This window comes from Tiliqua scincoides, chromosome 1 (assembly GCF_035046505.1).
Source record: "Tiliqua scincoides isolate rTilSci1 chromosome 1, rTilSci1.hap2, whole genome shotgun sequence".
In the NCBI taxonomy this organism is placed as follows: Eukaryota; Metazoa; Chordata; class Lepidosauria; order Squamata; family Scincidae; genus Tiliqua; species Tiliqua scincoides.
Window position 1 is genome coordinate 67,158,532 of NC_089821.1, and position 57,310 is coordinate 67,215,841.

Consider the following 57,310-nt stretch of genomic DNA (forward strand, 5'->3'; position numbering starts at 1 on the left):
AACGCTCTCTGCAAGTACCTGGACTCTATAATGATGACTCAATAATAATAATAATAATAATAATAATAATAATAATAATAATAATAATAATAATATACTGCCTTTCTGGTCATCAGATTACTCCTAGGCAGGCTATCTCTAAACCCCTGAGGGGATTTTTACTATAACAGAAAAGTTCTGTCTTTCAAGAACCGCTGCCAGTGACCTCAAACTGGCAACCTTCAGATGTTATCTTTGGGTTAATGGAGGTTCTACCCTCTAGACCAGACCTCCTGCCCACCATTTATATGGCACCATTTATATGCTTGATTTGGTATCAACAGAGGGTTGCTCCTTCTCCACATGTCAATAGATTTCCATGCATTGGAGGCTTGCTGTTTTGATGACGATGAGATCAAAATATTTTATTTTTCCTCCCAGTTCCCTCTTTTCTCTTCCTTGGTTCATTTATGTGGTCTATTTTTAATTGTACAAGATAAAGAACACAAAACCCCCAGGGTGCAAAGATGTATTTAATTAACAAGAGTGTTCCCAAAAATTTTGATTGAATTTCAGAGATTTTCCTCAGAGGTAAATACTTAACAGATGTATTAACATGGGATATTTTGGTTGAATTCAATCTCTTCCAGCTTACTCTAGAGTAAATGTATTTTAGCAGTTGTATAACTGTAAATTCCATCTAGGTTTCCAAGATTGCATGGTTTTTGCCGCCTGCTGTTTGGCATACTGTCGGCCCATTTCTGGTTGCTATGTTTATTGTGTGCTTTTTAAGAACGATCAGCTCATACCTACAGTTAACCAACTAGTAGCTGCCTAGAGCCTGATGGGACATAAAGAAATGTACAGACTGCTATAAGCTGGTCTCCAACACTCTTTCCCACGTCACTGTGACCAAGAGACAGAATCCAGAATGAGGCTCCGCTGGTGGGGGCAAATATGATTCTCAGTGGTATCTCTCAGCACGTCTTACTTTTTCTTTATATAGCTTATGGGGGGGGGGGCAGGGACACACTGGTAAGATGCTACACTTGAGGGCACTACTGAGGTGCACTGGTGATCCTGGCCCCTGTGCTACCCAGAGCCAGGACTACAGAATACCCCCCCCCCCACTGAGGACAATGCCACTGCCCCATTTTCAGGGGCCTTTGGAGGCCCGGGGAGGCTGTGCGTGGCCTCCCGGGCCCTCCAAAAGGAGTGAGGAAGGCAGCAGCTGTGCCCCATAGGCGTGGTGCTCTGGGGCATTTCCTGACCTCCTCCTAGGTACACCACTGCTGAGGTGGAGTAAAGCGACTTTGTGTGACCTGAGATTCCACAAAGGGTTATAGTACCTCTCCACACACAGAGATACAGTGTAGTTCTCCAAGGCTGTTTGGAGAATTTACCAGCCTTCCCTCCACATACACACAACTATGGGCAGTTTGCTGGGAAATAAAGCCACTGCTTTGTGCCTTACAGTGGCAGCAAGTCAGTAACAGTGCAATCCTATACACACTTAACCTGGGAATACTGAAAGCAGTAGGATTTACTTCTGACCAGACATGCAGGTGGACTGCAGGTAAAGAGACTCATGAGACCTTAGGCTCAGCACTCCAAAAGTTGCCATGTGTTTGTCAGGTTGTAACTGTGAAGATGTTGGAAGCACCCCTAAATCAAGACCAAGTAGGGGGGGATTATGGGCAAGTACTCCTTCCCATATAAGAAGATCCCTGCTGGTTTACGCTAAAGGCCCATCCAGTCCAGCTTCCTGTATCCCACAGAGGCCCACCATGCACCAGATGTCTCAGGGCCCAATCCTAACCAACTTTCCAGTGCTGGTGCAGCCGCAATGCAGCCTTGAGGAAAGGGAACAAATGCTCCCTTACCTGGAGGAGGCCTCCATTATTGCACCCTCACTGCAGGATGCAGCTCATACCCCATTGGCATGACTGCACTGGTGCTGGAAAATTGGATAGGATTTGGCTCTCAGGGAGCACACAAGACAACCTGTTGCCACTCCCTTGCAGCTGGGCATTCTGAGGTAGCTTATTTCTAGTACTACTTGAGTGTGGTCATGAAGCAGAAGCCAGGGCCATACTCCCATTCACCATTCTCTGCCTTATCCTGCATTTTAGCTTTCCTTCCAGCATTTGCTGCCTTTCTTGAGAGAGCTTCAGTGGCAGGCTCTAGTGGCCGCACAACACACTTTTCCTGAATTGCTCCACTTCAATATGCCCAAGTGCTGTCTGGCAGAAAAGACTCCCTGCATATACAACCCCTGCATGCCAGGCTAACCCTTCCTGACACATTTGTTTTTTCCATGAAAAGGGAGATGTTATTTTAATGCTAGCATTAAAATGACCATGCATGGTCCTTGAAACATGTCTCCTTTGGCCTGCATCCTGCAGTGGTATTGTGCAGGAAAATCCTCATCCTTGGTTTCTGCTACTGCATGCTGGATCAACAGCAGTGGTTCCCAAACTGTGAGCCGTGGCTCTTTGGAGAGTCAGGGGAATCATGGAATCTTTGCAAATAACCCACCACCTTATATAATGTATAGGACTGTAGCCCTAATTGGTAGCTGTGGCCAATGGCCAATGGCCCAGTAGGTCATGGGAGCTGCCAGTCAAAAAAGTTTGGGGATCATTGGATGCAGGTCTCTTGTTTTCTTGTGTGCTCCCTGGGGCATTTGGTGGGATACAGGAAACCGGATTAGATGGGCCTATGGCCTGATCCAGTGGGACTGTTCTTATGTTCTTAAGTATACATGCAGCAGAATGACAGCCCAATCCTATGCCTGTCTACTCAGAATTAAGTCCCATTACAGTCAATGGGGCTTATTCCCAGGTAAGTGTGGATAAGATTGCAGCCTAAGAGCCCAATCCTATCCAATTTTCCAGTGCTGGTGCAGTTGTGCCAGTGGGGTGTGTGCTGTATCCTGTGGTGGAGGGGCAGTCACTAGTGCCTTCTTAAGGTATGGGAACGTTTGTTCCTTTACCACGGGGTTGCATTGTGTCTACACTGGTGCTGGAAAGTTGGATAGGATTGGTCCCTAAGACAATAACGAAGTGGAGACAGAATGAACCTCACCATCTCTGGGCTTCATCGGAGGGGTTCCACGTTTGCTCCTCCATTGAAACGTGGAATCCCTCCAGCGCAGGTGCTGGAAACCACCAGCGAGCCCCTCTGCAAGCGGAAACCTAGCCCCTCAGGGACAGTGGCTGCAGCTCAGGCTTTCTAGGGGCAGAGAGTTTTTCATGCCGGAGGCGCGCCTCGGCCAGGCTCCAGCGGTTCCACGGACGCCCCTTCCCACCGCCTCATCCCCGCAGACCACCAGCAGGCGTCCGCGAGGCCAGGCGCGCCAGCCAAGTGCGTCTCCGCCGGGGGCGGGCGCGGGAGGCGCGTCCTGGCTGGCCGGCAACGCCTCCCGCGCTGCCCGCCGAGGGAGAGATGGAGCAGGGCGCCTGTCGCCCTCAGCCATGGCTGCAGCAGCGGCAGCGGGAAGGGCCGCGGCGGTGAGCATGGGCGCGAGGTCGGACTGACGCCAGCCTGGTGAGTCTCCTGCGGCCGCTGCCCGTGCGCCCGCCTGCCCGGAGCATCCCCCAGCGGGCGCGGGAGCGGGAGCGGGCTTCGGGGCGGGAAGGCAGAGGAGGACGGTGCCCAATCGGAGCGGGGGCCGAGCGCGGGTGGGGCTGCCGCTGCCGCGACCCTCTCTCTCCAAGGCGGGGGACAGAAGAGCCACCGCTGCTGCCGTCCTCTCCTCTCCCTGGCTGGATGGAGCTGGGCCCCTGCGCCTCAACAGCCGGGGCAGAGGTACGTCTGCAGCGCGGGGGGAGGCAGATGGTGGGCACGGAGTTCTGCAGTCGGTCCCTCGCCTGTCCCCGTGGAAGCCAGCCAGCCAGCCAGCCCCTCGCGGCTCGGCAGCAGCAGCTCCGGAGTACGCCTGCGCCCACACTCCCCTGGGACTAAGCCCCATTGACTAAAGTGGGGCTTACTTCTCAGTAGACGTACAGAGGAATGGACTCAAAGGCTACAATGCCATCCACACTTTCCTGGAGTAAGCCCCATTGACTAGAATGGGGCTTACTTCTGAGAAGACAGGCATAGGTTTGGGCTCGAAGTACTTCCTGTTCAGAGAGAGGAGTGTGGAAAATATGTGTCTGTGAGTGAGAGAGTCTGTTAAACTTATCTGAGTGATGTATAGGGAAGATGGTGGTAACCTAAGGAGGAGGCAGGCAACCACAGTAGATCCTATTCAAAGAGGGGACTGTGGGTTCGATCCTATCCAATTTTCCAGTGCCAGTGCAGCTGTGCCAGTGAGGCACATACTGCGTCTCAGGGAGAGGCAGGCACAGAGGCCTCCTCAAGGTATGGGAACATTTGTTCCCTTACCTCCGGACTGGTGCTGGAAAGTTGGATAGGATTGGGCTCTGTGATGAGGCTCTGGTACCTCTGGTGTGCATTTCTGTAGCTTTTATGGGGCTCCCTGCTTCAGGACCAGGGATGGAGAATCACATTCAGACAAATCCATAAAACCCATAGATGAGTCTCTCAACCAAATGAGAGCCAAATGTGTAAAACTCCAATTAATTCTCTTTTACTCTGACTTTTGAAAGGCAAACCACACCAAACCAAGAGTTTCTGCAGCACTCCTGAAAAAATCTTCACGGTTGGAGTTTGGGGAGGTTGAAAGTTCAGAGCAGCAACCAGCTGTGTCAGAGGTCTGTCCCTAGGTGAATATATGGACTTTGGGGGAGGTCTCATAAGAACATAAGAAGAGCCCTATTGGATCAGACCCAGGGCCCATCTAGTCCAGCTTCCTGTATCTCACAGCAGCCCACCACATGCTTCAGGGAGCACACACAAGAACACAAGATACTTGCATCTTGCTGCCACCTCCCTGTATCTAGCATTCTATTTACACTCACACCCCACACTGAAAACACCAGAATGCAATTAGGTTGAACTTGTGCTACTGTATTAAACACTGTGACCAACTATTAATGCACGAAACCTACTGAATATACTGTACCTTCCCTCTCTTGACAGTCTCTCAAGAAGAGAGCGCAAAACTACTTTATATCTTGTGCTGTCCTCTGGTGCTTTTCTGAGGCCTGTGGGACAGGCAGAAGTTTTGTGGTTGCAAGATGCAGGTTCTGGGAAAAGCACAGGCCTCTTCAGCAGCTGTCTGGATGGTGGGATTCTCTCCCCCCCTGAGAGTTGAAGGTGGTTTGAAGGAGGAATCCTTGCTTGTGACATTGTCACCTCTAGTCAAACAGGTTTTTCCAGTGCTTCAAAAACTGATTAGAGCCTACAGAGAGGAAAATTGATGTTTGTGTACACCATGGGAAGTAAAACCTCTCTCCAAGCACTTTAAGGCTGTAGATTCAGCTGGTAGGACCCACGGGCAAGTAAATACTGTGTCTTCTGAGTAAACATGAATAGGATTGGGCCCTCATTCTCTTCAATATGCCTGCCTGCCTGCCTCTAGCCTTTGAGGTCCTGTCCACTGTTTGTGGTCCTGAAATTGCATATAACTAGACAGTGAAGGAAAGCAAAGTCTTTATCTGGGATTTTCAGATTTTTTATTTCTTTTTTTGCCATTTAGTGCTCATGAGCAAGAATCTGGGCTTCTGCTCTGCCATATTTCTGGCTGTGTTTTGGCATAGGCCTCCTCCTGTCATCTTTCCCTGGCTCAATTAATACCAAAGTGCTTGTGCAGGCTCTATTATTTTTCTCAGCTTAGAAAATTGGACTGGGTCTCTGGTTTCATTGCACTGGATGGTCACAGACATTGGGCATAAAGCTGGATTGTGTTTTTATTCATTCAGCCGAATACTCAGGGTCAGGTTCCACTGTGTCCCAAATAAGTATCCCACTTCTGTAGAAGTGAGGATTGGGTTTGTGCAAATTGCTTTTTCTCTAATGGGTGGCTGGACTGGAGAGTTGCATGAATCTGTTCTATGAATATTATGATTGTCTTGTAGTCATTTGTCCTAGGCCTGCTGTTCCTGTAGGTGCTTGTCCACTCCAGAAGGGCCTTGTGCTTCAGGGGCCAACTTGCATCTCTGGAAAGGGAAGAAGGAAGCTCTTTCTTATCCATTGACCAGAGATTTTCAGCCACTGTGCCACACATTGGTGTGCGAATGGTCTACAGGTGTGCCATGGGAGTTTGGGGGAGGGTCATTTATTAGTAGGGCCATTGGGGGATTTGAGCCCCCCATGAGCAGCATGGTGTGCCTTGTCAATTGTCCAAAAACTGAAGGAGTGCCTTGGCAATGTGCCATGAGATGAAAGGCTGAGAATCACTGCCGCTAACCATGTCCTTGGATGAACCCTAGGTATCTGGGCAATGTTTGTGTTCTCAATCATCTTATCAGTCACCGTGCAGAGCTGGGTGAAGCATATCTTTGTTTCTGCAAAGAAGAGAAAAAAGGAAGAAAATCAAGCACATGTTACTTACTGAAACAAAGTGGGCATAAGTGTGCAGCTGCAGGGATGGATATTACTTAGATGTGTAGTAAACGCTGTACATATGGTGATGATAGTCACATCTGCTCTGTCATTTGATACATATGCCAAATGCTCATCTTCCAGTTGGGAATTAGTGTAGCTGGTAGATGTACAATAAAGATCTGTATGGATAGAAGAGTCCTATTGATGCTTTTGGGTTGCAGTGCCCCACCACTCTATTTCTATTTTAATTCCAGCTGCCATTTTTTAGAAAGCAACCAGATACACTTCTGTGCTGGTTGTAAGCAGAATGTAGGGAGAACAGTTGCAGAGAGGGCCCCTGTGCTTTAATAGTTTTGTAGAAGAGGGCAAGTGTAGCTTGCTGTGCAGGGATGAGAAAAGCTCTACATGTCTGATTTCTTCTTTAAAAATTAAGAAAGATGCAGAACCTCCCTCCTCTTTTACATCTGGTAACAACGGCTCCAGGTTATGAGATTCAAAGCTTTCTTGGACATTTTTGCTCTTACTTGCTTTGGAAACAAATTTGGGAACTGTACCTTTTTAGGATGTGGAAAGTCAACTGAGCAGCTAGAATTAAAAACAAGGATATATGCAACTGGACTGGGACTGGACAAGAAGCAAATCCCTGGTGGATTAGTCTTTGGTTATCACCAGATAAGAGCCATTAACAAACATGTGAGGAAGTCCCCTTGTTTGTTCACTGTGTGAATCTTAATCCATGGGGTTCTCGGCAGCGTTGAGCAGCAGCAAGGTCATCTGCCCAACCGTTGTTATTTTGGGGTTGATAGGAAAAGGACTTGAAAGATTATTGCACAACAGCTAAAGCATAATTATGATTCAGTATAATAATGCAGACATCTCCTTAGATTTGGAAGTAACTTTAAGAGTCATCTGGTCCAATTTCAGATGCTCTTGTAGGTTGTGAACCTAATGGCTCAATCCTATCCACTGCTTATGGTGGTGGAACTTGCATTCCTTTGTCATAAGTGGTGTACTGGTACTGTAAATCGCATGCTCCTGCCAAGTGCAAAGGAGCTACCAGGGTGGACCATGGATGGTTGAGGGTGGGGTGGGAAATAGCAGGAACACAGAAAGGGCTGGTTGGGATGGATCTCATGGGATGGATCTCATGGCATGGTGTGTGATAGGATTGGGCAGTTAGTGTATTTAAGGGGAATTGAACTAAATTGAGTATATCTCTGAATAATCATATATAGGATTGGGCTGTACATTTCCTTAAGAAAACTGCTGGTCTTATATGGTCTGTAATGGGAAAGCAGCACATATGTTACCTGATAGATATATGGTAAGGGTACATACCAGACAAGCATGAACCAGAGCAGTCTCATGTTGTTTTGCTTGGGCTGGTGGCAAGGAAGCAGCAGGTCCCATTGATCTGCAGGGAAAAGGCCTTACTTTGGTTCATTACAGCAACCCTTTCCTCTCTGGCTGGCTTGGGAGAAACCTTGCCTTTGGAAAATGACCATTCAGGGCTTGCTTGGTCAGCAAATTCAAAGTTATAAGCAAGATCACATTCTGAGTCTTTGAGGTAAACAAGACAATTAATATTCACAAAGCAAGTGCTTCAGCCCTGGCTTTTCTAACCAATTGCATTGCAAATTGGTTCATGAGTGGTATGTTAATGAGGGCACAGACCTCCAGAGCAATCAGTAAGGGCCCACTCCTATCCAGCTTTCCAGCACCTCAATGCAACCCCAAGGTAAAGGAGCAAATATTCCCATACCTTGAGGAGGCCTCTGGGACTGCCTCCCCACCATAGGAAGCAACACATACTCCAATGGCACAGCAGCACTGGCACTGGAAAACTGGATAGGATTGACCCCTAAGTCTCCTTCCTCACCCTTCTCAGAGTGCAAAACAATAAGAGTACCTCCATCTGCAATCCAGGATGGACCACTCTGGGTCATCGAGGCACAAAAGAACAGCCCTTGTTGAGTTCACGTAGCAATAGTGTCCATGTTTCCCTATGGGAATGTCTACTATAAAAAGCTGGGTCATGTTCCCCTCCAGACACTTATGGATTACTTGGGTGCCTGCTTGTGCTGTATCAAATGCTTCCATTCTCCCCTCTATCCAAGAATCCCTGTGCTAGTAATCATCCAGGGTTGCAGACCACTCTCTTCTCTTTCTAGCCTTTCCTCCTTCCTTAGGTGGAATAGGGCAGAGAATGGAGCAGGCAGGAGCGTGGATAGAGGCTGGGAAGGGGGCAGTATTGACAACAGTGGCACTGCCAATGTCCGATCCCCCTTCCTGGCCTTGATGTACCTTCCTGGGTCCACTTGGATTTTTTTATCTGTAAAGTAGACCTAGACCCGAGTAGACCTAGTGGGGCTGTGAGGGCTTACTCTGGGGCAAGGGAACAAATGTTCCCTTACCCCTAGGAGGACTTTGCAGCCTGAGACCCCCCCTGTGAAATTCAGGGGTGCCCCTTTGGAACAGCTGCATCACCACATGGGGAGTTAGTTAGGACTGGGCTATTAGTGTTTCTTTCCTTTCCTCCTTTGGCTTGGTGTGAGTGGGTTTGGAGTCCAGAACTCCTTGGCCATATTTTACCATTTAAGGAAGTTACCTGGAGATTAGACCCAGGCCTTCAACATATATTTCCCCTTATCCAATCTATCTAAAAATCTGAGAACAAGGAAGATCCCTAATTCTGGTTGATCCATCTACGAGGTTTGGGTCGTGGGATAAGAGTAATTGGGTGGTGGGAGAGACAAGCATCTCGATTGTAAGCATGTGAAGTGTTCTATGGCCTATTGAGGGGCTCACTCCATGCCTGCGACTATGGAGAACTAGACCCAAGCCGCAGTCTAAGTCTTGTGCTCCAACTGGAGCCTTTGATGCTTTACTTCTCTTTCTCTCTCTTCTCCAGTTCCACCTTTCCCCCCTCCCTTGGCAGTTGCATAACTCCTGCCTCTTGTTCATCCAGGCCAGGTAATGCCCCAGTTTCCCTAAGAGGCTAAAACACTGTTCCACCCTCCTTTCTTCCCTCCTCTATTTTGTGCTGTAATGTGCCCCTTTTTCTTTTAAGGGGCACATTCCCTTTTCCTTTCTTTTTACCTGTCTAGCAACTGCTGATGCTTAGGGCCTAGCTGTATGAGTGAGAATACTGCATTGCATTTTTGATTCTCTTTCCCAGCTATTGTACTTTTATCAATGCAAGATATACAGTATGCCGTTCCACCCACATCCTTCCTCCTAATTTCATGTCAGTTCACTGAGTTATGCCATGAGCCACTGCGCTCCATCAGTTTTCTCCATGTGTGCATATGTGTTTTATATGTGAGGAAAGACTATCTGGTGGTCCAAGGAAAAATTCTGAATGAGTCAAGAGAGAACATAATATGAACATAAGAAGAGCCCTGCTAGGTCAGGCCATAGGCCCATCTTGTCCAGCTTTCTGTATCTCATAGTGGCCCACCAGATGCCTCGGGGAGTACTCAAGACAACAAGAGACCTGCATCCTGGTGCCCTCCCTTGCATCTGGCATTCTAGAGAGGCTATTGGAGAAGTTTGTAATGTAACTAATTTCAGCGTTTTTGCTCAAAGTTCAAGGATCAGAGGAAAGTTAGGGGGGAAAACCACTTTTGAGCTGAGTCACTTGATTTTTTTTTACTGTCATAGGCCAGCTGATCCAATAGTCCTGCTATGTCAGCAGCTTGTATGACAGGGCTAACACTGCTGTAATGTAGTCACAGACCTACACTGAACTGCTAATAGCGAACAGCCCAATACTTTTGGAAGCAAATGCTAACACAGTACCTCTGACACCTAGAGAAACTGCCACAAGCCACCAATTATGATGTTGCTCACTGGTGAAGCCTCCACATGTCAACTGCATGGAAGGCACCAGTGATAAAAGGTACTGTGATGGTTGAATGACCCCTCGATATGACTGAGCCTAGTGTACACATAATGTACCACCAGGTAGCCAGAAAGAGTTCACATTGCCTCCTACTATGGTGTGATGATTCAGGAAGGAGGCCTTCACTGAAACCCAAAGCCTCCACAGGAGGAGGTTTTGACTCCTGTGAGAACAATGTCTTAATGCAGACAACTTCCATAACACTGCCCACAATACATTTGTATTACTGCCTTGTTGAGGTGAACCAACCTTTTGCAGGGGAAGGAAATGGGGGTGGGTGGGGAGAAGAGAGAATTCATGATGAAGAACAGAAACCACAACAGCAAGCTCACAGCGGGCTTGCTGAACCAAGAGTTGCCAAATGACTCAGTGGGACAGATCAATGCCAGGGGAAAATTGAGTTATGGGGCTGAGTCCCCCTCTCTGGAGGTGTAAATATGGCTTCCACAAGGCAAAGCTCACCCTTTGTAGGTCCTGCTGAAAGTCATAATTTTGGGTGCAAGAGGAAGAGGCAATGAGAGTAGAACCCAATCATCCCTCTTCACAGAGTAACGTCTTAACCACACAGCTACAGAAGAAGGGCCTATGATGGACACTTGTAGTCTCCATTGAGCCTGGCTTGTGACTTGACTGATTCTCTCCTGATGTGCCACCATAAGGGACCCCAGCCATAGAGCTCAGTGCTGAATGTTCATGATGATGTAAGCACTTCACCTGTACGAATCTGACCTGACTTCTGCATACTTCTGATGCTGTCTCTTAATTTTCAGTAGTGATAACCTTCTCCTTCCACCAGTAGTTCAGTGACAATGACCAACTGCCATCTACCATCCCACCTCGCTGGCTGCATTGACTGTTTTAAAGGCAAAAGGTTCTCCACCTAACCAACCCAGCAATTTTATGACAGTCATTCTTTCTCCTTGGAGACTGTAGCTTTGTGTGTATGTGGGTGTGAGAGAGATAGTTGCTAGGAATTTTGCAGGCACCTTTTTCTCAGCACCTGCACCTGGCTAAAATTCCCAGGATCCTTTGAGGGAAGTGAACTGAGCTAGGCCAGCTAAGTTAGTATAGAACTTGTAGTGTAGATGCGAGCTCTGTCTCCGATTTCAGACAATGTATTACTGCAATTCTGCCTATCAGAATCAATGGCTTAAGCAGATATAACTGTCAGCTGGATTATAGCTTTTGTTCTTAATGCTTTTTAGATTTCATTGACTTTGCTGGGCGCCAGTTAAATGCTCTGATGAAGCAAAGCCGCTAGTCTTTGCTTAGCTGTCTAACTACTGACCAAGGGCATTCCATTCAGTTCATTTCTGCTCTTGACCTTTGTGTCTTGCTTCCACTGTTTGTGTAAGTTAATCATTCACAAATGGTCAGTGAATTCTTCAAAAGGCAAATTAATTCACGATCTGTTTTTTAAATTTATAGCCTTTTCCACATGTAGTGATGGTTCTGTTATTTGTAAATGAAGGTTTTTGAACATCAGTTTTTGAATGTTACTTAAGTCTACAGTGGTTGCCAACTATTTTTAATGCTCTTTTCCCTTTAACTGCACCCAACAAATAGACATTAGCAGGTGAAACCTTTTGTACTAAGGTGATGGGAAAAGTTTCATCTACTTATGTTCTATACATCTGTTATTGCTAAAAGCAGAGAAGTTGGGTTGGTGGCAAATCTAATCTGGATAGTCACTTCTTCCCTCTGCCTGTTTCCAATGGTTTGCCATCAATTTTACTTATCCTACAAGTTACACATAGATGTATGAGAATGCAGTGTCCAATCCAATCACTTTCACCATGGAATCATACAAGTACTCTCTAGGACAGTGGTTCTCAAACTTGTTAGCATCGGGGACCCTCTTTTTAAAATGACACACTATCACAGTGATTTTCAACCACTGTGCTGTGGCACATTGGTGTGCTGCAAATGGTGGGTCATATATTAGTAGGGCTATTGGCAGGTGTGAGCCCCTGGCCGGCAGCGTGGTGTGCCTTGTCAATTGTCCAAAAAGGATGGTGTGCCTTGACAATTTTAGCACCTTCTCAGTGTGCCATGAGATACAAAAGGGTGAAAATTGCTGCTCTGTTAGGATCCATCTAGCTTTATTAGACCTTGGGGGAAAAAGGTGATCTAGAAAGAAATATTTGTATTTATTTACAAGTAATATGATTTATTTACTGCAAAAATTTGATTCATTTCTTGTAATGAGGCAGCCGTAATGAATAGCCTCAAGGCTTGATCCAGACTTCACCTGCCCCCACTACCTGTCATTAACTCAGTGTTTCTCAAACTGTGGGTTGGGACCCACTAGGTGGGCTGTGAGCCAATTTTAGGTGGGTCCCCGTTCATTTCAATATTTTATTTTTAATAGACTTGATGCTACCATGGGATGTGACTGCACTTGGGGATATGTTACAGACTTGTACAAGCTACTGTGTATATTCTTTTAACAATGATAGTAAATGGGACTTACTCCTGGGAGGATTGCAGCCTAGGATTGTTAAAAATTTTCCTGCTTGATGATGTCACTTCTGGACATGACATCACTTTCAGTGGGACATGACAGATTCTTAGTCTAAAAAGTGGGTCCTGATGCTAAATATGTGAGAACCACTGCATTAACAGAAAAAAAAGATGCTCAAGCATTTATCTCCCTATTTTTAATACAAATTTGCAAACTGCAGGAGCTCAGCTGTTTGCAGGGCAATTAGCAGCTATCTGATTTTTGAATAGCCTCAGGGCTTGAGGCAATTAGTTATCTGATCTTTTCATCACCCATGTTTTCATTGGAGGCTCTGCAGGACTGACCAGAAATTGAGTCCTGACCCATCAAGTGGGTCCCAACCCACAGTTTGAGAAACACTGTTCTAGGAGAAGGAAGAGCTTGGTCTAGTGAGCAAGATGATTCTGGGGGCCCAGTCAGTGTATTCTGTGTGAAGAAAGATGGGGGAGATGTGTATTGTAGGAACTTGAATGGATTGGTTTTGGTTAAGAAGAAGCCCTCCCCACAAGACTGCATTGGACAATATTTTCCTGTTCTAGTTGTGTCATGCTTCGACTTAATGGGGGAGAACGTCAATTTTTAAGGAGGATGGTATATATGAGCTGTCATAATTGTAGGCAGAGATTAAACAACAAAAGGCATATTCTGCAGGAAATTCTAGATAGGAAGCTTTATATGAGGTTTGTACTGTATTCATAGTTAAAGATAATTTTGTTACTTAAGGAAGTGCATGTTGATAAGAAAGGATGGAAGTGGATCCTCCAGCCTACCTGTCTAACTACACCTTATCTCTTCAAGAGGAGGGAGAGAAGGAGCAGAAGGAAATAAGGACTAGGAATAACATTTTGGGTAACCAAAGCACATGCATTACCAGAGAATACAAAAAGAAACCATCTTTACCTCTACCAGTATTTACTTACTGCCTCCTGCTGATACAGGTACAACAATAAAGCATTGCAGCATATTTCAACAATAAATAGATGCCTCTTTAGTCCTATTAGGTATACCACATGCTGAAGCTCATTTTTGCCAAAGATGCTGCATGCAAATAGCATTCTTTCAGTCCTTTCTTTTGTTGTTTTGCTTATCTTGCAGATCCAAGATTCTTTCATCAAGTAAGTCTGAGGCTCCTTTTCTTCATAAGCACAAGTAATTTGCAGTTCTAATATACAATTCTGTGCCCCAACCCTTGTGCTCAAGGGGGAGCTCTATTATGTTTTTTTAGCAGCATCTAAGACTTTCTATTAGAGTTGCCAACTTTTTGACTGATCATGTACCTGTACCTTTAACAGCAGTCTTGAAATGCAGCAAGTGGGCAGAAATGCAACAAGTGGATCTTTTCCTGGCAAGAAGACAAAGCAATGTGGAAAGTTGGAAAGTTCCACCTGGTTATTTTATCAGCCTGCATTTAAAGACACAGAGACAGGGCTAGTAAAAATTTGGCAGACCTAATTGCATTGTGCAAAATGTCTTACTTGAATTGCAGACTAATGGTGTGAATATGCACTTTATGTTTTAATGCAATCCTTTAACTTACATAGTAAGTACTGTTCTAAACAAGGGAGGGGAAGAACCCAGATATAACTTGCAGAATTGAGCCCTTAAGAAGTGCTTTTTTTCTATGAAATGAGATTTGACTTCTTCCTGATAGGGTTACTTTAATGAATTGCACCTCAGTTTCCATTCCTGCAAGCCTGGATCAAGCCCATATTTTATTTCCCTAAGGTCACTGGTATTGTTCTCTGGGTGTGCTAAGAGAAGTAGTCAGCACATATAATGATGATTTTCTATTAATTTCCCAAAAAAATTACCATGAAATGCATTCCTGTTTAATGTCTCACAGGCCATGTTCCTGGCTTAAATGTCACTCATTTATGTTGTTCCTCCATTTCATGGTTATCTACTGTTCCCTTTATATCATATGCATAGAATTCTATTATCCTGTGTGATCAGTTGGCTTTCCCAGCTTGGCAGCCTTATTACCTCTCTTTCCCCCAGTCTTTTTCTATAACCAGAACAATTTGAATGATTACCACAAATTTATTTTGACATCTTTCCAGTCCTTCAACAAATTGAATTTGACTAGTTTTTCTTTTCCAGTAGATTTATTTATGCTAAAATATGAGTCGATTTTCCACCAAAAAAGGACTAAAAATGGTATATAAAGAAATAAAAATTCCACACCTGCAATATGCTATACTGTAGTGGTTCACGTACATTTAGCACTGGTACCCACTTTTTAGAATGAGACTCTGTCAGGTCCCACTGAAAGTGATGTCATGTCTGGAAGTGACATCATCAAGCAGGAATATTTTTAACAATCCTAGGCTGCAATCCTCCCAGGGGTAAGTCCCATTTACTATCATTGTTAAATGAATATACCAAGTAGCTTGTTGAAAGGACAGGTCTCTAACATTTCCCCAAATGCAATCACATACCATGGTAGCATCAAGGCCAATATATTAAAAATAAAATATTGAAATGAATGGGGACCCACCTGAAATTGGCTCATGGCCCACCTAGTGGGTCCCAACCCACAGTTTGAGAAACACTGCTATATTGTACTGTATTTTTTTTATTGGTCAAGGTCTCAATCTGCAGGGAGGTTCTCTTTCCCAAGCCTGTTGAAATAAACGATATTTGAAATATAGCACAGTTCTGTTGTTGTGCAGCTTCCATTCCTTTCACTGGGGCATGCAGAAAAAAAACTGCCTGGTGGGTTGTGCACCACCAGGATTTACAAACATGGGGGGCGTGGCGGTGGCAGCATCCCGTGGGGGGCGCCATTGCAGACCTTTGCCCTGGGGCGCAGGGCAGGGGAGGTCCACCACTGCACTACATGAGAATATAAGTAGTTCAATAAGAGGGAAGAAGAGGGAACAGTATGAATAGAGAGCACTCTGGGGGGAAAAAATCAGAGCTTGAGTCTGGAGCTAATTGAGAGTTGGCTTTATATATTACATGAATAAAGTGAGATGATCATAAAGGATTATCAAGGCTTTCTGAACAACATGCTTTCACTAGCCTTCTAAAAGACATAAGAAGTAAGCCTGCTGAGTTTCTTTCTTGGGAGGGAGTTCCCAAGGCTTATAAGAAAGACCCTGTGCTTTTTAGCACCAGCCTTGCCTCTGAGGATTGTGGCATCCAGAAAAGAGTTTCAGAAGATAGTCTAAGCATGCAGTTTTCAAACTCTCTGGGAGTTTTTGAAATCCGCAGTAAGTCCTTGCGGGGGCAGGGGGTAGGCAGCGACGTGATCTCCAGGACTTTCAGCTCAGGGGGGCTGCATGGACTGGGACGCACTCACCAGTCCCTGCAGCAGCCGTCCTGGGGCGTAAGAAGTCCTGTGCGAGCCTCTGCAGGGCTCCCCATGTCAGCAGAAATGAAAGTGGAGCGCTCCACCTCTACAAAACCAGAAGTGGAGCACAAGTGCAATCCTAACCAGACTTGCCTGAGAGTAAGTCCCATTGAACACAGTAGGACTTAATTCTGAGTAGACATGCATAGGATTGTGCCCATTGTGTGCTGAGTTTTACCCAGTGGAGGGGTTGAGAAGTTAGACTAGCCATGTCAAACTTATTTCATGCTAAGGGCTGAAGTTAGCATTCATTGTGCCTGCTGAGGGCTGGAAGTGACATCATTAAGCAGAAAGTGACACCAAGCAGATAATGGCCAGGAATAAGCACTTTGTTCTTACACAGAAACTCATTAGCTCAAACGACAGAAGAGAAAATGTGCAAATCTTGTTCATACAGGTGGAGCCTCTTTGTCCACGGGGATTCCGTTCCTGGGACCCCCGTGGATACAGATAACTAATTCTGCAGCTTTCGGAGTCTACCTTTGTGCCAAACGCAACCTGAGTCTTGTTTTGGTCATGCCTCTCTGAGGCTCAGAATGTTGCCTGGAACCTTTTTTTTTTTTTTTTTTTAATAATTTCTGGTTTTCTGTGAGGAGACTTTTGAGGAGAGCATCCAGAGAGCTAAAAAGGTTCCTTTTAGAGGGTGCCAAAATGTAAAGGAATTGAATAATTTATTCACCAGTAGGATGAAAGGGAAGGATAATTCCTGCAGAAGTACATCTGTCCTGAATTTCAGCAAGCAGAAAGAATGTTACATTTTAATACTGTCTGTGGAGTTTCCTGTGGATACAGTCTTTTCAGTGGGTGCAACTGTTTCACTGGAGATAATCTCTTCAGCAAATGTATTAAGGAAAATTACAGTATAAATACTGTGCTACAGGTTAAATAGTTACTATGTTAAGATACAAAGATATTTGTTACTGTTGACAATTTAGCACTGTTTCATAAGTGATTTTAAATAAAAGTGTATGTTTTCTTTGACTAGCAGTTTGCCTCAAATTTAGAGTGAGGGCTTGCATCACCTTTGCACATAAATTGAACTCTGCCAACTTGCTCTCCCCATATGCTCCCCAAAGTATGCTAGTACTTCACAGTTTGGCAGGTATTACTTGGGTCCTGCTGCCATGATGACCACATGACACTGTCTGGCCCAATCCTCCTGTCACTGGAGAAGTGGAGCACTGGTGGGCAAGATGGGGCTGGGCAGCTGCCTGGCCCTTTAAAAGGAGCACAGTTTGGGGAAGGCAGTGCAGAATGAAGCCCCTCTTGTGCACAGCTGCTGTCAGTGGTGCTACTTGCAAAAGTGACACCCACAAAAGGTAGTACTTGGAAAAGTGATATGTGCAAGAACAAAGAAGGTTGAAAAGCCCTGATCTAAGCATACAAGGCAGTTTATATTATGCCTTTGTTACATCTAGATTAGATGACCAGCACACTCTGTGCGGCTGTTTTGAGAATTACCTGGGAACTTCTGCTGATGCAAAATGCAGCAGAGCGGTGAACTGGCAGGAGCTTCCCTGTTTCAGCTGACTCTCAGACTACTACTTGTTCCAGGTGCTAGTGATGGTCTTTAAAGCCTTAAATGACTCAGGGCCAGAAACCTGAAGGACTGCCTCCCCTTGCACGAAAATGCCTGGCCACTGAATATCATCTGAGATCCACCTGCATGTCCTGCTTGGGGTAGTGGGTCCCAACTGGTTCAGGCTTCAGCTATGAAAATCTTGCAAACCTTCATAAGAACATAAGAACAGCCCCACTGGATCAGGCCATAGGCCCATCTAGTCCAGCTTCCTGTATCTCACAGCGGCCCACCAAATGCCCCAGGGAGCACACCAGATAACAAGAGACCTCATCCTGGTGCTCTCCCCTACATCTGGCATTCTGACTTAACCCATTCCTAAAATCAGGAGGTTGCGCATACACATCATGGCTTGTACCCCATAATGGATTTTTCCTCCAGAAACTCGTCCAATCCCCTTTTAAAGGCGTCTAGGCTAGACGCCAGCACCACATCCTGTGGCAAGGAGTTCCACAGACCGACCACGCGCTGAGTAAAGAAATATTTTCTTTTGTCTGTCCTAACCCGCCCAACACTCAATTTTAGTGGATGTCCCCTGGTTCTGGTATTATGTGAGAGTGTAAAGAGCATCTCCCTATCCACTCTGTCCATCCCCTGCATAATTTTGTATGTCTCAATCATGTCCCCCCTCAAGCGTCTCTTTTCTAGGCTGAAGAGGCCCAAACGCTGTAGCCTTTCCTCATAAGGAAGGTGCCCCAGCCCCGTAATCATCTTAGTCGCTCTCTTTTGCACCTTTTCCATTTCCACTATGTCTTTTTTGAGATGCGGCGACCAGAACTGGACACAATACTCCAGGTGTGGCCTTACCATCGATTTGTACAACGGCATTATAATACTAACCGTTTTGTTCTCAATACCCTTCCTAATGATCCCAAGCATAGAATTGGCCTTCTTCACTGCCACCGCACATTGGGTCGACACTTTCATCGACCTGTCCACCACCACCCCAAGATCTCTCTCCTGATCTGTCACAGACAGCTCAGAACCCATCAGCCTATATCTAAAGTTTTGATTTTTTGCCCCAATGTGCATGACTTTACACTTACTGACATTGAAGCGCATCTGCCATTTTGCTGCCCATTCTGCCAGTCTGGAGAGATCCTTCTGGAGCTCCTCACAATCACTTCTGGTCTTTACCACTCGGAAAAGTTTGGTGTCGTCTGCAAACTTAGCCACTTCACTGCTCAACCCTGTCTCCAGGTCATTTATGAAGAGGTTGAAAAGCACCGGTCCCAGGACAGATCCTTGGGGCACACCGCTTTTCACCTCTCTCCATTTTGAAAATTGCCCATTGACACCCACTCTCTGCTTCCTGGCCTCCAACCAGTTCTCAATCCACGAGAGGACCTGTCCTCTAATTCCCTGACTGTGGAGTTTTTTCAGTAGCCTTTGGTGAGGGACAGTGTCAAACGCCTTCTGAAAGTCCAGATATATAATGTCCACAGGTTCTCCCGCATCCACATGCCTGTTGACCTTTTCAAAGAATTCTATAAGGTTTGTGAGGCAAGACTTACCCTTACAGAAGCCATGCTGACTCTCCCTCAGCAAGGCCTGTTCGTCTATGTGTTTTGAGATCCTATCTTTGATGAGGCATTCCACCATCTTACCCGGTATGGATGTTAGGCTGACCGGCCTATAGTTTCCCGGGTGCCCCCTCTTTCCCTTTTTAAAAATAGGTGTGACATTTGCTATCCTCCAATCTTCTGGCACTGTGGCCATTTTGAGGGACAAGTTGCATACCTTAGTCAAGAGATCTGCAACTTCATTCTTCAATTCCTTAATAACCCTTGGGTGGATGCCATCAGGGCCCGGTGACTTATTGATCTTTAATTTATCAATGAGGTCTGAAACATCTTCTCTTTTAACCTCTATCTGACTTAACTCCTTGGTCAGGAGGGGCCGTTCGGGCAGCGGTATCTGCCCGAGGTCTTCTGCCGTGAAGACAGATGCAAAGAACTCATTTAATTTCTCTGCCATCTCTAAGTCTCCTTTTATCTCCCCTTTCCCTCCCTCACCATCCAGAGGGCCAACCGCTTCTCTGGTGGGTTTCCTGCTTCTAACATATTTGAAGAAGCTTTTATTATTCCCCTTAATGTTGCTGGCCATGCGTTCCTCATAGTCTCGCTTGGCCTCCCATATCACCTTCTTACATTTCTTTTGCCACAGTTTATGTTCCTTTTTATTCTCTTCATTAGGGCAAGACTTCCATTTACGGGAGGAAGCTTCCTTGCCCTTCACAGCCTCTCTAACTTGGCTGGTTAGCCATGCGGGCACTCTCCTGGATTTAATGGAACCCTTCTTTCTTTGCGGTATACACCTCTGCTGGGCCTCTATTACTGTTGTTTTAAGCAGCCTCCATGCACTCTGGAGAGACTGGACTCTTTTTACCCTCCCTTTCAACCTCCTTCTAACAGCCTCCTCCTGTTTGTCTTAAGGTGAAAAAAAAATGAGCCTCTATGCCAGGGGTGCCCAAACCCCAGCCCAGGGGCCATTTGCAGCCCTTGGGAACTGCCAATCTGGCCTGCGGGGAGTCCCCAGTCTCCAATGAGCCTCTGGCCCTTGAGAGACACACTGGAGCCCCCGCTGGCCTGACACAACTGCTCTCAGCGTGAGGGCGACTCTTTGACCTCTGGAGTGAGATGCGGGCTGAGGGCTCCGTCCACTTCTTGCTGTTTCATGTCTGTGATGCTCCAGCAGCAGCTTTGTACAAGGCTTTTTGTAGGGCTTGAGCTATCGCAAGACCTTCATTCATTCATATGTTCCATCTCTAATATATTCATTTATGTAAATTTATTCAGATTTGAAATGTAAATTAATTCTTTTTTTCTCTAGCCCCTGACACAGTGTCAGAGAGATGATGTGGCCCTCTTGCCAAAAAGTTTGGACACCCCTGCTCTATGCCATGGGCAGTGATGGTGCTATTTTGTATCTGAGTTGAAAGGGACCATTGTCACCTTTCTCCAGCCTTAGTAAACAATCCAGGATAAACATGCAGGTATGGACCCCCCAACCAACTGTTTCCATTGGCAATCTGGTGATGTCAGATTGGGCACATCTGTGTAAGGAACAACTGAAATTAAGCAGATGAAGGCTGATGTTGGGGGAATGATGACAAAATTCAAATACTGCCCTGCTTAATGCAAATAACGATGCAGCAGTGAAAGGAAATGCAGGTATATTGGCAGAGTGAGAGTTCTGGGCCAAAGTTAACCTTTAATAGTGAAAAACAACTCATTGGGCATAATTAGGTGGACTTTTCACAAGCCTGGGTAGTAATATACCTTCATTAAGGGTCCATTAAGCGAGTTAAATAAACAAGTTGAAGGTGCAAAGTCTTGAAAGGGATTGAAAGGTCTTTCTCACTTCAGGAAGCAGGAGAGATGCAGTTGCTGTTCCTTGCGGATAGAACAGCAGAAGCATTGTACCTCGCACACCAAATGCGTGCTAATGGCTCCAAAGATGTGGATGACGGGCTGGTGACATTTACCAAATGACACCTCAGATCAGCCAGGAAGTTCAGATGGGAAACTGGGCAGCACGATGGCAGGCACAGAGCCACTCAGGTACTTCTCCAGCACTATAGAGGGACTGATTTTTTTGGTGAAATGTGCAGAGGGACATGTCAGTTTGCCTCCCTTCTATGCCATGAGGTATGTCTGAGCCTTCATTTGCACTGGGCTAGTTTAGAGGAACGCTACCCAAAAACTGTGAGTCCCTGTACCTCCTCCTCCTCTAGTTATCCTCAGCATCAGTGCGGGGCTGTGACAACAAAACTGTGGTTCTGTAAAATCGCAGATCCACACCTGGGAACTGTACCAATAATCGGGATCAGGTCCAACTACTGGTGTTTAATTTCTGTGGCACAATAGTGGCTGATAAATCTAAGTGTACTTTCATGAGCCAGTGCTTGGTTCTTGATTCCTATAGGACTCTGCATAGGATGTGCCTTTGCAGTAATGGGGAAAATTGTGATTTAGGGCCAGGTGTGCTCTGAACTTGAGAGGCACCAAGTTATCTTTAAAATTAAAAAAAAAGTTTCTATAAATCTGAAGGAAATGACTTTGTTTTTATTTTTTATATATGACATGAAGTAATATGGACTTGCAGATTCATGTATGCAGATTTATTATTTTGTGTGTTGGGGTAGACTGGGCTTCACGTTGTGTATCAAAGCCATGAAAGGGCCACAAATGTAATAAAAAGGGTATACATAAAGGAGGGTTCATTTACCTCAACTTGGTTTCCATTTTGTTTAAACTTTAAGGCTTACCCTGAGTGTACATTTGCTGAAACTGGTGGTGGAAAGATGTGATTGCAAAAGGAGAGTGGTTAGCATGCTGTACTGTATAGTTAATGACAGAAACTTGCTACTTTGTTATAAGTTGACCTGCTAAGTATCTCCAACAGCTACACTCTTAACAATGTAGTTCAGCTATTTTCAATCAGTTTGCCACAGTACTTTGGTTGCGCCACAAATGGCCTGCAGGAATGCCGCAGGATTTTGGAGGAGGATCATTTATTCATAGAGCCACTGGGGCATATGAGCCCCCTGACTGATCGTGCAGTATGCCTTGTCAATTCAAAACACTGATGGTGTGTCTTGATAATTTTAGCACCTTGTCATGTGCCGTGAGATGAAATAGGTTGAAAATCATTGGTCTAGCTCTGGTTTGTGAGCCTGAAGTTGTGGACTGCTTCCTATTCTGTAAAGGCAAGAGGGAGACTGTTCGTGATCAGGTTACAACAAAATGTCATTACCGGTTAAAAACAGAAAGAAAGGAAAGAGAAAGGGAATCGCTGTGACAACTGGTAGCAAAATAAACATTTGTCTGAATGTACATTAGAGACAAGCAAGATTTAGCCTTTTCCCAATAGAATGTTAAACTCCACTGCCGCTTCTTTCCCACACTGCCCTATGGAGCCTGGTTCAGGTTGCTGCACTATAAAGCCCACTCCTAGTAACATGGATAGTGTATGTATGACTTAATAATTTTTGCATATGTAGTTTTTTGCGTATGTAGTTAACTTGGTGGAGCAACTTAAATCTTTCCCTGGTTTCTGTTATGAATCTGAAATTTCTCAACATATGGACAAAATATTACTCCTGTCTTTTAGAGCAAGGTCTCTTTGGAGACCTTGGCATCCATCCTTCTTTGTTAGGATACAGACTTACTTCCTCCATTCCAAGTGTGGTGCATAGCTGGGTGCAAGTGAAGTGTCTGTGGAAAAGCCAGGACCCCTTTTGCTGACCCCAGGGACTGAGCTGTCCAATCATGCTGGTCCTGCAATGGGCATTGCAGTCAGCTGTTTGGTCAGACCAGCAGTCAGCATAGGGTGAAATGACCTGCCCCTTCAAACATCCCTTTGCATATGAATGATTTCATCTATTTGATGCTAGAAACTGCATGTCCTTAGGGGAAAGGAGTTTACTGATGTTGTGAAAACCCCTATCATGCTATTTTTCACTTTTATCTTCCTAACCCTGAAGGGGTTCCTATGATGCATCCTGAATCATTCAGATGTAGTAGTCATGTCTGTTGTTGATTATCTGCCTGTCTTCCCCAACTTACCTGAGCAGGAAATTCCAAAACTCAGGTGACCCCCCCCCCAAGTAGTAATTCCAAAAGTAAAACTTATGACAACTCCCGTGTGGCGATGCAGCAATGCCAGCATGGCTTCCGCTGTATCCCATGGTGGAGTTTTGGATTTCAGAGGCCTCCTCAGGGTAAAGGAAAATGTGTTCCCTTACACTGGGGTAAGCCTATGACACCCCACTGGGTCTACTCGGATCTGCACTAGTGATATTGTTGGCTCATCCATGAGAGCAGACCAAGCTTGGGAAGGGGATGAGGATCCGGTGGGTGCTGCTGCCACTAAATCCACCTCCTTCCCAAACCCAATCTGCCCTCCTCCCGAGCCCCATTGCCTCCCCGTTCTGTCTATCCCCTACCCTGTTTTGCCACCTCCCCACTTCCCTCCTGTCCCTTGCATGTCTTACCTGCAGCAGTGGGCGTCTCCGTTCTGTGGCCATGTGGACCTGGCCCCTCGCTGCTTCTGGTGGCGGCTGGGCCACACTCTCTGGCACGTCATGTTTGCAATATCTGGAAAGTGCCTTTATGTTGCCGGCACAATCATTCTTTTGGTGTAAACAATGCATAGGATTGGGCCAGTACTCATCTTGTAAGCTGTCAGGCACCACTGTTATTTTGAAAACTTTTTCTGATGTTAACTCAAAAAGCATACGCAGTTGGTTGTGCCAAGGTTATTTTCCAAGTGTAGTCAAGGATGAAGCAACTGACAGTTTTATCCCATTTCTTTTTAAAACAATACCTCCTGATCTAAAGATACCAAGAAGACATACCTGAGATGGGAGCCCTACCCACCTACCACTTCTTATGGATTTGAACCAATGTACAGAACTTAGAACTTGTGACAATATTCCTCATTAACATGTTCTACACATGCTCTTACTTTATTTTGAACTTTGCCTCTCAAGTACAAAATTTGATTATTAATCTTTTTATCTCTTATCCCTACTTATTCACACTTTTTGTGGACTTGGATTAAAACAAACCAGCCTAGTTCTTTATAACCTGAAGAGCACTTACCTTCCATCTCTGCAGACTTAGGGCCCAATCCTATCCAATTTTCCTGTGGTGGTAATGCTGTGCCTATGGGGTTTGCACTGCTTCCTGTGTTGGAGAAGCAGTCTTGGAGGCCTCCTCATGGTATGGGAACACTTGTTCCCCTACCTTGGGGCTGCATTGCGTCTGCCACAGTACTGGAAAGTTGGATAGCATTAGGCCCTTATTCAGCCAGGCACCACCCCAATATGGCTTAATTGTGTTGTATGATTGTACAAGGATGCATGAGTGAGAGAAGGAGAAAAGTAATGCAAAGTCAAAATGCTCCCTGTCCTTCTTCCCCCTCAGGAAACCTGGCATGTGGGCTCTGTGTAGACACAGATCTACAACTGGGTAGAAGTCTCCTTCATGGCCACATCTCATGAAACTGGTGATAGCAAAAAGAGTACCGGCCATATTTATGACTAAGCATGTTGATATTATCTGAGGATGGGGAGAAGGACCAATTCACAGACGTGATGTGATCTTTCTCAGCACTATCCTGGAGATTGTCATAGGCTTACTGGGTATTTTCCTAGTCCAGGATTCTAGTCCTCCTAGTCCAGGATCTTGGTCCTCACACACATACCTAGCTGGGCAGGCAGGAAACTCTTATTGATGCATCCAATGCTTGAGAGACCATCACAAAAGGGGTATGTGTGATCCTGCTTTTTATGACCATTGATGCCTTCTTTCAAATGGTCTTTGAATCCTCAAAATATCATCTTGGGTGATATTGAAGATCAGGTTGAATTGGGAAAAAGAGAGCTAGTATGGAACTAGCTAAGCAAGTTCTAAACTACCTGAAACGCTAGTTTAGCTTATGCTTGCTAGACATGCATCAGCCCCACCTTTGAAGGAAAGGTAACTCAAGGACTGGAAGGTAGCTGAGATGGCAAGACTTTCTGAAAGTATGTGGCTGAGAGCTGGGAAAAAGGAACCACTCTCCTTTTTGCAACACTTCACCCCCTTCATAGAGTTTATGAAAGAAAAAAAATATTTCAATCTATTTAGATTGAGTCCTTTTATGGAGGAAGAACAAGATGAAAAGCAGCAGTTATCTACGTGCCTGACAGTTCTGCTTGAAGCCTGCCCAGAATGTGTATGATAAAATCGACAGTTTGATGTTTATTACTATTGACATGTGTCTCTGCTATGCTTGTGTGTTTATATACGGTTGACTTTTGATAATGAAATTGTATTTTGATATATGGTTGACTTTTGATATGGTATATTACGGAATAGTGACATTATCTTGAATTATGCTGGTGGTGGCTTGTTTCCCTTTGCATTTTTCCTTATGTGATTTGATATTATGTGTACTATGTTTCTTTTTTCTTTTTTTTGGTGATCATGTTACTCTTTGTACATCTGCTTATTTTAATTTTTAAAAAACCCAGACGAACCAAAATCAAGGCAAGCTTGCTGCCAGCTTTTTCTCGTTTCTTACCCCTGAAAATGGCCTAAATGCCTAAAATTGCAGGCTGTTGAAACTGAGGAGATGCATTTTGGCTCCACTTTGGTTTAATGTGCAAGGGCTTTTTGGTGATAGTAGCATCATTGATTTCTACCAGTGTGCTGGATTCCAGCCTCTCTTAACTCAGATATGGGGGGATGGATTTACTTAGTAGTGAGGAAAGACTCTCACGGCATGCATAGATGCATACTGTTACCACCATGTTGGTCCCTAGTGTTGGAAGCTAATTATGGACATGGACTGCAAATTCTGACTTAAAGGGTGTGTAGCAGTGTGAGCTACCAGAGGTGTTTGGCAGGACAGTGTATCTGACAGGATCTTTCACCTGGCCATATGGACTGTGTTTATTCAGTGATGAGTGTAATGTGCTCTTCACATGGACAGAGACATTCTTATCTATGTGTGTTTCAGGGCTAAGGTTCCATCTGAGTCAGGTGTGCATGCTTGCTAAAATAGCTGTTAGATGGGACACTTTCTCTTAGACTCTCCTGTAGTTCTGTTGCTCATAGCATGAAATGAAACTGGGTTGGATAGTATCTATATGTGTGTGTGTGGGGGGGGGGGGTGCTGTGTATGTGTGAATATGCAAAGGTGTGGCTGGCTTTTTATGGAGGGTGGGAAACACTTGCATTGGGGATTGCCTTTCATCATAGATAGTATCTTGTGTGTGGGTGATCACATGCCTGTTCTGATGACTGTTTGAGGGAGTGTGAATGAGTATTCCAAGGGTCCCCAAGGACTTAACAAGAAAACTGTGTGCGCATAAAATTCACTTTGATTCACAGTCATGCTGGAGATACTGAAGAGCAGATCATTCACAGGAGCAGCAAGGGAAAATGCACATTTTTCATGTTTTCATTTCTAATTTGAGGTGGAAGTACTTTCAAATTCAGTGCTATCAATATAACAGCCTTGTAAAGGAAACTGGGGGTGGGACACTCTTGGAGGATGCTGTCCTCTGACTGTGTCCTATCATTAGATAAAGAGTCACCAGCCTTCACTTTTGAGTCTGTAGACTGAGATAAGGGCAGGGTGGTTAGCAGGCCTTTGGGTCTTGGTTGATAGGGATGGGGCAGGGTAAGCCTAGAATCATTCACACGCTTAACATATTTTAGTTGTAAGGCAGTGGGTTGGAGGGCGGGGAGAAGAGGTGGGAAGGGAAACAAATGACAAGTGTTAGGGATTATGTTTCCCTAGAAGTCACACCTTCTGATCTGGAAGCCCAGTCTCCTAACCATAGATGTGTGGGAGTCATGTGTGGTTACTTAATGTTGTGTGAGAGTCATTCCACAGCTGCTCAGAGAGCCCCTGCCCTTCGGGGTCTCTGTGCACTTAGACATAGTGGAATTTTGTTCAGCAGCTTACCTTGGAAGTTTCCAGAGTTTTTTCAAGTGTTCTTGAAAAACAGGATAGATCCTGTTCACAGTTGTATTCCTCTAGCACTGAAAGAGCATCCTTTTTGTGTCATAATAGTTTTAGGGACACTCTAATGTCATTAAAGAGCATCTAATGTTCCCTGGCTATGCTGTGTAATGGCCAACAAGTTTCAGGAATCTTTGTACAAATTGAGCCTGAGTTCCAGGATTTTCCTCATGTTTCTAATTTTTAGGATCTAGAGAGCCCAAAAATTCTGGGAACAATTCATTGGCTTGCAACGTCTGGGGAAGATGGTGTGTTTGCAAGCTATGTTTGCACACTTGTCTACATCAACCCCTTTCACAGCTTGAGGAGCAAATTACTGTATAGGTCACAGTTGAGAAATCATGCCCTGTAAGTCTTGAAGGTCACAGCGCACATGGTGTTTTTTCCTCACAGAGACACAATCTATGCAGCTAAAAATGTGTTTGTTGTCATTTGTGAAGTCTGTCACCTATATTTAATTTACCACATGGTTTAAGAAGCGGCCTCTGCCACTTCTTCCCAGTGGCAAAGTAATCACTTAAGTGGTGGCGCGTGTGTAAGAAAAAGAAAATGCTGCATAAAAACTGTCCATTGGATACTGACTGTGGGGAGAGCAGGATGTGACTGTACTAGTGACTGTGTGCCAAAGAACCCGGTGCATGTGCCAGCATTGGTGTGCTCTGATGGAAGCAATGTGTGCTTGCCATCTCTGCCGCCAGAGTGTTTGCCATTTCAACATCTGTCCTTTCCAGCAGGGAGAGGGGGTGAGGCTGAAGAGAGGAGGGACTCCATGGGCGTTCCCTGATGTGTTTGGCAGCTAGTCCAAGCTCTGCATGGTTCAGGGCTAGTATTTGCTTCCTTTCCTGAGCACTCTACAGAGTTGTACTGTCTGTTTTTGGAAGGACTCTCCCTCCTGAGGAGACAAGGGCCTTCAGAGGCTGTGGGCTTGTGGCGATTGCAGGAGATCTTGATATTGAGAGGCACAGGTAGGTCTGCAGCATATTCTGCCCTCCCCCCACTCCTGCCTCTGGCCAGTGCCCAGACCAGAAGCGCATAGCCAAGAGGATGATGTTTCTGGGGAATTATGCAGAAGTTCTGAAAATACCAAATGGAGGCAAAGGGAAATCGGGTGTTGTGGCAAGCAAAGGAGTAGGGCTGTCTGTATTGGAGGCACGGAGAGATTTGCAGAAGGATGATTTATTTTTGCTTTGTAAACTGTTCTGTCGCCTTATTTTGTGGAAAAGCGGTATATAAATATTTCTAGTAATAATGGCTGAAGAGGAAAAAGGAGCGTTCAGTGGATGTTACAATTAAGAATACCAGAAGCAGTGAGAAGGAGGGGGGAGAAGATTACCTATTACTGGAAGGATTGCCTGTTTCGACCGCTTCTAAGCTGCATTAATCTTCAGGTGCTTACACCATCTGAGGAGAGATGGGGGGCAATAGACGAGAGGGCTTCTCTATGGTAATACTCCAGTTATGGAGTTCTCTCCCCAGGAAGGCTCACCTGGTACCCACTCTAAAGTGTTTTTAGCATCCTTTTCATTTTCCCCAGGCCTTAAAACTATTCAGAATGTTCACACATCTCATTGTTTTGTTCCTGATTCTTTCCTGCCATTGTATTCTTTTTGTTGTTGTTTTATGGCTTTTATAAACTGCCTTGAAAATATGCACAATACAATTGAAAGGTCGCATATGCACTTCTTTTATAAATACTTTTATTCATCTTATTTTTCCTTCATGAAGCTCAGGAGATATGTTAGTCTCTCACACTTGTATCCTCACAACAGTCCTGTAAGGTAGGCCAAGCCGAGAGATGATGCTTGGCCCAAGATCACACAGTGAACTTTATGGCCCAGCAGGGATTTGAACCTGATTATGCAATGATTTAACCCTGATGAAAGTTCAGCACTGTTGTAGCCACTCAACACAGGTCATTTTAGAGGAAGTAATCTGGTAGGTGTAAGAAAAAAGCAGCATTAATCGAATTTTTATGGAGTGAAAGAAGACAAGGTACCACATAAAAAGAAAAACACTTTTTATTGGATTGATGGATGAGATAAGTGCAGGAACGGAGCTTTTGACTGTCTCTCTCTAGCTTTTTTTGCTCTCCATTTCCGGTTGAATAATTACTTCCTGAGAGAGGGAGGGAGACCCTCTGACTTCTCAGAGGGAGCAAGATCCAGTTCCCAGAGCCCAACGGGAGTGTCTGAGGGCCCAATCTTACCCAATTTTCCAATGCCAGTGCAACTATGCCAGTGGGGTTGCATCTTGTGGTGGAGCAGCAGTCACAGAAGCCTCCTTAAGGTATGGGAACGTTTGTTCCCTTACTATGGGGCTGCATTGTGGCTGCACCAGTGCTGGAAAATTAGATAGGATTGGGCCATGACTCTGCTATTGCCTTCTGCATAATCTCCTTGTTTCTAGCACAGTTGAGTCCGTTTTTGAGCTAAGAGTATCTGAACAGGAGCAGGTCTGGCCCTCTGAAACTGGGCCCCACTTCTCTTCTGTAATGGGATTTATTTACCAGCCATTGAGATTCAAGTTGGTAGTTTTTAATTTAGGTGGAACATGTTGATAGGGCTGTAGATTGCAAGGGCCCCAGAAATACAGAACATTATTTTTAACATTTACCACCACCTACAGCTGAGAAGGAACAGGCTTTTATTAAAAGAATGTGTGATTAATGATTCACAGACAAAGCTGCAGCTTTGAAGGTTATACAATGCCACATGAGCGCACACACATCTCTCTCCCTCTCCCCATATGCAACCCACTGCAATAACCGGAGACAAAACCTATCTGTATGCATATTATACAGCACTGAAGAAATACCATGGTGACAGGCTTGCCAGCAAAAGATAGGAGGATGGGAGAGGCACAGATAGTGATGGGGGTAACTGGTGGCAGAGGCACATGTCAAGCAGGAGGATAGGATTGACAGAAAGTTGGGTGTCTTAAGTGGAACAGATGGCAGCATGGGAATCTGTGAATTTTGGAGGGAGTTTGAGGGTGCATTCCTCTTTAGCAGTGATCATTTGTGTAATCAATTATCATATGTAGTTGCATTGGCTCATGTTCATACCTTGTTATCTTTGCCGCTCTCTCTTCTTCCTCGCTTTTAGTTCTCTCCCCCCCCACCCCACCCACAGTCTAAATTTAAATGGTAAGCTCCTTGGAAAAGAGGGTCAATCATTTGCTGATGTCGCTCTGTAGAGTGCAACGTATACTCATGCACTATATAAATACGTTGTGTGTGGTGATGGTGGTGTCCTTTGATCGCTTTAAACCAGTCACGGATGGTGGTTCAGTGTTCAGAGGTCCTATTCAATGGCTAATTCCACCAGATAGAACAGTCTGATCTTGTTGCTACTTTTCGCAGAAAGCACTTCCACAGTATAGGAGGAAGCATGAAGCCTATGTATAGATCATTGTGGGCAGTAATTGTATATGTGCATCTTTTGCCGTATGTATATATGCTGGGAAGCTGCACATGGACAGGCAGCAAAAAATCCCTTTAAACCCCTCATTATGGTAATATGCTGCCCTAGTTTTAGAGGTTGTATCTCTGATTTATCAGTCGTTGTTGTTGTTAACTAGAACATGGCATTTCTATCTATCAGTGTAGAGTCCTGTTGAAATATCTCATTTCAAGTCTTCACAGTCCCCATGTACATTGCCTCAGTAGTCCTTAGGACAGCAGTCTAAGGTGAGCCAATGTGATTATCTCCAGTTTGTGGCCATTGGGCTGAGGCTGAGAGAATGGTGGCTTGCCTTGGGCAGCCAAGTGAATTTGTGGTCGAGATTTGGTTCGAGCAGGAGGCTCGAGCTGTTAACCATGAATGATGTGCCACCTTTTTTTTTTAAATTATAGATGCAATTTGAAGCAGTTTTGTAGCAGTCCTATGAAGAAAATTCCTGTGCAGATGTTCCCAAGGTGCAGGACTCGGCAGTTGAAGGTTTCTGGTAGTTTTTGTTGCCCAGTGTAGAAACCACTTAATTCTGTTCCATCCACCTTGGATGTCACCTTCTCTTCTGCTGATTGGTCTGGCAGAAAGGTTCTGAGCATATAAGACAAGTTCTTGTTGCATCACACCAAAGGCTGTTTTTCACAGTGGCCCGCCAGCTGCCTCTGGGAAGATCCTCAGTATGGCTTGAAGGCATTTGCTGTCCCCTGCAGTCACCTCCCTGCAACTGGTCTTCTCAGGCCTCTGGACATGTATGATGTTTTGACTAGTAGTCATTGATAGACCTTTTTAAAACCATCTTGTCTAGTGGGTAAGGAGGACAAAACAAGTTAATGGTACACATTGTCATCTACCTTGAGCCCTTACTATATGATAAGAAATAGAATGAGCACTCTTCTTACATCCCTCAAATTCTGTGCAGGGCTCTGGAGAACGTACAGCTCCCCAGCTGTGCAGTGGAACTGCAAAGAAGGTGGGAGGCAGTGAGTCCAAGAGAATACCATAGATTGCTAATGACCTTTTCAGTCTTCCTAGCTCAGAGCTGCATGTTTAGCAGCCTTTATCCTTCAGTTTCCTGAATGAGATCTGTGGGCTCACTTCTGTGCTCATGAGACAGGCAGCTCAATCCTGCTTAAATTCTCTGCTGGTGGAAAAAGTGCCTGGTTTCTGCTGAAAGTCATGTGAATATGTTGCACGCACTAGTGCTCTGGCAGCAGTTACTGGTGGTTGTATGCATGGGTTGGTGGCCAGGCAACTGTCCGCTGGTGAAAAGCAAGGTAGGGATGGGGGCGGGCAGTGGGAGAAATGGGAGGGGGGGGTTTCTGGGCAGGAAGGGGACATGGAGGGAGGCCGAATGAGAAAGGGAAACGGTAGGTTTGGCCTCACAAGCCTGCGGTTAAATCCTGTCGCTTTCCACCAACTTTACACACCTGGGGTCTTGCACCAGCAAATATGAACAAAAGTTCACTTACCCCAAGGAGACCTCTTGGACTTCCCCCCCCCACCCTAGGATGAAGCTTTTGCCTCCTTGGGTACCTGCAGCATCGGGGGCGGGGGAGATTTCAGTTGGATTGGGCTAACAGCCAGTGGGCACCAGAATAACTTAACAAAAGCCCCATTTAAAAAGATGACACTGCGTTTTGAACTGCCTCTAGTAGTTCACAGTAGTCCAATGTAAGCATCCAAAATGGCCAGATCAGAGTTGACCTTGAGATTAATAAGAGATGACTGAAGAGCTGTACTCTAATGTTTGGTCTTCTCTTAGGACTTTGTATTTGTGCTGCAGATCCAGAGCTTTTGCTTGTTCCGTCTACATGATGTCATGCAGTTACCATGCCTTTTCTTCCTCATTTCCCCATTTGCCTCCACAGTTCTTTGCATCTGCAGGGTTTTGTGTTTTGTATATGCAGGTTTGCCTTCCAAATTCTTGTATGTTGCTTTAGGGGAGCTGCTTCACATTCCAACCCAAGGACAACTGCACCTTTTCAGACAGGATGAGGATTTCCTCTATACAAACAACCACCATGATACACAGTAGCTGATGTTTTACTTTTTTTCCCCCTTGTAACTGCAGGATCAGAAACAGAATTGCCTCAGGATCAGCAGGGAAGTGCCCCCAATACCATGGAGTATCGAGGTGCAGGAATGGCCAAGCGCCTGGCCACATTAATCTCAGGTCTGGTGGAGTGCATGTGCTTTGCAGGTGTCATTTTTGGATGGGCATCCCTGGTCTACGTTCTCAAGGATTTGCGCTACTTTAGAGATCTGTGCATTTCACCTGTCAATCAAACAACCAATGTGACAGGTATGATCAGGGAAGAAGAATTGGAGGCAGTGGGATTTACTTCTAAACTGAGTTGTAGTGGCTCTGTGTCAGTGTGTGCATGTATGGGGGACTAACTGGGAGTCATAAAGAGCAGCTGTACTGGCTTGTGGTCTGTTTTAAGAGCAGTAAGTAAGGATCTGACTCATAGACTGCAAAAGTGTAAGGAACAGCACAACGAAGTTCTCCAACTTAAGACAGAAAGTTGGATCCTTCTTGTCTTGACAGAAGGCTGAAATGGAGCACTGGCATGGGTGCTGTCTAAGAGAACCCCATCATTTCAGGCTCTCACCATCATGTGTCAGACTTTCAGTGCCAGGGCTTACCCCATAGGACATCTGAAAAAGAGCTGTTCTGAGCAGGTACAAGATGCATTTTATCCCCATTAAGTACCCACAACCAGCCGAAAAACAACTGACAGAGCATTCAAGGAAGACTGAAACTTTCAGGAGAGTTTTGAGTTATAGCATCTCTAACTATGGAAGGTTAGAAGTTTTTCTATTTAAAACAGTATAGCATTAAGGCTTGCTGATGGGCGAGTTAGGTTGAGGAACCATGAAGAGTAACAGGCCAAATTTGTATATGAGTGAGAGCACTACATGTAACGTGCTTATTGTGTGCTTGAAGATTTATGTATAGAAAATATGGATAGGAATTATCTGAACTTAGGGACTGTGTCTAAATTCCTTCTCCTTTTGCAGACTGCAGTGCTCAGGATGAACAATTCTCCCTCATCTTCACGATTGGCTCCTTCATGAACAACTTCATGACTTTCCCCACTGGCTACATCTTTGACCGCTTTGGCACCACAGTAGCCCGGCTGCTTGCCATGTAAGTACTAGGCACAGTCCACTTCCTTATGCACATCCTGGGAGCTCCCTGATGCTGTACGCTTGAAATATGATTGCCAACAACTGGGCTTGAGGAACTTTCGTTCCTGCAGTTATGAGGCAGCAGGGAGAGATTTGGCAGTGGTGAAGTCCCCCATCACCACAGACCTGGGAGTGGAGAAGTTGACCCTGTTGAATTCAGTCTTGCCAAGCATCTCTTAATATCATTATGTGGATCAAAAGTGGGCAACCTTAGAGCAAAGGACACCCATTCTCTGCTCTTTTACTGTGAAATTGAAGGTCGATGGAAGGCAAGTCCTGGTGGAATGTTCCCACAGAGCTAGGTCTTCTCTCCAAGGACTTTTGACACAGGTAGCAGATTGCAATGACAGAAGGCTGAGATTGTAGAATGGACTGTACTACTTTGTTTTGGTGGGGCATGCCATTTTGACCTCTTCTCCATGTAAGAGCTCCTTCAAACAGAAAAGGAGCATGTCTGGGAGGGAGGATCTAGTCTAGTTCGTAGTTATGCTTTTTTTCCCATTTGTATGAAGTTATTAATGTAGGGGAGCACTCAGAAATATGATTGCTCACCTGCAGTCTAAAGTGGTGCAGTCCAGTCTACCACCTCAGTAGCCTTTCACCTTCTTGGGCTGCATGTGTAGATCTGGCCTTTGTCATTCATTTGGAAGAGCAAGGTGAAGTACTATATACCTGGTGTAAGCCAGTCAGAAGGGAACTACAACAGCTGGGAATTCTCTTCCATACATTCATTTTTTCTCTTTCTTCTTCTGATTCTTTCCTTTTCCTCTCCCTGCCTATCAGGGCTGCCAGACAACTGGAATGATAAACGCCTGTTATCTCTGGAAACCCAGACTTGCTCCTTCTGCCTCAGAGCAGTATTGTCTAGAGAAACTTCTCTGTAATCTTCACATACTCAAATGTGTAGCTTGCTTCTCCTGCTGGGAAATGGCACCAAAGAACAGAAACTGCTACCAGTTTCTCACAAGACCTCTGCCTAATGCTTTGGATAGACACAGATTCCCCATTTGGGTGGTATTCTTGATATATAGTAGCATAAACGTGCCAAAGAGTTTGCTTTGTATTAATGCATTTATATTTTTTCTAAAAGAAGAGACCACCCCTCTTTTGAATTTTGGGTAAGAGCTAGAATTCAATCCTACACTTACCGTGTGATGTCAGCAGACCTGTTGCGCTGCCAATGACTGACGTAAAGCAGTCAGCACCAGCTGTAGAAGTTGATCCAGCAACATACTACTCAGCATGCTGCTGGGAACACCAGCAGGATGATTGGGCACCTTCCTACCCATGTCGAAGGCTATCCCACCACCTTCTGGAGCAGGTCTGTTGGCAAGAGAAGCAGGAGGAGCAGATGATGGGTGAATCGGATCCTGAAAGGGGGAGGGTTTGGTGGCCATGGTGGCTGCTGAATCCTGTCTCTCTTCCCAGACTTAGTCCCACTGCATGGGTCCATGAAGACAAGCGCCAGCCAATGGTATTGGTAGGGGAGTGTGGGCCTCACTGGGTGATGTGCATGGGGTGGTGTGTGGTGACACCACTACTGGCCAAAAGTTTTAAATCTTGGTATTTTTGAATAAGACCATCATGCTACGTATATATCATTTGATGTGTAATTTCATGCAGAATGCAAAGAAACAAATTGCATTGAAATATTTATATTCTATCAAAAGTAGGGGTGGGGTAATGGTACATCACCCAGGTGTTGTCCGCCCATTGCCCAGGGTGTTGCCCCACCGACTGCATGGGAGGAGATCCATCATGGGAGTGATGTGCTGTCCTCCTGCAGTGGGTGACACAAACCCTAGTGGCACCACTGGTGCCAGCTATTTAGCTAGTGCAGGTTTGAGTAGACCCTCTCCTCCATGTCACGGAGAACAATCATTCCCTTACCCCAAGAAGACCCCCCCCCCCCGGCAGAATGCAGCAGCAGCCATTTTGGCACTGCTGCATCGGGGGTGGGGGGAAGGATAGAATTGGCCCCTAGAATGGCAAAAGGGAAAATAGGGAGGGGAAGGCATGGAGATCCATCAGAATTGTGGTAATAGCAATGGAAAGATGGACAGGATTCATCTGTTGCTCAGAGGACCTTATTAGTCTGTGGAAGCTGTCATGATTTGTCTATTAGTGCTGACTTCTGTTTGCACTACTGCAGGCTGAGCCAGTTTCATGAGTACTAAATTTGTTTCATAGCCTGCAGTAAAATCTGAGACACCCACATCTCGTATCCAGTTTAGTACCAGATTCTTGGCTTGTGTGGTAAATCAGAGGACCCACTTCAACCTTCCCAAACCTGCCACCCTGACCTGTCACTGTAGGGAGATGGCAGGTGACTCTGAACTGCTAAGAACTCCCAGGTGGTGAGTGACAAGGCCTGGTCTTGTGTGAAGCTATGTTGTTTGCACCAGCAAAAAAATCTGGTCTTTGGTGAATGAGGCTTCCAATGGTTGCAGTCCTGATTTCAGCCTTGGAGGATGTAAGTCCAAGGGTTTCTGTAATCGCAGGATGGGAAGTTGATATTTGCTGTGGCTGCAGTTTAAGTTGCTTAACTGGCTGATTGTATTAATGGATTGAGCAAAGTCATGCAGCTCATGTGAGCGGACTGATTAACTGTGGGCAGGAGGGCAGTGCTGAGCTGGCTCTCTCAGGTTCCTCCCACTCTCTCGGGGCATGTGGCCAATTCACTGAAATTGTGCACCTGTTTTTGCTGCAAATGCCCACCTCCACACCCAATGGGAAGGTGGAGTTCTCCTCAATTTCCTCCTGCCCTTGAATGAGGGTGTCTTGTTCTCTTAGGGCAATGTTTGAGGTGTTTTCATAATACCAAGGGCATCCTGTGGGTATTATTGACCCCTCCCCTGTAGCATTTTCTTATCATGTCCAGCACTATTGTGTAATCTGCAAGTCTGTGATTGCACTGTGCTAGTGCAGAAACTGGTGTTGGGTGACATAATTCAGCATCCTCCTAATGTGAAAATCATAAGAGCAACTTGGGGTGGCCAGGCTGAAAGTTCATCTAGTCCAGCATCCAGATTTCCTCGGTGTCCCACAAGATGCCCTTAGGGAGCCCACAAGCAGAGCAGAGCATGAAATTTAGTTGAATCTTCACTCAGCAGTAAATTCCACTGTGTTGAATGGGACTTGCTGTTGGGAAAATGTGCCTAGAATTGTAGCCTTAATTTAGTGTGTGTGGGTGTTCCATGTTTGTCCCTCTCTTATCTCCATACTTCCCTCTTCTTCTTCTTCTTAGAGGTTGCCTGGTAATTCTGGGTGCCTTTATTTTTACACCCAACAGTTACAACCTGCTCCCTTTCTGCTGTTTCACTCTCTTTCCTCACAGGGTTGTTGTGAACATATAAGGTGAGGGAGATTGCCACAAAGTTCTGAGCTCCACTGCACCAATCCCTTTTTGCAAGAGATGGATGTGGAAGGGGGAGCATCTTATCTTCTCCTTTGCTGAGGATTGTTGCGGCAGAGCTAGCTTCTGCCATCCTGTTCCCAGTGGCTGTCCTACCACCACCCCCTTCTTGCATCTTTTCCAACTGGTGTTTCTCCAAAGCAGGATCTTCCCTATGATTTTGCACTCTCCAAAAGATACAGAGATTTTTATTCAGCATATTTTCACCTGTGATCTCAGTTAAAGTTTGGGACTGTTATCAATGGTCAGTAGGGAAAGAAAAACCTCTTTGGATTTTCTGTTCTAGTTGCTTACATGCCTGCTAGATTTTATATCTTCCAAAAAAGGGAGAACACAGCTTCTTTGTCAGAAGCCAAGTGTGCATTCGCAGGATTGGGCCCTAAATCGATGTAATTCTTCCTATACACCATCTTAAAACTGTGAAACTGGGTGGTTAGACCTGGGCTCCCACCTGGAGCTATTGGTTGGAATGGGAACCCAGGACTACTCAGCTGGTAGATCTGGGTGGGAGCCCAGGTCTACCCAGCTGGTAGAATTGGGCTCCAAGTCCAGGCAGGAGCCCAGGCCTATGTAGCTGGTAGATCTGGGCTTCTGCCTAAACTTGGAGCCCAAGTCTACTGGCTGGGTAGACCTAGGCTCCTATTCCAGCCAATCTTGCTGGCGCCTTGCCCAGTGGGTGTTCCCCCTTCCTGGTTTTGCTCCCCAGCCCAGTGGGTGCCCTTCCCTGCTGGCAGTCAATTTGGGGGGGGGGGGCCATGCATCCATGTCCCCCTCTTGAATCTGCTGCTGCCCCATCACAGGTTCATTCTATAGGGACATGTATAAGCAGGATTTGTATTTCTCCAGAAACAGTTTCAAAAATTGGAGAGAAGAGCTGTAGAACAAATTCTAGGACTAGCAGTTGTCCCATGTGCTGCATCTATTTGTTACATTTATGTCTTTCGTTTCTTCCATCTTGGAACTCAAGGCAGCCTTCATGTGGTCATGCATCCATCCAACACTGACCAGACTTTGACTGGCTTAGCTTTAGCAAAGTAATTGTATCAAGTGCCCCCAGACCTCATCCTGGGACCTTGCATCAGACTGCACGTGGGGGCTCATGTGTCTGTCTCCTCCATGCAAAAGTGTTCCCTGCACTTAGAAAGCCAGCAAACAGTCACACAGAGCCCCATCTGAAGTCTGAAATGATACAATTGAGAAGCAGGGCTAACATCTCATCTGCTGTTTGAGAATTAGGCTACAGTTCACCATTTGGAACAGTTTTAGAATCCCAAATTAGCCCACATAATAGTTAATTAGCTTTAAGAGAAAAACAGTTGTACAGTTGTACAGGTCAGTTGTACAGAGAAAAACAGGTCAAGGTAACTCCCTGTGATATCCTTCTTGAGATAAGGTTCTCAGAATTGCATAAAGCATGCTAAATGTGGCTGCACAACAGATTATTATAGTGACATTGGACCTGCTGTTCTTCAGTGCAAGGCACATGAAAACCTGAAATTAACTGAAATTGTTCTTTTGTACCTATTGCAGTATTCAGTGTAGCAATATTATATGAGAATTGAAATTAATTCTGGCCTCTCAGTGAGCAAACGTGATTGGCAAAATTCTGGAAGAATTTGGTATAAGGATGTGCAAATTACCGTGGTTAAGAAGTATAATTTTCCCTCATGTTATAGGAGACTATTGAAGTTATAAGAATTTATGACCTTATTTGTCTGTAAGAAATGTATCAGAACTCGGTTAAATCAGTTCAAAACCGCTGAACCAGTTAACAAACCCCATTTTGAAAGTAGTGTCTGAACTGGGATGCTGGTGGGGTGTTAAAAAATATTAATGAACCTGAACTAGGAACCAATTTTGAATTGTTTGGCTCCTTATCTACCAGTCCTGTCTGAATCTTTTTTTTTCTTCCCCCTTCTGATTTCACCCTCAAATTCATTTCCCCAGCACGGTTCCCTTCATCCTTTCCCCTCTATCCCGTTAGACTTTCTATCTCACTTGCTCCCTCAGTTTTGGACTGCATCTTACTGGTTCCTTTCTCTTCCTCCAATGCCCATGGTTCGTTCCCACAGTGCCCAGCCTACCTGCCTAAAGGATGGGAAGCTGATGAATGCTCCCTGTGATGGGGAATGGAGAGAGTAGTTCACCTGGCTACCCACAGCTCAGTGCCCATTTGGTAGTTGAGGCCATCTCTTTGTCTTCCAGATCTTCCTATACCACTGGTACCCTCCTCATTGCATTTTCCTCAGCAGGTGAGTGTTCCTGGGTCAGGCTCAGGTAGCTAGACCTGTGTGGGATGATAGTGACTCTTGGGCAGAATAGTTATAATGCTGGATTTGAGACTATGTACTGAGAAACTATGTATTAACTCTTGCCCTGGAGTGTGTGTGTGTGTGTGTGTGTGTGGTCAGAACACTTATCAGCATTGGCCTTCTGTGGTTTGCTCATTGTGTTTTTTGCCAGGACAGCTAATTAACACAGTGGGAAAATTCCAGTTTGTGTTTGTCCTTGTGGAAAATATATATCACAAAATAGCCACCTGTTGAATATAACTAGAGTAAAAGAGTATGAACCATTACCTTTTAGTATTCCAATTGACAGCTCAGATTCTTTTCAACTCTACCTCAGTTGAAGCTGGGATAAGCAGATGCAAAAGAAGATAGGCCTGTATTTTGTATAGTACAGGAAATTTTGGCAGATGTAGCTTTCATTTAAAAGTGCGGTAAGCTGCACCTGTTGAAATTCCCTTCTTAGTACTACTTTACTATGAAAAATACAAAAGTCCTGCCTTTATTTGATATCTGCTCAGCCTAGTTCAGATCAAGTTGGATCAATATGTAAAAAATAAATGTTGGGGGCACTGTGGATGCAGAGTTTTTACAGCTCATGCTTAGTGGCTTACCTTGAATGTACCAGGTCAGCCAGCATTCTTCAGAATAGCATACCAAGTTGCAGCTCTGACTATGTGAATGACAAGTCATTAGGATATCACTTTGCAGTCTGGGTCAGCTTGAGAAAGAGTGCTATGGGGAAGCACCTCTAGATTCATCTCTGTACATTCATGTGGGGCAGAGCGTAAGTTCTCTGGGTGGGTCTCTGTGATGAGGAACTGCATGTAGAATATTACCATAGGCATGTGAGCCCTGTGCTTTAGGAATATACATTAGCAACTTCCTCTGTACTAAGGAATACCTATAAATGTGAAAGAAAAGAGGCAGTATATGTGATGTAGCATGTATCGGTGCATGCATGTGATAAGGCATGTATGTGCAGGCCAGAATTTCCAGATCTGTACCACTGAAGGGCAGAAGAGAGGGAAAATGTTCTATTTTATATCTCTGTGTTAGGACAGTTGAATGGCTTCCTGTATGTTGCTGTGTGCCTGCCAGCCTCATTCTTTGAGTGCCTGCTGCAGGTCTTCAAAATTATGCAGCATGCTACAGCCATTTTTCAAGTTCATGAAAAGGGGATGATGTGATGAGGTAGGTTCTGACTCTCCTCCCACCCCTTGGGTCTCTTGCATAGTCTTTTTATTAAAATAGGCTAAAAACCAAGAGAATTGGGCTCATCCTCTCAGACCTCTGAGCTGGCATAAATTTACTCTGGCACCTTGTGTTGTGCTTCTTGTTTGTTAGCAGTTGTAGACTGGGGTGTGTGTGTGTGTGTGTGTGTGTGTGTGTGTGTGAGAGAGAGAGAGAGAGAGAGAGAGAGAGAGAGAGAGAGATGCTTGTGCAATATATAGATACCCCTTGTTGCACCAGAATAGGTAATTTTCCAATATTGGATTCTGTATATGTGAAGAGGGCATCGGGAAAGCTGCTGACTATTATAAGATGGCCAGCTTTGCCTGTGTGATGAACATGTAAAACTTGTTGCTCTGATAGGACCTACATTAATGGATTTTGTTCATTTTGCAGCCACTGCACTGATGCTATTCCCAGCACTATCACTTCTCTCTGTTGGAGGAATTCTCCTTATCCTCACCAACATGCAGGTCTGATGTTTTCCCTTATGCATCTATGGGGCGGGGGGGGGGGGGCTCCATGGGGGAGGAGATAAGAGTAGACATTTCTTACAGCCTAACTTTTGGAATCAGTCAGGACTGGGCTAACCATGAAGTGTCACTTTCTTTGGGTGGCAGTGAATTCCACAGTAAGGACTCTTTTTCTCCCTCCAGCTCCATCTCTGTGATTCATTAAAACCTGGAGAAGGGTGCCATTTTTACTTTTTCTTAATGGCGTATTCCTATTGTGCCTCTGTGCGAGTGGAGTGATTGCTCCACTAGCTCAGACTGTCGCAAAGGTGCCATAAAGCATGTAGCAACAGCATTGGTAGTGCCAGCGGGAAGGCCTGAGCCATCCTACTGGCATCAATGCATGATCCAGTGCACACTGTAGCAGGTAAGCTCTGTGCTAAGCAGAGGGGTGGGGAGGGGATGGAATTGAGTGGGGAGGAATGGGGGATTGGTTCTCATAAGGGGTGGAATCAGTGGAGCTGGTGTGTGCCATATCATATCCTCCCTTTCATACTGGATCCTCTTGGACTTGCTCTGGTGATTCAGCAGACATAGGTCTGCGTAGACCCATTGCTGCAACTGCGGCTTTCCCCTGAGCAAGATAAGGGGTAATGTCCCCTTACCTCGAGGATACCTCCAAACTGTAAAATTCCCCTGTGGGATACGGTGCAAGCTTCCCTGGCCCTGCTGGATTGGGCCCAGGGGAATTTCAATAGGATCAGGCTGCCTGAGCCCAATCCTATGCATGTCTTCTCAGACATAAGTCCCATTATAGTCAGTGGGATTATTCTCAGGTAAGTGTGAATAGGATTGCAGCTTGTGTCTGCCTTTGGAGTCAGAGAACACCAGAGGGTGGAAACAGAAATGGAAGAAGTTATTCTGAGAACGGAAAATAATAAAATAACAATAAAACTTTATTTTTTATCCCGCCTTTCTCCCTAACTGGACCCATTGGGCTTCACTTTCCTATTGATCTATTTGTAGCTCTTTCCTCTACAACCATTTGCTTGTAGCTCACAGAGAGTCCAGCCCTTGCTGTTATCCACTGATCACTGCAGAAAATTAATCAATCTGGCTTGTGTTCTTTATTTGTCTCTTCAGGTTGGGAACCTCTTTGGGAAGCATCGCTCAACTGTCATTACCCTCTACAATGGAGCCTTTGATTCTTCCTCTGCTGTGTTTCTTGTCATCAAGGTGGGTGACTATTACTAGAGAATGGAAAAAGTGGTAGCATTGCCGCAGTTTTAGAAAGAAAACCAAAATCCTTTCCCCCTTCCCCGCTGTGGACTTTCTGCCTAAGAGAAGATGGATGCTTTGAAGTGCTGCTTGGAGGCTGTCGAGAATCAGCCTAGTTATAGAGCCATCACAGCATCCCTTTTCTGTGGCAGGGAAAGGGGATGTTGGACTCAAACAGTCAAGGCATCTTCTCTTTCTGCCCTTGTCAGCACTGATTGAAAAGTCACAAGCTCTTCAGCTGCCAGAACAGGAGGCTGATTTAACACTGAAAGAAACTGGCAGCCTTCTCAAAAACTGGACAAGAAGGGAGCTAGATCCCGGGATGAGTAGAGGGTGATGATGATGCAACTGGATACAGTGATTGATGTTTGGGTGAATGGAAGGAGAAGGATTAAGAAAGAGAAGAGAAGAAAGACTTCAAAATTTCAAATGCTGACCAAGATCCATCAGAAATGTCTTCTACTCTGTTCCCAAAAATTCCAACAACCACCTGATGTACCTTACCTATTGGTCACCTGGAACCCTACAAAGCTACCAAAAATATCTAGTGAGGGTAGATTAGTCTTCAAAGAATTTAATCTGGATTAACTCCGAACACTTAAAACTAAGAATGTATGTACTACATTTCTCTCTACCCTGCCCCAAATTCCAATAAATTTTCTAGCTATCTTATACCAGCTCATTTGGAAGTCATCCTCTTTTATGCTTTCGAGAGCATTTGTTTAACAAACTATCTGCTATTTTGGTGCAAGACACTGGAGGATTAACACTGACGTTTATAGTGAACCCTGGGATATTTGCAGACTGTTAATCCTGTTACTAGCTAAGTTATATGATAAAGGTCATCCCTGTGCCTTCTGTTTATTCCCCATTCACTTGGAGCAAACAAAACGTGAATATGTGTATCTTTTTTCTGCTGACAGTCTGGGTTTTAAAAATGAAAAGCAGCCTTAGGTTACTGTAAGTTTGAACAAAAGAGTTGGGGGGAGAGGAGGTGAGTAGACAAACCACAGGAAGGAAAAGAGGGTAGAAGACTCTTCTCCCCTCCCCCCCACAACATTCCTTGATTTAAACTTGCACCTTTTGGGGCTACTTTTCATTTAAAAGAAACAAACCCAAATATCAGGGGAAGATAAATGCAGCCATGTCACCTATGCTTGTCCTGGAATCCTTGGTTTACCAGCTTTCATTCAGTATTCCTAGGAAGCCAGATTGGAAGTTTGTGTCTGGTTAGGAACATAACAGTTCCTATCCTTTGCATGATCACAATATTTACCCTTTGCTTTGAAATTATTTTATTTCAGCACCTCCCCTCCCCCCCCCCAAATCTGGTCTAACAAAGCGAATATACTAGTTCTCAAGAACACCCTGATTGGATTACTAGAGATATGTTCAGCGCCTCATATCGCATGTTTTGTGAATGCAATGGAAAACTGCCTTTAGCAGTCTGCTTGGCTCTTTGGTTGCCAACAGGTTATTAATACTGTCCAGATGTAAACTGAGCTGAAAGATTACATTGATCTGGCACAAGACCACATGAAGACTCCAAGTAGAAAGAAGCGAACAGTCCTTTGCTGACACTAACCAAAGTCCAGCTGCATGATAGAGAAAGGCGGGGAGATGTGCTTGAAACTAGAGGGGTGGAGTGTGGTGTGCTGATGTGACTTCAGCAGAAGAGGAATTAGGAAGCTGGGGCTAAATGGGGAGACTTGATGTCAAATCATGGGAGCTCTGTTCTGTTTGTGGTTCAGCACTCGTGTTAATCATGTTACTTCTCTAACTCATGCTTTAGTTTCCCCAAAGTGGTGAATGGCAAAAGCTGCTCAGAGCAGGGTATATGAGATGGAATTGGTGATGATATTTTATGTCCTGGAGAATAACTGAGGTCCAGAGGCCAGAATCTACTAGGGTTTGCTAACTGCAGCACGTAGAAAATCTCCCACCTAGAGTTTCTCAGGACATGAGCAGGGAGAAAGGCATTGGATCATCCAACATGATGTATAGAAGGAAATTCACTTGAATGGCCAGAGTGGTGGCAGGTGATAAAGAGGGTACTGCTTGACACCGCTGTTTCTCTGGGTTGTGATTATTATCACATGCAGAAGTTCAGAAAAGGGAAATGCAGAGCAGTGGATTGAATACTCGTGTTGTTATAGGATTTAAGAGTGCGCACTTGAGCATCATAATCTAACTGGTGACTTTGTTCTGGAGAATGCACAATAAAAGTAAGAACAGGAAATCATGTTTCTGAATTTAATAATTTATACAGATGAAAAATGAGACTGAATCAAATGAGTAATTGGGCTGGCCCAAGGTATTTTGTTGTCTGAAGTGGAATATGCAAATACTTTCCTCCTACTGGGAAGGGAACACAGTACTAATAAACCACTGGGCCGCTTTCCTGTGAAAGTCCCTTTGAAATAACTGGCAATTAAACCATACTCACAGTAACTATTTTCTCAGTGGATTGTACCCCATGGGTTATATCCACTTCGCTCGCCCTCCCACTCAGTGATGGTTAAAATCTGTCATTTGAGGTACTCCATGTTAGTTCTGAGTCACTTGACCAAAACTGAGCAGTGGTCATCCCACACTGAGAACAGTATAGGCAGGATACCTCAGATATTTCTTGTTTGTCCACAGCTGCTGTATGAGCGTGGCCTCTCGTTGAGTCACATGTTCCTCTTCCTGTCTGCCTGCAGCGCCTGGCACTTGTTCCGCACTTTTTTCCTGATGCCCCGCCGCCATATTCCTTACCCACTTCCGTCAGGATACACATATGGGTAAGGAGCATTTGATGGTAACTCGCTCTGATACCAACTGCCTCCCTTTTGCATTGACCTGTCCTGAATGTGATTTGCTATTAAGGGTGAGGGGTTATTTTGAGGTGAGATCTCAACATCTTGTAGACTGTTTTATTTTCTTATATGTCTTTTGATTAGAAAACACATGTCATAAATTGATAGCCACTTTGGTTGATTTGGCTTTTAACATCACAGTGATTTTGTATTTTCTTGTTGTGGCCTGCTGGTTGAAAGATTAAAACAATCTTTTTTGTATTAATCTGATGTGTAACCATTTGTCTCTATGCATCTGTAGAACTTTAGTTTTAACTTTTTCTATGGAGAGTGTAGGGGAATAAGCCTCATGAGGTGGGTGGGTGTGGACAGATACCCATCATGCTTCTTGTGTTCACAGTGTGAGCTGTCAGAGGAGATCCAGTTCATATCGCACCTACGAGGAAAAACGCAGGCCTGAGAACCTGGGTGAAGATGAGATGCAGGATGGTGACTCAGCACTCAGAGAGGGAAATGACACCACTCAAGTGATCACTGGCAAAGGTAGAGATTGTGACCAGTTCCCAAGTCTTGTGTTTAGAGAGTCTGACTAGTGGAGCTTCATACAAGCCAGGAATATTGTCAGGAATACAAAGTCTGTTCTTGCTAAATAACCCTTTGGGGTCTACTATGTTGTACTGATAGGTCTTACTCACTTTCTGGTATTGTGGAGGCAGCTTTCTCAGGGATGGCAATTTGTGGAGACTTGAGAGGCATCACCTATCTCTGCTGTGATATGCTAAATTCTCATGCTGTCGGAAAAAATGGACTTTTCTTCACTCTTTTCTCTGAGATTTTGTGTGAAGAGTCTGTGTAAGTGCCTATAGCTGCAGATACCAGAGTATGTTAAGAACAGCATTTTCCTCTGTGAACCTGCCCACTTCCTTTTGGCTGCTAGCTGAGATTCTGTTCTGTATCTCTTCCACCTGCCCACCTTCAGAGGCTAGTTGCTTTGAGCATGCAGGAGAGGGTCTATGGGAGCATGGGCATCTAGACTTTGGGACATGCTCCCACAGGAAATCTGTCCGGGCCCATTTCACCTCCCGGTAATATGTCTGGAGAGCTCTTGGGGCAGACATTTTATGTTTTTGTATTGTTCTCCTACTGGGGTTTTTCTTTTCTTGTTTTATTTGTTCTGTGGCTTTAATTATGTTGTTGAGCTTTACTTTTTTTTAGTTTTTGTGAAGTGCTTGGGGTGCTAATTTTTCCTAATAGAAAAGTTGATTATTAATCTTAAAGAAATAAATAGTGCCAATAAAGGTTTATGGGTGTGTGTGTGTGTGTGTGTGTGTGTGTGTGTGTGTGTGTGTGTGTGCGCGCGCGCATGCGCGTAGTCATTCCCAAAGGTCTAACTTAACGCTTATTGCCTTAGCACTGCTTTTTGAGCAACTGGGTATGCAAGGTCTGCCTTAAACAAGGCAGCAAGGCCTCCTTTTTGTCTAAATGGACATCTCCATTATTTACAGAATCAAGCCAGCACTCATCACTGTCCCCCCCCCCCATGCTTAGGAAATGTGGACTAAAGAGAAATTCTTAGAAGAACTCACCTCTTTCACCCCTATCCTTCCTCCTCTAAATCTAGCTATTAATAACTTGGAGTCAACTGTCTTGCCTCACTATTCCAGTCAGAGAATAAGGACTCGTGCTCCTCAAACGGCACAATTCTTACCTTGGGAGTGTCACAAATGTACCATAAAGCACTTTTGCTCCTCCTTGGACTGGGCCGGTGCAGGGATGCGTGCCAGCCCATGGAGATTGTATCTAGCCTCTGCGCTGACTTGGGGAGGGAGGGTTGTGTTAGCCAAGCTCGACTGATGCAGGGGTCTGGAGAGGGTGGGGAGGAGGCAGGAGGGAGGCATTCCAGGGTGGTGGGAGGGTGGTCCTGGGGGCGGGCGGGCAGGCAGGCAGGACTGGGACCTGGCTGTTAGGTTGGATGCCAACCCCATGCCCCGAGCAGCATGGAGTAGCTTGAAGCTGCTCTGTTCTCCTCAGACTTGTGCCACCTCCTGAGGTGGTGCAAGTCTGAGAAGACCCATTGGGGCCGTGGTGGCTTAACCAGCAGTAAGGGGAAGAGGTTCCCCTTACCTCCAGCTGAGCCACTTCTGGCCCCAATCTTTTGATGCATACAGTGCACACTTCCTGGCTGTCTGTTCCAGCACAAGATAGGATTGTGCTGAAAGTCAACTATTTGTTTTTGGGCGATCAGGCAGACAGGAGAAGTTAACTCTAATTTCTTAATTTTTCACTCCTTGAACTCCCTTCAGGACATGAGAACTTTGGTCTGACGTTCCAGCAATAACTTAATTCATATTTCACATCTCATTACTGCGGGCATAGTGTAAATAATATACTAGAGCCCTCTTCACACAGCTGTTCCCCCCCCCAGTTGGGGTCCACAGACTGTCAATCTTTCTATATGTTGAACCAATCTTTTCTCAAAGCAATTTAGCCCATGTGACTTGGGTCAGAAGGGACTCTTCACAATGGTATGTTCAACAGTAAATTCATAACAAAGTAAATTCATAACAAATGAGGACACATCCTGCATTCTGTGACATAAAGATTAATTCAGACTTGACCTCCTTTTAATCCCCCCCTTTCTTTTTAAAGGGGATCCTGGAACTGCACCGAGCTTCAAGGAGCCGACTTTTGGTTCTTTCTGGAGTTGCGTCTTCTCCAAGCTGTTTTTCTGGCATCTGGTGTGGCTATCTGTGATGCAGCTGCGGCACTATCTCTTCATTGGCACCTTCAATCCCATGCTGGTACAGCTGGCTAATAAAGACCCTGACCTTGGTATGAGGTGTGAATTCAGAGAATGGGGGAATCATTGGGTAGTGATTAATAGGAGCTCTCCTTTTGAGAAAGGAATGGGTCAACAAGACACAGACAGATGTTGAGGCCAAACTGGATATATTAATAAACTTGCTTGGTACTGCCTGTTCTGTTCCCCCCTCCCCCCCAGAAATGTAAATAGTAGCTGTAGGAGGCCCCATCCTGGACCAGAACCGTGGTAGGGGGAGGGACTTTAACCTTTAGCCATCACCATCATCCTGGTCCCAACCAAGGCCTCTGTGCAGCTAATGCTTGTATTACTCATGCATGAAGGATCAAATGACATGATTAACATCACATCTAGTCTGACCCAAAGGCGAGCAAGAAGCAAACCCCACTTCAGAAGCACACGTGGGCATAAGTCAGAGTTACCAAAAGGGAAAAACATTTGGATAATAGATTGGAAACGTACAGAGAGAACAGAATGTGGCGCTTCGGACCATAGTAGAACCAAGGAGTTCGGGTTTTAGATTGTTTTGCTTCTGCCTTAAATCTAGAATGGGTTGTACGTATGAAAACCTTGTCAGTTTTTTGTGTTTCCTTGGAAAGATGTTGTTATAATGGTCTTTTAACTCTTCTTTTGCCAACAGTGAGCAGCTATACCAATGCCTTTGCCTACACTCAGCTGTGTGGAGTCCTTTGTGCCCCATGGAATGGGCTTATCCTTGATCGTCACAAACGTGGGAGGAAAAAGGACGGGACTTCTCAAGGTATGTTCTTTGAATTGTGGGGGGTCTCCTTCCTTCATAAGCATGCTCTTTGTTCTCCCTGCCTGTGTTCTCTCTCTCATAGGAGTGTCAAACTCTCTTGCGGACTTGCGTTCTTGTGTTCTGTCGCTGGCCATCACGGTGCTGCAGTGCATAGCCTTCTCCATATGCGCCTCCATCCCAGTGCTACCTGTCCAGTATGCCACCTTTATCCTGCAGGTTCTGAGCCGCTCCTTCCTCTATGGGGGCAATGCTGCCTTCTTGGCAATAGCGTGAGTAATTGTGCTCTTTCCTTGAAAAGAGGGGATGGGGGGAAGAGAGAGGGAAGGATGACAATGAAATGGAGGGGTTAGATTCTTGGTGTTCAATAATACTAGGGGCACACCTGTATTACAAGTTTAGAATAATTTGAAACTAGTTTCGAATGTTGTCTTATGTTTCTTCACAAGGGGAATTGTGGGAATTGTAGCTTTATGAGAGGACTAAGAATTGGTTTTTTTGGAAGTTATGTAGCCCCTAGTATAGAATTGCAATTCCAGGCTTCCTTGGGTTACAGCTGGACAGGCATGAAACTAGTTGAAGTTTTTACTTCTAGATATGCACTCAGTTATTTGCACCATTTATATACAAATTACAATAATATTGACATAGAGCTGAAAGAAACCCATTGTGCCATTTACTCCAGGGCTAGCCAGCTTTGGGGGCATGGGTGTTGTGTGCTTCATGGGGATCCTTGTGCTTGACCCAGGCTCAGATGAACCATGGATCTGGCCTCTTAATGTTGCTGTTCTGCAGTTATGCTTTGCTGACAGCACCCATAAAAGTGAGAGCTATGCTGGGTCTAATGTACTGTAGAAAGCAGGGGTAAAGCTAGGTCTTGTCTATAGATAGGTCCCCTAGATCTTGACCTAGGTCCTGTCTGAGTGCAAGGTTGCTGATTGTTTCCTGCTAGTATATGGGAAGGTAGATTTGAAAGTGTTTTCTCGGGCCAAGTTCCATTTTGGCATGGACTTTTCCTTTAAGCATCTCCTGAATTAAACCTGTCAGGCACCACAGAGTCTTCCCCTGAGCTGCCCTTGTAGTGCAGGTGCCATGAAATATTGATGCAGACACTGCCAGTGTTCTGCCCTGTTCCTTGACCCTACAAGAGAAGCTGCATCTGCTGTCCTGCCGCCTGATGAGATGGAATGAAAGAGACACAGAAGAAGGGCAAAGGTCAGAGTGAGAGGTGGACTAGGGGCAGAGCAGTGCCAAGGCACAGTAAGGAGGAGAGGCCTCTGAGAAATTCCATTTCACTTTTTGCGAAAGCTTCTCATTTTTTTCCCTTCATATCTTGACAGCTTCCCCCTGGAACACTTTGGGAAACTCTATGGTCTGGTGATGGGACTCTCAGCTGTGGTGTCTCTCCTGCAGTACCCCTGCTTTGCACTCATCAAGGGTCCACTCAAGGGGGATGCCTTTTATGTGAGTGTCTGAACTCCAATGAGTCTGTCCCATTATGTGCCAGTTTGTGCTCCAAACACAGTCCCCTGTTACATGAGGAACAGTGATTTGAGTGCAGACAATGGGGTGTGTGTATTTGTGGAGCTAAGAGAGCTGAATTAAAATGATCCCTCATAGTGGGTCCATCCGCATTGTAGGAAGGACCAGCTGAGAAGGAAAACAGAGGTCCTGTATCTGTAATAGCTGTGAAGTAGGAAGTAGGAATCTTGGCAGGTGTAGCCTTTCCTAACTTGCAAGCTGCACTTATCAAAATGTCCCGTTCTGCAGGAATTGCACTCTCCCAAGCTTTGTCTTCCTACCTGTAAAACAGTATAAACAATGGTTGAACTTTTAGGCATACGCCAAGAGGATGAACATAGTGAAGACTGGAAAGTACTGTATATACTGACAGTGCTATATAACTGAATAATAAGTATGGAAATGACATATGCAGGGGAACTTTAAGCAACACTGCAGTGTCGGCTATCCTCTGTGCCCAACCAGAACTATGTCTTATGGCTGGCCATATTTGAACTGAGCTGGGAGACCTTGAGACCAGTGACATGAGTGGGAGGACATGGAACTTGGTACCAGACATACAAGTAGAAAGTACTGTTTTATTTGACTAGGCTAGGAAGTCCCCTATTTATTGTAAGTCCTGGTCAATCCACTGGCTTCATACTGCTTGCCAGTCTCAGTGACTGATGTAGTTGTTACACATCCCTGGTCTCTTCTGTCCATGAAGAGGCTCTAGATTTGGTGCACACAGTCACAGATCACTCACTAGTCTCACTGTTAGCCTTGGATCTCAAGTTTCCGATTTGAGCTTGGGGGCCTGTGTCTGCAGCAGTGAGTGTCCTCTACAAGGGAAGATTGTCAGAAGCTGCAATCTGTGTATTATTTTCCTCTCCCTTCTTTCAGGTGAATATTGGCCTCGTAGTCTTAATGCTGCTGGCTTTTGTCAACCCATTAACAGTGTGGTTGGAATGTAAGCGACGACAGAAGAAACCAGCTACTACGCCCAGTACAGAGACCACCATCTGAGCTCTCACTACATGAACTTGGGGAACCTCTCTTAAGTAGAGGAAGCCTTAAGACCACCTGAAAAGGCTGTAGAAGAACAAGCCACCTTCGACCCTGCAAAATTCTGTCACAATCCAACACTGCACACGTACTCACTACCATTGAAATAAATGGACTTAAGTTCTCCTAACTCTGTTGAATTACGGCCCTAGTGTTTCTAAACCAGATTCTGTCTCCCCACTTTATAGTACATTATTTTTCTAGAAATTAAATCCATTTTATATTGCTCCTAATGTGGGAATTCAGAGTATACTTTCCTTACATTAGTTTTATTCTCTTATAGAGCTATATTTTTTTTGTGGATTTTATAACACTGCCAGAATTCGAGCTAGTTCACACTTTTCAATTCGAATTTGTAATGCGTTCAGTAAAGTATAACTTTTTGCCTTGAATGTCTTAGCATATTCATCTTCCCATTAAGTTGCTGAATTAGCTGAAAAACCAACTATTGCCATTGTTTTGGATTTTTAAAATATTATTCTAATTTTTAGTTTAAGAATCAATGTGTGTACCAGAGCTCGAAGAAAAATATTGGCATTGTGAGGAAATTAAATTACTAAAATATTCTAATAAAGCTTTTTTAAAAAAAATCAGTTGTGTGCTACTATACTACTCTTACAGTGCAATCCTATGCATATCTACTTAGAAGTAAGTCCTATTGTCTTCAGTGGGGCTTATTCCCATTATATATATATATATATATATATATATATATATATATATATATATATATATATATATAGGATTGTAGCATTATTAACGAAAACTGTCATGACATGAACCCAAGCTCCCGGCCAGTTCTAGCCAAGGTCTTTCTATCTATAAACCAGTAAATAGGGATCTTGTGCTGTTTTACTGTTTGATTTTCTTCTGAGGGGGGTCGCCAAAATCTCTCATTGCGGAAGCAGGCAGAGACTAATGAAGACTTTGTTCCAGGAGAGGCCTTGGGCTAGTGATGCTTCCACAATTATTTGTAGCAAGGGGAGACAAAGCTCTAGTAGGGGTCCAGTGAAAACAAGATATTTTTTGGCCGTGGCCCTTAATAAGTTTTCAGATAATTGAGGAAAAAAATGTTGTATAGGAAAGATAGAAAATAAAATGTTTGAAAAAACACAACCTGGAAATGCAAAATATAATGCCAAAGATGTAATGCAGATAAAAAAAGTGTTGTGTAGTGTTTGTATCTGATTGAAGTGTAGCTCTTACAGTTCATAGTTAAGTTGCCAAGGGTTCTTGATGGGCAGTTCAGCTCTGGTTTCCAGTCCTCACAGACTCTTGAAAAGTCAAGATTTAGTCTTACATAAGAACAGCCCCGCTGGATCAGGCCATAGGCCCATCTAGTCCAGCTTCCTGTATCTCACAGCGGCCCACCAAATGCCCCAGGGAGCACACCAGATAACAAGATACCTCATTCTGGTGCCCTCCCTTGCATTGGCATTCTGGCATAGCCCATTTCTAAAATCAGGAGATTTTATATACACATCATGGCTTGTAACCCGTAATGGATTTTTCCTCCAGAAACTTGTTCAATCCCCTTTTAAAGGCGTCCAGGCCAGATGCCATCACCACATCCTATGGCAAGGAGTTCCACAGATCAACCACACACTGAGTAAAGAAATATTTTCTTTTGTCTGTTCTAACTCTCCCAACACTCAATTTGAGTGGATATCCCCTGGTTCCGGTGTTATGTGAGTGTAAAGAGCATCTCTCTATCTGGGTCTTATGGCTCAATCCTATTGGCTGCCACTGGAACTAGCATTCTGGTGGTGGAACTTGCTTTCTGGCAGTTGCAAAAGGTGATCTGGAAGTGCATGTAGCCGTGCATGTCTAGACTGCCACTGGAGAGGCTTGGAGGCATGCAGCGATGGGAAGATGGAAGCCTTCCAATGGAGGCAAGTCAATGGAATGGGTGTGACAGGGCAGGGGTGGGAAGGCCAAGGCTCTTTCAGAGGCAATCAGAGGACTGACACATGTCTGAGGAAATCCACTGGCAGTTGAGGGGCTTATGGAAAGGTAAAGGAAAATATTTTCCTCTTCTTCTGCCATGCCTCCTGATTGGCAATTTCCACCATAACGTGCAGTGCATACTGTTGTGGGGAAACCACAGGATTGGGTTGTTTGACAAGCATTTAATTAAATTCAGTTATGTTCTTTATTTTTTTCAGTCACTTGGCTTGATTTTATTGTGGCTCTCCATTTCCTTGCTAGGTGGATCTTGCTCCAGTGAGTTAAATAAGGTTGTGAAAGTTTTGGGTGTAGTATCAGTTAAATACAATTCAGTGAACAAAATCAAGGTTTTAAGAAGCATTCTATTGAAACATATCCCCAAAGGTATTAGTCACCATTTTCCAAATGCTTACTGCTTTACTTCAAAGTTCTCATAAAGGAAATAACTCTCCTTTGTCCATATCACCATACCAATGTTTGCTTTCCCCTCCACTTTATATATTTTGGAAATGATCTAAAGAGACAGCTGTCATGGAAGAGAGCCCTTCCCTTCTGCCATGTCATTCAGCTTGCATGCACTACATGCCCATACACCAAGAAGTGATTGCTTTCAACAAATGGTTTCAGTTACTACTCCCTCTTCTGTTAAAACCCTTTAAGTGCCAATACGCAGCATGGGTACGCCACAAGTCAGCAGCCAAAAGAGACACATGTGTGTATCTGTAACACTCATTGTGGACGCTAGCCTTACAGGGTGCTTGAGGGTTGTGTTGAACACACAAGTTCTACTGTCTGTTCTATTAAAAATGGATTTAAGTTGGAAGTTGGCAGCAAGTAGATAGGATGTTACTGTCTGAGGAAGAGAAATTATTCTAGCTATTCTCGCAGAAGGTGCTGTCTTAACTAGAAGTGGTGAAACTCCTGGCTGAGAAAAGGGATCATGCCCTCAAAAGCACTGAACTCTGAAATTACTCTTGATGGGATCAGTGCTAAGGGGGATGTTTCTTGTAACTTTTGAAATGCAGGATGTATACGTTTCATGCTCAAGAGTATGGTAACCAATCAAGAGAATTTGTCATTGTTCTCTGAGTTAATGGTGGTTTCCTCCAAGGTCATACGTTATGCAATTTTAACAGTGACCTGAAAGCTGACTTCTATATCCTGAACTATGATATGAGATTGTGCCAGAAGCATGGAGAACTGTGTATTGTGTTGTTTTTTTTTTTCCTGCAAGGTCACCCTCTGAGTAAAGTCAGCCGTGCTTTATTTGCATTGTGTGTAATCTGCATGTTTGTGTTTTGATAGGGATGGAGCCCTGTGGTTGTGAGTCAGAAGGATCCAAAGATGCAACAGAATGTGGCTTAGCCAGCAGCTGACTTTGCTCCTTCCCAGTATGGGATCAGCATTGTCAAAGGGATTTCAGCACCAGCCTTTTGTCCATGTTGTTGAGTATTGGGAACTGTTCAGTATTGGGAACTGCACACAGATGAATGTAGCAATCAAATGCTGGGACCAGAGCATATACTGTGTGGTTTCGAAAGCAGCAGGAGATATGCACATTGTCCTTGCTGATCAAGGCACGTGCCTTCCCAAAGACTATGCACTATAAATCTATGGTCTCACAGGTATTGGGTAAACCTCCTTTTTAAAGCTGATCCAGGCCTGGTCCAAGCTGGACACAGGTGCCTGAGGTAGTGCTGATCCCTCGCTTCCCCCACCCTGCACCACACACACACTTCCTGCAATTGTTCATGCTGCTTTTTAACTGGCTGGGCAGGGTGGATTCTTCTCCCAGGATCCTCACCACCTGGTCAGTTTATGATAAGCAGTTCCAGAGAGTAGGCAGCAATGGCAGCTCACTCTGGGAACTCCTTGTGGCTGCTGGTCCCTCCCCTCCTTCTTTGCCCAATTCCGCCTCCATGACCTTTGGTAGCAGGGCAGGAGGCAAGTCCTTCCTAGCTCATGGACTCACTGCCCCTTCCTCAGAGTGTTCCCCCTCTTTGTTTTGCTGATTTGTTTTGAAATAAAGTAGCAGGATGGGGCTGGAACAAAGATGCTGGGAGGAGCCTGGTGGTTCCAGCTAGAGCAGCCTCCAGGCTACCTCTCTCCCACTTTCAAAAGAGGAGCAAGCTTTCTTTTTTTGGAAATAGGGTGGCACTTCTCTTGGCTTCCTGGTTCCCACTCCTGGTTCCACTGTTCTATTTCAAAATGCAAAGTGACGGAACAAAGAAGAAGAAATAAGCGGGGGGAAATGGGAGCTAGGTGATGCAGTTGAGGTGGTCGATGGGCACAGATCTACTGCCTGAAGTAATCATTTCACCTAGCCCAGTGGTTCCCAAACTTACCCTGGTCACAGTTGTCATGGGGCCTGCACACAGCTGAAAAATCTTGTGGTGCCCCTGTGACTTCACCACAAGAAAAATCTTGTGGCGGCCTGGAGCACCACCATGGTGCACAGTTTGGGAACTAGTGATCTAGCCTTATGGGTGTGTGGGCTAGCCCTGAACTGATTGCTTGCTTGATGTTAGTAAAAGATTTTTCTCATCAAAGCATGGTCAGAAGTTTTTGATGAAAGTCCAATTTACTTGCATGGTGGCGTCTGAGACCAGTAGTAGGAATGGGATATGAGAAAGGAAACAGATGGTAGTTTTGAATTTGGGACAGACAAAAATAGAAAGAGTTGTGCATTTAGCTGGACGGGAAGCAGCCTGGGAAAGCTGCTCTTGCTTTGGACAGCCTGATGCAGCATTCACAGTTGTGCTTCCTACTGCAGGTATCTGCTTTCTTCCAGTAGGCTCTACTTGTATATTGATGACTGAAAGTGAGATTACAAAAACATCGTCAGTCCCCAGTGCCCTTTCTTTGAAAGGGAGTTAATGCCTGTAGCATTGCCCCTGAATTACTGGGGAAGTTGAGTCTCTGAATACAAAAAGAGAATGGAAAAATTGTGTAAAACAAAAGTCACTATTCTTATTATTTATTGACTTCCACCCCACCTTTCTACAGGAGTATTCAAACTGGTTTACAATGAGAGTAAAACAACACCAAAAGGGCAATAACAAATAAACCTGATAAAATAAATCCAACCAAATCTTAACAAGATCAAATTAAAATAGACTAAAACATCAGGAATTCCTGTTACTGATGCTGCTGTTAGCCTGATGACCAGCACCACTCTGAAAAAGCCTGCTGAAACAAGATTGACCCTGCTGCCTATCTAAAAGTGGGCAGTGATAGGTCAGGCGTACCTCTCTTGAAACTGAAAAGGCCTCTCTTGGGGCTACCCACCCCCTGTACACTTGAGGAGCTGGAAAGAGCCTGAAGGAGGGTCTCCAAATGGGAACAAAATTATTGAGCAGATTCATATGAGCAGAGGGGATTCATGAGATAATCTGGTCTTAGCCCAGTTAGGACTTTAAAGGTCCAAATCTGCACCTTGGATTGAACCGGAAAGCAGACTGGTAACCAGTAAAGCTAGTAAAGGTTAGTGTAATGGTTGGGCGGTTTCAACCCAAACTGTGGTAACTGAACTATATACTAACGAGTCCAATAGATTATGCATGCTTTTTATTTATCTTCCAAAATATGTAGTCTAAGTGCTTGTCTAAGGCCCTGCCTATTTAGCTGACAGAGTTCAAAGCCCGCCCATCCCTTCCCCATGCTGTTACCACATGGTCCAAGCAGGAAGGAACATTTGAGTCACCTCATGCGGTGGTGGAGACTGCTTTGCAGCAGGAGTTTCACCACTGCTGACAGGAACTATTGAGGCAACCTGTAACGTACATTTTCAGCATACAGTATACATGTTCTGATTCCATTG

At 44.9% G+C, this 57,310-nt stretch overlaps 1 protein-coding gene across 5 annotated transcripts; it reads left to right on the forward strand.

The window, feature by feature from the left end:
- The first annotated feature begins 3,425 nt into the window (after positions 1-3,425).
- Positions 3,426-52,128, forward strand: SLC43A3 (solute carrier family 43 member 3). Of its 5 annotated transcripts, none has more exons than XM_066611391.1 (13): positions 21,242-21,336; positions 32,816-33,046; positions 33,766-33,895; positions 39,557-39,603; positions 41,269-41,345; positions 42,468-42,560; positions 45,246-45,385; positions 45,801-45,943; positions 48,050-48,232; positions 48,862-48,981; positions 49,129-49,250; positions 50,319-50,442; positions 51,382-52,128. In XM_066611391.1, exons 1-13 carry the CDS (start codon positions 21,264-21,266, stop codon positions 51,450-51,452), a joined length of 1,554 nt encoding a protein of 517 aa, XP_066467488.1. In that variant the 5' UTR covers positions 21,242-21,263; the 3' UTR covers positions 51,453-52,128. The 5 variants fall into 5 exon arrangements, with proteins under 5 accessions (XP_066467487.1, XP_066467488.1, XP_066467484.1 ...); XM_066611388.1 differs by having other exon boundaries at positions 21,243-21,336; positions 49,064-49,250; XM_066611390.1 differs by lacking the exon at positions 21,242-21,336 and adding an exon at positions 3,426-3,528 and having other exon boundaries at positions 48,862-49,250.
- Positions 52,129-57,310: the final 5,182 nt, after the last annotated feature.

What these genes read in the sequence shown, in the direction of transcription:
- SLC43A3 (XM_066611387.1), top strand. Translation starts at nt 21,264, where the DNA reads ATGACACCTCAGATCAGCCAGGAAGTTCAGATGGGAAACTGGGCAGCA. An exon ending in GCAGGCACAGAGCCACTCAG is followed by an intron (nt 21,337 to 32,815) that starts GTACTTCTCCAG and finishes TTGTAACTGCAG; the next exon opens with GATCAGAAACAGAATTGCCT. An exon ending in GCTGCCTTCTTGGCAATAGC is followed by an intron (nt 49,251 to 50,318) that starts GTGAGTAATTGT and finishes ATATCTTGACAG; the next exon opens with CTTCCCCCTGGAACACTTTG.